General features: G+C 39.6%; 1 protein-coding gene and 2 pseudogenes across 1 annotated transcript; 2 read left to right on the top strand and 1 right to left on the bottom strand.

Annotated features, from left to right (window-relative positions):
* Nucleotides 1-25772: 25772 nt before the first annotated feature.
* Nucleotides 25773-30682, bottom strand: LOC140531842 (sialomucin core protein 24-like; annotated as a pseudogene).
* Nucleotides 30683-30810: 128 nt separating this feature from the next.
* LOC140531841 (stonustoxin subunit beta-like) lies at nucleotides 30811-31877 on the top strand (annotated as a pseudogene).
* A 23957-nt stretch (nucleotides 31878-55834) lies between these two features.
* LOC140533050 (ras-related protein ralB-B-like) lies at nucleotides 55835-56559 on the top strand. The gene has a single exon (XM_072652336.1). It carries the CDS (start codon nucleotides 55835-55837, stop codon nucleotides 56426-56428), a length of 594 nt encoding a protein of 197 aa, XP_072508437.1. The 3' UTR covers nucleotides 56429-56559.
* The last annotated feature ends 15530 nt before the right edge of the window (nucleotides 56560-72089 follow it).

Here is a 72089-nt window from a genome sequence, read left to right as displayed (position 1 = left end):
GTATACAGTAACAACACTATTGCTTTGAGAACAACTTTGAGTGAAGAAATCATTGTGACTATTGTAAATACTCAAATTAACTCCAAAATTCATATAAAGGAAGAAACTCTGCATTAAGAGAAAGAACTGATTAACCAAAGTATGTATAGAATGATTTTATATGCCTATCCATAGTTGTGTCTCACAGTACCCATCCCCAGAGTGGGAGGGGGTGGGGTGGGGTTAAGTACAAAAAGAAAAATAATGTACATGATAACTTTATTATAGATTTAAAAGGAATAGCAAGTTGTACATAAAAGATTTACAGTTTCATGTGCAATCTTTTAAAAAAATTATTCTATGGGCAGTGGAGCCATGATGATGGAATAGAAGAACAGACCTGCATGAACTCTCCCCAAATCACTCAAAAATCCTGCAAAAATATTCAAAATAAATTCTAGAGCAGCAGAAGCCACAAAATGACAGACTGAAGCAAACTTCTAGCCCAAGGCAATTTGGAAGGTCGACAGGAAAGATCTATGTCACTAGGCTGGGAGCAGAGCACAGATTGGCATGGGCCTTGCTGTGGTAGACAGACCTGCAGCAGGCTTTAGGGGACTAAATTACTGATGGTTACCATGTTTGCCAGACTTCTCAACCCACAAAGACAGCTTAGAAAGTCAGTGGGGAAGATCTCTCACCTCTCTGAGAGAAGAGTCTAAGCATTCAGGCCCTAGCCCCAGTCCCAGTTCCTGCCCCAGTCCCAGGGTGGCTGCTGCTGAAGCAGAGGCTTCTTCTGGACTTCTCCACTTAAGCTCAAAGGTCAAGTGACTGTCTGGGAAGATGAGGAAATGGGGGAGGAAAAAAAACAGATTATAGATTCTTACTTTGTTGATGAAAAGGTATTTTCTTACATCACTGGTGATGAGGGAGGCAGAGCCAAGATGGCAGAGTAGAAAGACCAACATACTCTAGTGCTTCCAATACAGCCCATAAAATACTTGTAAAAAAATGACTCTCAACAAATTCTAGAGCATCAGAAGCCTTAAAATGATAGAGTGAAAGAGATTTCCAGCCAAAGGCAACCTGGAAGGCTGACAGGAAGCCTATCCCATGGGACGCTGAGCTGAGCCAAGCCCAGATTTGGCCACATGGCATCAGGAGGAATGGGATTGGAACGGGCCTCCTGGACAGAATTCCCAGCAGGGAGGGTCTCAGATCCCTCAACCCACAAGTGCCAAAGAAAGCTTCAAAGGTCAGTAAGGGGGCTTTCTCAACTGGGTGAAAGGGGAGCAGGTTCCCCCCAGTACTGGCCCCAGGCAGTGGTGGTGGTAGCAGCAGTGCCAGTGGAGGCAGCAGGGGTGGCAGAAGGGGTGGCAAGGCAGCAACAGGGGTGGCACAGCAATATCAGCCCTAAGTGGCAGCCTCCCCCACCTAAAGCCCCTGGGGGAATTGAGCAGCTGATCTGAACCTCAGCCCTGAGCACAGTCCTGAGGTGAGGAGAAGCACTAGGAGCCTCCTCTTGACAAAGGATTTAGAAGTCAAGTAACTGGCTGGGAAAATGCCCAAAAAGAGGAAAAAAATAAGACCACAGAAGGTTACTTTCTTGGTGACCAGGAATTGCCTTCCATCCTTTGGGATGAGAAAGAACAATGCATACTGTCAGAGAAAGTCAAGCCTTCTGTATCCAGTAGCTCCAAAATGAATGTACAATGGGCTTAGGCCATGGAAAAGCTTGAGAAGCGACTCAGCAATGTGCTAAAGGAGACCCCCCCAAAAAATGCTGAGAGAAATATTACCTTTAAAAATAGGCTAACTTGATCAGAAAAAGAGGACCAAAAAGCCAATGAGGCTTTAAAAAACAGAATTAGCCAAATGGAAAAGGAGGTTCAAAGGCAGACTAGAGAAAACAGTTCTTTAAAAATGAGAGTTGAGTTCAGGGAAGGTAATGACTATATGATAAACCAAGAAGTTACAAAGCAAAACCAAAAGACTGAAAAAATAGAAGATAATGTGAAATATCTTATCAGAAAAACAACTGACCTGGAAAATAGCACCAGGAGAGACAATTTAAAAATTATGGGACTACTTGAAAGCCATGATCAGAAAAAGAGCCTAGACATTATCTTTCATGAACTTATCAAGGAAAACTGCCCTGATATTCTAGAACCGGAGGGCAAAATAAATACTGAAAGAATCCACCAATCACCTCTTGAAAGAGTTCCAAAAAGAGAAACTCCTAGGAATATTGTGGCCAAATTTCAGAATTCCCAGGTCAAGGAGAAAATATTTGAAGCAGCCAGAAAGAAACAATTTGAGTACTGCAGAAATACAATCAGGATAACACAGGATCTGGCAGCTTCTATATTAAGGGATTGAAGGACTTGGAATAGGATATTCCAGAAGTCAAAGGAAATGGGATTAAAACCAAGAATCACCTACTCAGCAAAATTGAGTATAATACTTCAGGGGAAGAAATGGTCATTCAATGATACAGAGGACTTTCAAGCATTCTTGATGAAAAAAATAGAACTGAAGAGAAAAGTTGTCTTTCAAACACAAGAATCAAGAGAAACATAAAAAGGTAAACAGGAAAGAGAAACCATAAAAGTTTCTAAAGCTGAACTGTTTTACATTCCTACATGGAAAGATAATATTTGTAACTCTTGAGACTTTTCTGAAAGGTGGAGGGATTATACACACACACACATACAGACACATACACACACACATAGACAGAGAGCACAGGTTGAGTTGAATTAGAGGGATGATATCTATAAAAAATAAAATTAAGGGGTGAGAAAGGAATATATTGGGAGGAGAAAGAAATAAAGGGAGTGAGACAGGCTATAATCCATAAAAGAGAAAAGAAAAATCTTTTTCAATGGAGGAGAAAAGGGAGGAAATAAAAGGGGAAAAGTGAAGCTTACTCTCTTCACATGAGTTAAGGAGGGAATAACATCCTCACTCAATTTGATATGAAAATCTATATTATACTACAGGAAACTAGGGGAGAAGGGGACAAGTGGTGTGAGTGGGATGATAGAATCGAGGGCAAATGAGAGAGGAGAGTAATTAGAAGTAAAAAATTTTGGGAAGGGACAAGGTCAAATGAGAGAATAGAATGAATGGGGGACAAGGTAGGATGGAGGGAAATATAGTTAGTCTTGCACAATAAGACTGTTATGGAAGTCCTTTGCAAAACTATGCATATATAGCCTGTATTGAATTGCTTGCCTTCTCAATGGGGATGGGTGGGGAGGAAGGAAGGGACAGAAGTTGGAATTCAAAGTATTAGAAATGAATGTAGAGAACTGTCATTGCATCTAACTGGAAAATAAGAAATACATATAATGGGGTATAGAAATCTATCTTTCCCTACAAAAATAGAGAGAAGATGGGGATAAGGGAAAGGTGGGGTGTGATAGAAGGGAGGGCACATTGAGGGAAGGGACAATCAGAATGCAAGATGTTATGAGGTGGGGGGAGTGGAAAGACGAGGAGAAAAATTCAAACTCAAAACCTTGTGGAAATGAATGTCAAAATCTAAATTTACATTAAAAAAATAGGAGAAACATCACTGGTGATGAGCAAGATCAAGGCATACAACCAGATGAAAAGAGCAAAGTCGAGGTTGCTGCATCCAAAGTCTCCAAGAAAAATACGAATTGATCTCAGGTCATGGAAGAACTCCAAAAGGATTTTGAAAATCAAGAAAGAGGAGCAGAAGAAAAATTGAGAAGAGAAATGATAGTGATGCAAGAAAATCATGAAAATGAGTCAAAACCTTGTTAAAGGAAACTCTAAAATGCTGAAGAAAATAACATCTTTAAAATTAGACAAACTTAAATGGCAAAAGACGTCCAAAAAGGCAATGAGGAGAATACCTTAAAAAGAAGAATGGGCCAAATGGAAAAAGAGGTCCAAAAGCTCACTGAAGAAAATAGTTCCTTAAAAATTAGAATGGGGGTACATAGGAGTTAATGACTTTATGAGAAATCAAGAAATTCTAAAACAAAACCAAAGAATGAAAAAATAGAAGACAATGTGAAGTATCTCATTGGAAAAACAATTGACCTGGGAAATGGATCCAGGAGAGAGAATTTAAAAATTACCAGATTACCTGAAAGCTATGACCAAAAAAAGAGACTAGGCATCATCTTTCAAGAAATTATGAAGGAAAACTGCCCTTATATTCTAGAACCAGAGGTCAAAAGAGAAATGAAAAGGATACATGATCCCCAAAGGGAAACTTCTAGGAATACTGTAGCCAAATTCCAGAGTTTCCAGGTCAGGAAGAAAATATTACAAGCATCCAGAAAGAAGCAATACAAGTGTTGTGGAAATACAATAAGGATAACACAAGATCTAGCAGCTTCTACCCTAAGGGATCAGAGGTCATGGAATATGCAGGAGTTAGAATTAAAGGAGCTAGAATTAAAATCAAGAATCACCTACCCAGCAAAACTGAGTGTAATAGTTTGGGAGAAAAATGGAATTTCAGTGAAATAGAGGACTTCCAAACATTCTTGTTAAAAACACCAGAGCTGAATACAAAATTTGACTTTCAAATACAAGAATCAAGAGAACCATGAAAAGGTAAACAGGAAAGAGAAACAATAAAGCACTTGCTAAAGTTGAACTATTTACATTTCTATACGGAAAGATAATATTTGTAACTCATGAAACATTTCTCAGTATTAGAGTAGTTGGAGGGTATATATATATATGTATATATGTATATGTATACATATATACATATATATATACTTATATAAATTATACACATATGTATATGTGTATGTGTATGTATATGTGTAAGTGTATGTATATGTGCATGTATATATGAGTGGACACACACACACACACACACACACACATATTGATTGGTTGGTTGTTGTCCTTCATCGTTGAAGAAGACCAAAATGATATCACCACAGTAAAGTGAAATTTCAGTGTGTCAAATTGTGACTGATAAGATCAAAATGAGCTTGGAATATTTGGGGTGGATACCTGAAATTTGTGCATCCTAGCTTTATTTGTCCTGTATCAATTCTGCTTTGCTCAAAGAGCACAGCACCCTTTCTGATGTGGGCACATCATGCTGAGAGGTCCTGTGCCAGTGTCTCCCATGTTGCACAGTCAAATCCAAAGTTCTTGAGAGAGACCTTGAAAGTGTCCTTGTGTCACCTCTTTGGACCACCATATGATTGCTGTCCCCATGCAAGATCTCCATAAAATAGTCTTATTGGCAAGCATACATTTTGCATTTGAACAACGTGGTCAGCCCACTGGAGTTGCACACTCTGAAGCATAGTTTTAATACTTGGCAGTTCAGCTCGAGTAAGAACTTCAATGTCTGCTGCCTCATCCTGCCAGGTGATTTTCAGACTCTTCCCAAAACTGTTCAAATGGAAGCAATTTAGTTTCCTGGCATGGTCAGCACAATGACTCTGTAGACCTTCAGTTTGGTAGTCAGTCTAATACCTCTTCACTCCAAAACCTTTCTTTGGAGCCTCCCAAACACTAAGCTAGCTCTGGCAATGTGTGCATCAACCTCATTGTCAATGTGAACATTCCTGGAAAGGACACTACCAAAGTAAGTGAACTTATCCACAGCATTCAAAACTTCTCCAATTGTTGTAACTGAAGGTTCCACATATGGATGATGTGGTGGCTGATGGAGCACCTATGTTTGCTTGGTGTTAATTATTAGGCCAAAATTAGCACAGGCAGCATAGAATTAATCGATACTTTGTTGCATCTCAGATTGAGAGGCTGCATTGAGTGCACAATCATTTGCAAACAGAAAATCATGCACCAACACTCCCTCCACTTTATCTTGGCTTGTAGCTCTTTCAAATTGAAGAATTTACCATCAGTATGGCAGTTGACTTTGATGCTGTGTTCATCCTCATTGAAAGCATTTGTCAACATGGCTGAAAATATCATGCTAAAAAGCATGGGAGCAAGCACACAGCCCTGTTTCACTGCACTGGTGACTGGGAAGGCATGAGAGCATTGTCTACTATCCAGAACCTGGGTAACCAAATTTGGACATAATTTTCCATAAGCCCTCATGACTAACAGTGTCAAAGACCTTGGTCAGATCTACAAACACTGTACAGACATCTTTTCTACTCCTGGCATTTCTCCTGGAGTTGTCAGTAAATACCATATCAACTGTTCCTCAGCCTTTTCTTCAGCCACACTAGCTTTCAGGTATATGACCATCTTCCAGGTGAAGGATCAGCCTATTAAGAAGGACTCTAGCAAGAATTTTACCAGAAATGATTAAGAGACAGAACCCCCTGTGATTGTTGCATGACAATCTATTCCCTTTACCTTTAGAGAGATGAACAATGGAGGCATCCTTGAACTCCTGGGGGATAACCTCCTCTAGCCATATAACCTGGAAAATTTCAGTCAGCTTTTGTATAAGCAATGGTCCCCCTGCCATACTTACTCTGCAAATATTAAAGTGCTATATTAATGCTAGGGAGCAATATTATTATTAGCTAGCTAAAGAGAATGTCTCACAAAAAAAGGGTCTGGGGAAGACAAATCAGAAGAAGCTATACATCTTCATATGTATTAATACTTTTTTTCTGTCCCAGAAAATGTTCCAAAGGTCATATCCTCAGCTAACACTGCCAAATGTGGTATGTACATGCAACATTCCTTCTTCACCCACCAGGCACTAATCTCACTCTGGGTTATCTGTTCTCTATCTAGGGCAGGCAGTGTCTAGGCTACTCTTGGCCTCAGAAGACCTGACCTCTGCTTTGACACTGGCTAGCCCCTACATTCTCCAAAATATTGACCAACATCTCTCTGAGTATCAGTTTACTTGTCTGGGAAATCGAACTAATGATGATAGCACTACTTACTTCATAGAACTGTTGGAAGAAAGTGCTTTGTAAACCCTGTGAAATCTTTATCACCAGAGTCATTTTTTAGGGTGCAGTCCCTAGCCTGGGAGGAGGAGAGGCTTCCATACCTGTGGAGGGAACAGAGGAGGGAGATGAATATTGAGACTGTGGGATGGAAAGAGTGAGGATCCAGATTCAGGGGTTCAGAGAACGGAGAAGATAAGTACAGGGTTCTCCTACCAGTCATAGAAGGCTAAGGGGATCCAGGGAGTTGCAGAAGCCTAGTTAAGTTCTTTCAGGGTCAGGAAGTGAGATTTTCTCCACCTCTGCCATCTGGGCTTCTTGCCCTGACTATCCTCCTTCCACAAACTGCTTCCCAGGCCCAGCTCTCCCTGCTGGAAAGGACACCCTAAAGTGACAGGATGTGGTCCCTCTGCAATCTGTCATTTACTCCCTGATGTCTCAGTACCATTCTAGGCATCAATTTATAGGACAGGAAGACCCTTGAGAGAAATTTAATCATAGGAAAACAATGCAAAACTGACTTTGACATCATCACCTCTGACTCTGTTGATGAGAAGACCACTGCCATTAATATCCCTGCAGAGCAAAAATCAAGTATCCTTGGGCAGCTGGTGGAAATAGTAGGCTCTGCCAAGTATATATATGACACCAAGTCATCCCTACAGCAAGCTCGGGTCACCCTCAAGCACAGTAGAACTACATGGTTTTCCCACCTCATGATGAACCACCTGGGATATCAGAATATTGCTTACACTCATGTGTTTGGTAATGGAACAGCAAGCCACATGGTCTGCAATGCTCTATGGGACCCAGGCTTTCTTTGTGTTTGATCAGAAAGTTTGCACCAATGAAAATGTGAAGGATATAGAAGAGTGTATATATATATATAATATTATTATTATGTATAATATATATTATTATATGTAATATATCTATATACACATTATATAGAAGATATTTGAAGAGTAAAATAAAGAAGATTCTCCTAATATCAGGAAAAGTAGAGGGAAAGATGAAAAGGGAAGATAGGCAGAAAAATTCAACTAAGGAATTCAGGTGTAAGATATTTTTTTTGTATTGAAATTTATTTATTTACATTTTCAACATTCATTTCCACAAAATTTTAGGTTCCAAATTTTCTCCCCATTTCTCCCCTACCCCCACCCCAAAACATCAAGCATTCTAATTACCCCTATCACCAATCTGCCCTCCCTTCTAACACCCCTCCCTTCCCTTATCACCATCTTCTCTTTTGTCCTGTAGGACAAGATAACTTTCTATACCCCATTACCTGTATTTCTTATTTCCTAGTTGTATGCAAGAGCAATACTCAACAAAACATTGAGTTCCAACTTCTCCTTCTTCCTCCCTCCCCACTGATCCCCTTTGGGAAGACAAGCAATTCAATACAAGCCATATCTGAGTAGTTTTGCAAATGACTTCTGTTGAGGGCCAGGGTAGAGTGGGGTTGAAAAGATCAGGATAGATCTTTGGGAAACTTTTCTTTGAGACTGTGATCATTATCATCCAGAATGGCTCTCCATACCCCCCAGATGTTGCTGTCTCTGTGAGAAAAACAAGAGAATTACAGAAAACAAAGGATATATAAAAGAGAGGCCCTCTAGGCTCACAGTCTTTAAAATAAGACTGATTAAATCAGTAGGGCAGGAGAAAAGCAGAATGTCATGTAGGCTTGCAGTTTCTGTCTATAAATACCTTGACCCTCAGATCAATAAACAGAGTAGGTCTTTCTTCTCCCGCCTCCTGTGTCTTTCTTCTTCTGCCTCCCGTGTCTTTCTTCTTCACCACATCACCGAGTTGTGTGGGGACGCAGGCCATCAGTCACAGACTTCCATAATAGCAGTGCTGCGCAAGACCAACTATATTTCCCTCCATCCTATCCTGCCCCCCATTTCTTCTATTCTCTCTTTTGATCCTGTCCCTCCCCAAGACTGTTTACTTCTAATTGCTCCCTCCTCCCACTGCCTTCCCTTCCATCATCCCCCCGAACCTGCTTATCCCCTTCTCCCCGACTTTCCTGTATTGTAAGATAGATTTTCATACCAAAATGAGTGTGCATTTTATTCCTTCCTTTAGTCAAATGTGATGAGAGTAAGCTTCATGTTTTTTTCTCTCACCTCCCCCCTTTTCCCTCCACTGAAAAGTCTTTTACTTGCCTCCTTTATGAGAGATAATTTGCCCCATTCCATTTCTCCCCTTCTCCTCCCAATATATTTCTCTCTCAAACCTTAATTTCTTTTTTTAAAGGATAGGATCCCATCCTATTCAATTGACCTTGTGTTCTGTGTGTGTGTGTGTGTGTGTGTGTGTGTGTGTGTCTAATCCCACCAACTACCCAGATACTGAAAAAAGTTTCAAGAGTTACAAATATTGTCTTTCCATGTAGGAATGTAAACAGTCCAACTTCAGTAAATCCCTTATGATTTCCCTTTGCTGTTTACCTTTTCATGCGTCTCTTCATTCTTGTGTTTGAAAGTCAAAGTTTCTTTTCAGCTCTGGTCTTTCACTAAAAATTCTTGAAAGTCCTCGATTTCATTGAAAAACCATTTTTTCCCCTGAAGTTTTGCTGAGTAGGTGATTCTTGGTTTTAGTCCTAGTTCCTTTGATTTCTGGAATATCATATTCCATACCCTTTGATCCCTTAATGTAAAAGCTGCTAGATCTTATGCTATCCTGATTGTATTTCCACAATACTTGAATTGTTTTTTTCTAGCTGCTTGCAATATTTTCTCCTTGTCCTGGGAACTATGGAATTTGGCCACAATGTTCCTAGGAGTTTCTCTGTTTGGATCTCTTTCAGGAGGTGATTGGTGGATTGTTTCAATATTTACTTTGTCCCCTTGTTCCAGAATATCAGGGCAGTTTTCCTTGATAATTTCATGAAAGATGATGTCTAGGCTCTTTTTTTGATCATGGCTTTCAGGTAGTCTCATAATTTTTAAATTGTCTCTCCTGGATCTATTTTCCAGGTCAGTTGTTTTTCCAATGAGTTATTTCACATCATCTTCCATTTTTTCATTCTTTTGGTTTTGTTTTGTGATTTCTTTGTTTCTCATAAAGTCATTAGCTACCATCTGTTCCATTCTAATTTTTAAAGAGCCATTTTCTTCAGTGAGTTTTGAACCTCCTTTTCCATTTGGCTAATTCTGCTTTTTAAAGCATTCTTCTCCTCATTGGCTTTTTGGACCTCTTTTTCCAATTGAGTTAGCCTATTTTTAAAGATATTATTTTCTTCAGCTTTTTTGGGGGTCTCCTTTAGCAAGGTGTTGACCTGCTTTTCATGCTTTTCTTGCATCTCTCTCATTTCTCTTCCCAATTTTTCCTCCACTTCTCTCGCTTGATTTTCAAAATCTCTTTTGAGCTCTTCCATGGCCTGAGCCTATTGAATATTTATTTTGGATGTTTGAGATACAGAAACCTTGACTTTTATGTCTTTCCCTGATGGTAAGCATTGTTCTTCCTCATCTGAAAGCATGGGAGAAGATACCTGTTCACCAGGAAAGTAACCTTATTTTTTCCCCTTTTTTGGGTATTTTTCCAACCAGTTACTTGACTTTTGGGTCCTTTGTCAAGAGTAGGGTATACTCTGGGGACCTGTAAGATCTCAGTTCCTCCAAGGTGGCATAATCAAGCATGTACACTGGTCTGGGAGCAGCAAGAGAATTTTATGCCCAGAATCTTGGCAGAGTTTCCTTTCCACAGTCACCAGGCCTCCAGTTCTGCCGCCATTGAGTGTGAGATAAAGATCAGTGAGATAAAGATAAGCTCCCGAGGGGGAGGAGGCAAGATGGTGGAGTAGAAAGATATACATATGCTAGCTCCTAACCCACAGCCCATAAAATATCTGTAAAGAACTCCCAACAAATTCTGGAGCAGCAGAAGCCACAGAACAACAGAGTGGAGGAGATTTCTCTTCCAGAGAGACCTGAAAAACTGACAAGAAAGGTCTATCACAGACCGGACCCAGAGCAGAGCCCAGCCCTGCCTTGGCCACGTGGCACCAAGAGGAGCAGATCCGAGCAGCCTTCAGGTGCAGAATCTCCAACAGCAGCGCAGGTCCCTCCACCCAAAGGTGCCAGGGGTCAGTGAGAGGGTCTTTTTGGCTCACCAAGAGGGTAGTGAGGTGTCTCTGTAACTCAGGCCCCCTTGGGAGGCAGCAGCGGAGGTGGCAGCAGACAAGGGCTCCCAAAACAGGCAGGAGCCAGGATCCATAGTTGAAGGTCTCCACATAAACCCCTTGAGGAAACTGAGCCCTATGTGGTGGCCCTGCCCCAACCTGAGCACCTGAACTTAATCTCACACTGAATAACAGCCCTGCCCCCGCCCAAAGCCCTGAGGCTGGGAAGCAGCATTTGAATCTCAGACCCCAAGCACTGGCTGGGAGGATCTGGAGGCAAGTTGACAGTGGAAGAGAAACTCAGAAGTCAAGCCACTGACTGGGAAAATACCCAGAAAAGGGGGGAAAAATAAGACCATAGAAGGTTACTTCCTTAGTGAACAGATATCTCCTCCAATCCCTTCGGATGAGGAAGAACAATGCTTACCATCAGGGAAAGACATAGAAATCAAGGCTTCTCTATCACAAATATCCAGAATAAATATTCAGTGGGCTCAGGCCATGGAAAAGCTCAAAAAGGATTTTGAAAATCAAGTTAGAGAGGTGGAAGAAAAACTGGAAAGAGAAATGAAAGAGATGCAAGAAAAGCATGAAAAGCAGGTCAACACCTTGCAAAAGGAGAACCCAAAAAAATGCTGAAGAAAATAACACCTTGAAAAATAGGCTAACTCAATCGGCAAAAGAGGTTTAAAAAGCCAATGAGGAGAAGAATGCTTTAAAAAGCAGAATTAGCCAAATGGAAAAGGAGGTTCAAAAGCTCACTGAAGAAAATGGCTCTTTAAAAATTAGAATGGAACAGATGGAGGCTAATGACTTTATGAGAAACCAAGAAATCACAAAACAAAACCAAAGGAAAGAAAAAATGGAAGATAATGTGAAATATCTCATTGGAAAAACAACTGACCTGGAAAATAGATCCAGGAGAGACAATTTAAAAATTATGGGACTACCTGAAAGCCATGATCAAAAAAAGAGCCTAGACATCATGAAATTATCAAGGAAAACTGCCCTGAGATTCTAGAACCCGAGGTCAAAATAAGTATTCAAGGAATCCACTGATCACCACCTGAAAGAGATCCAAAAAGAGAAACTCCTAGGAACATTGTGCCCAAATTCGAGAGTTCCCTGGTCAAGGAGAAAATATTGCAAGCAGCTAGAAAGAAACAATTCAAGTATTGTGGGAATACAATCAGGATAACACAAGATCTAGCAGCTTCTACATTAAGGGATTGAAGGGCGTGGAATATGATATTCCAGAAGTCAAAGGAACTAGGACTAAAACCAAGAATCACCTACCCAGAAAAACTGAGTATAATACTTCAGGGGAAAAAAATGGTCTTTCAATGAAATAGAGGACTTTCAAGCATTCTTGATGAAAAGACCAGAGCTGAAAAGAAAATTTGACTTTCAAACAGAAGAATGAAGAGAAGCATGAAAAGGTAAACAGCAAGGAGAAATCATAAGGGAATTACTAAAGTTGAACTGTTTACATTACTACATGGAAAAACAATATTTGTAAGATCAGCTCCCTCAGGGTCTCTACACAGGATTGAGGTAATCAGCTCCTCCATGCCACCAGGGTTTTTATGATCCAAGAATGGATGCAGGCTGCTGTAGTGGCTGCTGTGGGAACTGCTGCTGCCTGCCTGATGTGGCCTCTGTGGATGCTGCCTGAAGCTGGAGCTATGGGAAGGCCCTTCTCACTTCCTGGACAGCTAATAAAACCCTGTCTCTAACCTTTGGCGCCTGTGGGTTGAGGGATCTGTGAACTGCTGCTGCTGCAACTGGAGATTCTGCCCCCACCTAGCTAAGGCTGGGCTGGGCTCTGCTTCACATCTGGTGAAATGGAGGTTTCTGGTGTACCTTTCAGGTCACCCTGGGCTGGAAATCTCCTCCACTCTGTTGTTCTCCACTTTGGTCCAAAATTTGTTAAGAGTCCCTCCTACAGGTATTTTAGGGACTGTGTGGGGAGAGCCAGCATATGTGTGTCTTTCTAGTCTGCCATCTTGGCACCACCCCCAGGTGTAAGTTTTATGAGAATTTTGTTCTTGGTACCAATACCATGACTTATAAATATGCAGTAAATTCTATGCCTCCCTTCTAAGCTGCTCAGCTAGGTAGCTAGCTATCTCCTCCAACTACCCTAATACTAAGCTAGGTTTCATGAGTTACAAATATCATCTTTCCATGTAGGAATATAAGCAGTTCAACTTAAATCAATCCCTTATGATTTATTTTTCTTGTTTACCTTTTCATGCTTCTCTTGACTCTTGTGTTTGAAAGTCAAATTTTCTAATCAGCTCTGGTCTTTTCAGCAAGAATGCTTGAAAATCCTCTATTTTATTGAAATTCCATTTCCCCCCACCCCAAGGTATTATACTCAGTTTTTCTAGGTAGGTGGTTCTGGGTTTTAATCCTAGCTCCTCTGATGTCTGGAATATCATATTCTAAACCTTTCAATCCCTTAATATAGAAGTTACTAGATCTTGTGTTGTCCTGATTGTGTTCCCATAATACTCGAGTTGTTTCTTTCTGGCTGCTTGCAATATTTGTTTTTTGACCTGGAAACTCTCGAATTTGGCTACAACATTCCTAGGGGTTTTCCTTGGGGGATCTCTTTCAAGAGGCAATCAGTGTGTTCTTTCAACTTCTATTTTACCCTCTGGTTCTAGAATATCAGGGCAGTTTTCATATATAATGCCTTGAAAGATGATGTTTAGGCTTCTTGTTTTTGATCATGGCTTTCAAGTAGTTCAATAATTTTTAAATTTTAAGAAATACATTAAATTTTAAATTAAAATGAAATTTTAAATTAAATTAAAATAAATTTTAAAATAGATCTCCAGGATTTATTTTCAGGTCAGTGGTTTTTCCAATGAGACATTTTACATTTTATTTACATCTATTTTTTTCATTCTTTTGGTTCTGTTTTATACTTTCTTGATTTCTCATAAAGTCATTAGCTTCCATTTGCTATGTTTTAATTTTCAAGAATTACTTCCTTGAGTGAGCTTTTGGCCCTTCTTTGTCATTTGGGCAATTTTGCTCTTTTACAGCATTCTTCTCCTCATTAACTTTTTGGACCTCTTTTACCATTTGTGTTAGTCTATTTTTTAAGGCATTATTTTCTTCACTATTTTGGGGGATCACCTTTAGCAACCTGTTGACTTATTTTTCAAGATTTTCTTGCATCACTCATTTCTCTCCCCACTTTTGTCCTTTACTTCTCATACCTGGTTTTGAAAATCCTTTTTGAGTTCTTCCAGTGCCTTTGACCAATTCATATTTTTCTTGGAGGCTTTTAATGTAAGACTTTTGGCTTTGTTATCCTCTGGTTGTATGTTTTGATCTTCTTTGTCACCAAAGTAAGATACAATATTCTGAGTTTTTTTTATACTGTTTGCTCATGATTGCAGCCAAATACTTGACCTTCTAATTCTTTCTCAAGGTAGGACTTTGCTTCCAGTGGGGGTGGGGGAGGGGATGGATGTACTATTCCAGGCTTCAGGGGTTTTATATCAGTCACAATACTCGTCCACCATCTGTGAGTCCAGAGCTCTGGAAGCAGCCACTGCTGCTGCTGTCTCTATTGTCATTACTGTTGCTATCAGCACCAGTGCCCCTTCCTCCTCTGCCCCAAGAATGAGGCCAGACTCCTGCCAGATTAGTTTCCAGAGAGTTTTCCCGTTGACCTTCTACACTTTCTTTACCATTTGTGGCTTGAGAAGTCTGGAAATTGCCACAGCTTCCAGTGATTCAGGCCTCTGAGGCCTGATTCAACCCTGTCTGTGCTGCTGCAACCCATGTTGGACTGTGCTCCATTCCACTCCCAGCCTGGTGTGATAGACATTTCTTGTTGATCTTTCAGGCTATCTTGGGCTGGAGTTCTGTTTGAGTTCATCATTTCATGCGTTCTGCAGCTCTAGAATTTGTTTAAAGTCATTTTTTTACTGATATTTCATGGGGTTTGGGGAGAGAGCTCCAACAAGTCCCTGCTTTTACTCCTCCATCTTGCCTCTGCCCCTACAAAGCCCTTTTATGATATGGCTAACAACTATGGCCACTTCCAGCGATGGTGAGCTCACTCTCTCCCAGTTCGTTCCATGGTGGGGGCAGTTTCAATTGTTAGGATATTCTTCCTTTTTAATGGAGCTGAATCTTTCTCCTTGACCTACATCTTTGGTACCAGCTTTGCTCTCTGGGGCCAAGCAAGATGACTAATCCCTTTTTGACATCCCTCAAGACACATGAAGGCAGTGACTGTCCCCTATCCAAGGCTTCTCTTCCCTAGTCTAACCATCCCCTATTCCTTGAATTCTTCCTTTTGGACCATCATCTCCACACCTTCCACCATCCTCAGTGTCCTCCTCAGCATGAGCTCTACCTGGTTGTGTAGGAGAAGAGAATCATAACCAGAGTCAAATCCTGACTCTTTGTCTTCTGGCCTTTATGACTCTGGCCAACTCATGTAGCCACTGTGAAACTTAATTTGCTCATTTGACAAATGAAAGGGTTTGACTTATGTAGCCTTATAGACTATTCCTAGCTCCCTAACTTCTGCAAATGTGTTGCCCAAACTGGAATATGCTGTTGTACATGACACCTGAGTAGTTTGAGGTACAGTGAGACAGTCAATTCCCAGGATAAAATCCTTGTACTCCTGCTACTGTCTAAGATTTTGTTAGTTTTTTTGACAGCTAACCTTACATTACACTTTTTTTAAACATAGATCTATAATAGCTTCACAATTTCACACAAAATGTTCCATGATGGAAACTCCTCTACAGAACCAGAACTCATTAGTAATTTATGACTTAAGAGCTGGGGGTGGGGGTTGCTGGGGTTTTTTTCTGTTTTAGATCCCTTAGCAATGTGGTGAAGCCTATAGATGCCCTCTGAATAATGTTTTTAAAAAAATAAAATAGGGGACCACAAAAGAAACCATTATAATTCAAATGCAATTTTCAAAATATGTATATTTTAAAACAGCTCTACAAGTTCGTGGATCTCGGGGTAAAGACACCTACAATTCAGGGATTTGTTGGAAGTGCACTGAGGTTTAAGGGACTCTACCCATATTCACATGAAATATGAACCCAGATCTTCATGACTCCAAACCTGGCCTGCTACATTACACCTCAAGCTTCTGGACACCTTTTAGGCACCAGGTCTTTCTTAATACCTTGTATCACTAGAAACTCTATGGCACAGAATTGACATCTTGTGTAAGAAACCTAGGATACTATGAGATTATTTAAGTAACCTAATATTCCATGAAATTTTCAGCAGCCATGTCTCTGTGATGCCTCATTCAGACCCAAGGTGAGCAGCCCATCAAAACTCCTTGTCTGTGGACAGTTCTCCAATCTTAACTGTTTTTCTCTGTTTGCATGTGGAAGAATTCTTCCTGAAGATAGAGAGTTTAGTTTTTGTCTTTGTTTCTCCTTTAAGCCTAGTGCTTGACCAATTTTCATAAATGATATTCATTCAGATTTTGTTTGTTTTTTTTCTGTTGGTTAGAGACAAATTTCCCTCCCCCATACCCCCTGTCTACCCCCTTGCTCACCCACCACCTGGAGCACTCTGTGTCCAATCCTTAAAATTGCACTATGATTTTTGAGAGCCCTATATTTCTAACCTCACCACTCCCCACTTCATCACCACCAGCCTGGGCCCTCTGACTTGGCCCAAGTCTCTGTCTGGTTAGTGACACATCATTTAACAGAGAAAGGAGAGTTGTGTTCAGGAAAGAGTATACCATGAAACTAGGAGAATGACATCTCCTGCCACCTAATTTCTGTTATTTTCACAGAAATATACACCCTTCTGTTCCTTCCCATTCATGGCTCCACTCCCACCTCCAACAAATCCTGGGTGATGCACTTACCCTACTCAGCCCTTACCATGGACTTGAATTCGGATCACACACTGCAGAAGTCTGAGTGAAGGCTCTGAGTTCAGGGAGTTTTGATGTGAGGACACTTGGTCACTTGCTCAAACCCATTTCCATGATTCCACCAGGAGCAAAAGGCCTTTCTAAATCAGTGATTATGTGATAATGCAACATGTATACTAGGAAGTGAAAGGAAGAAAAAGCCATGAAAGAGTTAGGTGTGCAAAACAGTTGTATTAAAGGATATTCTTTACAGCTGGCTATAGATGGAAAGGAGAGTTGCAGTTAATTAACCCAATCAAATGAGAAGTATTTACTAAGTGCTTACTAAGTGTCTAACTCTGTGCTTGGTGTTGAGTGATACAAATACAAAGAAAAAATAATTCCTACTTGCAAGTAGCTCACATTCTATTGGGGAAAACGTACATTCTAATGAAGGGAGTGGCTTTCTGATTTAGGGGTGGGGGGAATGTGACAGTTAACTTCCCCTCCTGTGCAAGAAAATTCCTTTTCTGTTGGTTGTAAGGGATGTGATCTTCTTTTTAGATGGGTACAATAGAGCATTACAGGTTGGTGACTGACGGGATAAAAAGTGCTATCTGACACTTTTGCTTCCAGATCTATATGCTGAGATCTTTGATCAGTGCCATAAGTGGGAGAAACATGCATTATAGGACTGGAATTTAGCTCCCATCTACTTGAAGGCAGCTAAGAAACAGGATGTGGAATTTCACATTTATGATCCCAGGTGATAGATAACTGGTTTGGCTCAGGTGGACATCTATCTATAAAATCCTACCTGGGGAGACAGAGGGAGAACTCAACTAGGGCTCCTCACTGGCTACAATTAGAACAAAGAACTGAGTTTGAGGAAGTGATGTGCGTGAGCCCACATGAGCATGAGTGCACGTATGTGTGTGTGTGTGTGTGTGTGTGTGTGTGTGTGTGTTTAAAGGAAGAAGACTTATTCAAGTTACCCTACCTGTTTCCTTCATTTGGTGGTAAATTCTATCCAAATGAGTGATTATGTGGTAATTCAGTGTCTGCACTAGGAATGGGGAAAAGACAACCCAATCATAAGATTTATATGTCCAAAAATTATTTAATAAAAGTTACTCCTATATAGCTTCCCAAGGCCCAGGAGGGCTATAGATTACGGTGTGAAGCTGTAATCCTCCAAATCAGCATCTGAATTGGCGTAGTGAGGAGGTTCCAAAAGAAACTTTCAATTTCCCTTTATTGTACATAGAAATGGACAATGGGGGCATCTTTGAACTCCTGGGGGATAACCTCCTCTTGCCATATAACCTGGAAAATTTCAGGCAGCTTTTGCATGACCAATGGTTCCCCTACCTTGTAAATCTCAGCTGGAATAGAATCACCACCAGATGCTTTGCCACATGAAAGGATCCTAATGGCCCTTAAAATTTCTTCTTCAGTTGGAAGTTCAGTTAAGGAAGGATTGACTTCAACCTGAGGTAAACAATCAATAGCCTCAGCATTGATTGATGATGATCTGTTAAGAACACTATGGAAGCGTTCAGCCCATCTTTCTAGGATCATGTCCTTATCACTAATCAATGTGGCTCCATCAGCATTGAGTAGTTGTGATGTACCATAAGTTTTTAGTCCATAAATAGCTTTCAGGGAATCATAAAAACAGTTTGGATTGTTACCATCAGCATGAAACTTAATTTCATCTGCCTTCTTACTGAGCCAGGAATCCTGCATCTCTCCAAGCTTTGCTTGTACTTTGCTTTTGATGGAATTAAATCCTGCCTTCTTAGAGGTGGATGAACTATCCTGATGGTATATCCTGTGGAGTTCTTGTTTTTAATTTAGCAGCTTCTGAATTTCCCCATCTTTTTCATCAAACCAGTCTTGGTGTTTGCGAGTGTTCTGACCCAGATGATCAAATGCAGGACTGTACACCAAATCTCTGAGAGCTGCCCACTCCTTTTCTCCTCCACTGTTGCCAACTGTCTTGGTGGCTCAACTTTCCCTCCAAGTCAGCAGCAAATTGTTCACGTTCAGAGAAGAGCTCTAATTTGTTGACATTAATTCTTCTGGTAGTCATTTTGCCTTGGGGATGCAGCTTTTGATGAATATGAATATTTAGCTTGCAAATGATAGGTCTATGATGAGTCCAGCACTCTGCACCACACACTGCCTTTGTCACCTTCACATCTTGTCTGTCTCTTCTCGTTACAATCACATAATCTATTAGATGCCAGTGTTGGCTGCAAGTGTGCATCCATGAAGTTTTATTGCATTTAGGTAAACAGAAGACAGTGTTGGTGATGAGAAGGTCATGCATGCAATGCACAAGTCTTCAGCAGTAAATGAACATTACTATTGCTCTTTTCAACTCCATTCCTCCCTAGGACTCCCTGCCAAGTCTGGTAGTCTGAGCCTACTCTAGCATTAAAGTCACCCAGTATCATAAGCTTGTCCTCTTTTGGCACATTGATGACAAGGGTCTCTAAGTCTTCATAAAAAATTTTTCTTTGATTTCTTCAGGGTTTGTCATGGTGGGAGCATAGGCACTGATGATGGTGGCATGGTGTTTTCCTGTGTGTGGCAATCGCATTGTCATGAGCCTGTCATTCACTTCTTTTGGCAGGCATACCAGCTTGCTGGTTAGATTAGTTTTGATTGCAAAACCCACACCAGCTTCATGGTGCTCCCCTTCACTGTGCCCCCTCCAGAAAAATGGGTATTCATCTCCAACTTCAGTAAGCTGGCCTTCATTTGCTAACCTTGTTTCACTCAGTGCTGCTATCTGGATGTCATACCTGTTGAGTTCTCTTGTTATAAGAGCAGTTCTTCTTTCAGGTCTGCTGGATTTTGTGTTGTCTATTAGTGTGCACATGTTCCATGTGCCGATGGTGAGTGGAATCATCTTTGCAGATGTTTTCGTAAATTTTTTGTGTTTCCACCACATAATGGGATTCTCCACCTGCTACTATAATCAGGCCAGGGTTGGGTAAGCAGGCAATATTTAGGGCACCTTTTCTAGCCCCCTTCCTCACACCAGGAGGTGAACAATGAGATCCTTAAAAGGCTGCTCAGACACCCAGGGGGCTGCCAAGTCCCACTGCTGCTTCCAGTGAGAAGTGACCCTATGGCCTGGGACACCTGTGTGCAGGGTCATGACTACAGCTCCCAGTGTATCTGCACCTGCTGCATCATCACTTGCCTGTCACCACAGGACTTTGAGGAATAATAGTGAAATATTATGGGTGATGTTCTTTGATTCATGTGTAATTTGGATATAAGTGAAGCAGAGTTGCACAAAGTCATCAGCCTCACTCTCTCCTCCTGAGTAATCATAGTCCAGTGGCAGGACAGAGTCCAGACCGCCAGCGATGGCTCAGAATGCAGTGAATGACCTTGGTGTCTTTGATGTCTAACCAAGCTCTAAGTGTTCCACATCACCTGCTTCATCTGTCTTCATGGCCATTGGAACAAATTGTTCTCATCTGCCCATTCCACCAGATGAAGTCTTCACATACTTGGGGTAGACACCCCCCTAACTCATCAATGGGTTTGAGAACCCTTGGTTACCCTCAACCTGCTTTGGCCTGTCTGCTGAAATGGTTTACCAGGGTGTGGTTGCTGCACACGCTGCAGCTTCTTGGAGACACAGGTGAGAGTTAGGTGGAACAGGTAGACACTAAAAGTGGAAAGAGCCCTGAAAAGGGCTTGGCAGCCATCACACCAAAGGGACTGGTCTTCCCTGAACACACCCTACACCCCACTGACCTCCACTGAGTACTAAAGAGCCAAGGAGGGGGACAGGGCATCAAAATTCTTTCTGAACATAGGCTTCCAAGTCTCTCTGTCAGGAGCTGCTGGATAGGAGAAGAGCTTACAACTTCCCCAGGGATAGGAAACAGTCAGGTTCATGCACATGGAGTCAGAGGTGTAGCCACTGGAAAGCTGCTGACAATCCAGCAGCTAGTGCTGATGATGTTGCCACCCACTCATCCACCCAGGGCTGCAGTGTTAAGCCTCAGTTTCATCCCTGAGGATGTTTTCCTTTTCCTCAGCCCACACCAAAAAGCTGGAGAGGAAGGAGGGATAAGAAGAGCAAAATCACCCAGAGATTAGGAAACTGCCAGCAAATACCTTTATTTGTTCACCAAATCACTAAAAAAAAAGGGAGACCTGAATGTCATTAATTCACCCTCAGGACAAACACAGACCCAGAAACTAATGACAGGGAATCTGAGAGCAGAGAGATGCTCATACTAAAAATTCAATAGTCAGTTCTCCTGAGCAAGTTTGAGCTGCCTTGAGTACATCATGATTAGGAGGGTCAAGTTATCTAGTCCAATCTCCTCATTTTATAGGTGAGGAAACTAAGACCCACAGAAATCAAGTGAGGATTTTACATCAGAAGAAAGGAGTTATATGTGGTCAATGAAGGCCAGCGAGGAAGACATTTTGAAGTCCTATCATGCTTTCTCATAATAACAGCAGCTCATCTCTATATAAGCTTTACAAGTTGGCAAATCACTTTCACAGACATTATGTTATTTGATCTGAAACTCAAAAAGAGAAGAATTGTGAAGGAAACAGAAAAACCTGTGTTTTGTGAGTTTGAGGAAAGCATCTACTTCTCAGAACAAGTATCCTCATAAACCTAATAAACAGAGCCTGGCTCATTCTATCTTGAAGGAAGTTTCCATTATTTTAGAGATTTTTTTGCCAACACAGTATATTTTGATAAGGTTGCCAGCAGATAAATGTGTTGTCTATAGGAACAAACCTGATCTTTAGCATCTTCTGTGTCCATAAAACCTTCACACTTCTCTGGTTTCAATTATGTTGCTAAATACTTAGATTAGCTGACTACTACAAATCCATGAAGAAAGTCCAGAGGTACTTTGAAATATAGAAATAATCTCAGCCTCATGTCAGTGGTTAAATCCCACAAATCACTCCCCCTGGGGGGTTGAAGACAATTCCTCCAGGTGTGAAGTTGTGTAAGACTCTTTTATCCAGGGAACACACAGGGAAATAAAACTTTCCAAGTCTAGATTCACCAGGTTAATTAAAACCATATCATTTTTATATTTAATAAAGCTTAGGAGGCAATACTAAAAATATTTCTTTTTCACATAGATCAGAAAAAAACATAGTTTTAAAAAAAGTAAAGAAAGAAAGCAAATTGTGTCTGATGGTAAAAGTTGTTAAATATCCATACAAATAATTAAAGGAATTGAAATTTCCCTCTTTCTGCCTAAGCCCACCTCTGTTAATTAGGAATTTTTAATATTTTTTTGCCTTATAAAACTGTTTTCCATGTGCCTAAAATTCTTGAACCCTCCTTAGAAGTGTTTCTTTTTATTCACCATTGAAAGAAGTGCTTCAATTTAATTAAAGGAAGTTTTTTTCATTAATTTATTTGTTTTCAGTTTTCTACAATCACTTCTGTAAGTCTTAGATTTTCTACCCCTTTCTTCCCACTCCCTCCCCAAGATTGCATGCAATCTTACATGGTTTCTATACATACATTCTTATTGAGCACATTTTCACATTAGTCACATTGCATAGAGGAATTAAAATGGATGGGGGAAACCATGAGAAAAAACAAAACAAAACAAAGCAAAACTTAACACAAGAGAAAATGATCTGCTTCATTCTGTGATCAAACTCCATAGTTCTTTCTTTGGATGTGGATGGCATTTTGCCTCAAGAGTCCTTTGGGAGTGTTTAAGGGCCTTGCATTGCTGTGAGGTGCTAAGTCTACCAGAAAAATTCCTGGTACACTGTGGTTGTGATTGTGTACAATGTTCTCCTTCTGCTCATTTCACTCAACATCAGTTCATGTAAATCCTTCCAGGCTTCTCTGAAGTCTTTCTGTTCATCATTTCTTATAGCACAATGGTATTCCATTACATTCTTATACCACAACTTCTTCAGTCATTTCCCAGTTGATGAGCATCCCCTTGATTTCCAGTTCTTGGCCACCACAAAGAGAGGTGCTATTAATATTCTTGTACATGTGAGACTCTTTCCCATTTTTATGATCTCTTTGGTATACAGTCCTAGAAGCGATATTTCTGGGTCAAAGGGTATGTACAGTTTTGTAGCTCTTTGGGCATAATTTCAAAATACTCTCCAAAATAGCTGTTAACTCACAGCTCCACCAACAATGAATTAGTGTTCCAGCTCTCCCACATCTTCTCCAACATTTATCATCTTCCTGTTTTGTCATGTTAGCCAATCTGGTAGGTGTGATGTGGTACCTCAGAGTTGTTTTGATTTGCATTTCTCTAAAAATAGTGATTTAGAGCATTTTTTCGCATGGCTATAGAGAGCTTTAATTTCTTCCTCTGAAAACTGTCCATATCCTTTGACCATTTATCAATTGGGGACAAAGAAAGTTTTAAAAATATTCTGGAGTACAATTCCCTTGCTCCAGCACATTTTTTAAAAATTTCATTTCCATTACAAAAAAGAAAGATGACCACTAGTCATCTCTGTTTTACCTCTATTCACATTCACTATATCTTGGACAACTTGAATCCCTCTAGGGACTGCATTCTGAAGGGGTGAGTGGGCCAGTATTGGTTTTTAAAGGTAAGTGAAAATAATTGTTCCTTTTCAAGTGTAGAGACTCCTTGGAATCTATCCATGGATCTCTTGGGGCCTGTGGAGCCCAGATGAAGAACTTTTCCCCATCCGTGTCTTCTCTGGCAACATGTTAAGTATGGGGAATTTTGCCTGACTTCATGTGTATTACCGATAGCAAATTACCTGTCTTCTCAAAGAGATGAGAGAGATGGAAGGGATGAAGAGAATTTGGAAACTAGTTTGAAAGAGGAATGTTTCAAAAACCTTACATGTACTTAGGAAATATTTAACAAAAGAGATTTTTTTTAAAAATTTAATGGAATTCTATGGCCCTTATGGCTATGGACACAAGTGTTCCCATGGAGAAGGGATTCACAAGGGTAAAGGCAGAATAAAGAACTGCCCAGCCCATTGACATGCCCCTTGCCTTTTTCTCTGCCCACTCCCTGGTTCCTTTTATACTTTTACACAGGGAAAAGGGCTAGAGAGCTGCAATTTATGGTTAAGGGCAGGAGTTCATCTGGTTTTTCATGTGCTGAACCCCTTGGTAATATGGCCAATTATATGGATCTCTTTGTTTTGTAGTTTTATTTATTTTCAGATTTTGACAGTCACTTCCACAAAATTTTGAGTTCCAATTTTTCACCCCATCTTTCCCCTCCCCCCACCCCATAACACCTTGCATTCTGATTATCCCTTCCCTCATTGTGCCCTCCTTTCTATCACACACCATCCTTCCTTTATCCCCATCTTCTCTCTTTTCCCATAGGGCAAGACAGATTTCTACACTCCATTACCTGAATTTCTTATTTCACAGTTATATGCAATAACAATTCTCAACATTCATTTCTAATTCTTTGAATTCTACTAGAACTGTATCCCAAAGAGATCATAAAAATGGGAAAGGGTCCCACATGTACAAAAATATTAAAAGAGCAGCACTCTTTGTGGTAGCCAAAAACTGGAAATCAAGGGGATGCCCATCAATTGGGGAATAGCTGAATAAATTATGGTATATGAGTGTAATGGAATACTATTGTGCTATAACAAATGGTGAACAGGAAGATTTCAGAGAGGCCTGGAAAGACTTATATGATCTGATGCTGAGTGAAAGGAGCAAAACCAGGAGAACTTTGTTCACAGCAATCACCATAGTGTGTGAGAGTTTTTTCTGGTAGACTTGGAACTTTGTGGCAATGCAAGGACTTAGAAAAAATTCCCCATGGTCTTCTAAGGCAAAATGCCTTGCACATCCAGAAAAAGTTTTATGGAATTCAATCGCAGAATGTAGCAGATCACTTTTTTGTGTGTATGTATTGGGTTTGGGTTTGTTAGATGACTTCTCCCATTCATTTTAATTCTTCTACACAGCATGACTGTAGTGAAAATATATTGAAAAGGAATGTATGTGTAGAACCTATATAAAATTGTATGCCATCTTGGGGAGGGAGGGGAAAAATAATAATGTAAGTTGTATGGTAGTGATTGTAGAACACTGAAAATAAATAAAATTAATTAAAAACAATACTTTGAATTCCAAGTTCTCTCGTTTCCTACCTTCCCACCCATTCCCACTGAAAAGACAAGCAATTCAATACAGGCTATATATGTGTAGTTTTGCAAAAGACTTCCATAATAGTCATGTTGTATAAGACTAACTATATTTCCCTCCATCCTACCCTGTCCCTCATTTATTCTATTCTCTCATTTGACCTTGTCCCTTACTCCCTTTTCCCATTTGCCCTCCCTTCTATCATCCCCCTCACCCTACTTTTCCCCTTCTCCCTTACTTTCCTATAGTATAATATAAATTTTCATTCCAAATTAAGTGAGCACGCTATTCCCTCAAGCCATACATGGAGAGAGGAAGCTTTCACTTTTTCCCTCTCACCTCCTCCCTTTTCTCCTCCATTGAAAAAGAATTTTCTCATCTCTTTTGTGAGTGAGAATTTGCCCCATTCCATTTCTGTCTTTCTCCTCCCAATATATTCCTCCATTAATTTTATTTTTTATGGATATCATCCCTTCTGATTCAACTCAACCTGTGCTCTCTGTCTATATATGTGTGTGTGTCCACCAAATTTTGATATGTGTGTGTGTATGCATACATATACACAAACGTACTTATATAAGGCATGTCATGGTAAGAAGGGGAAAGTCCCACAGCAGCATCCATTTAAAATAAAAGACAGTTAGCCACAAGGATTCATGCTGAATATTTTCAGTATTTCTGTTGAATATAAGTGATTGATCTGCTTTTTCTTCAGGAAGATGCGCCAAAATACCCTCCATGCATCCTTTGGAGATGTAAAGATTTTGAAAGACTGTCTTCCATGTAGGACATCTCAAAAGGTAATATTTTGGTTTCAATAAACCACACAAACAAACTACTAGTCCATGTTATAATGTTTCATAAAGAGTTTGGTAGTTTTGTTCTTTGGACTTGCAAGATTTAAAGAGAAAGAAAACCACAGCCTGCCCACTCATCAGGAAGGCAACTCCTCCAATGAAGTTCCCCAGTTGCATCGAAAGTGGATTTTCCCGTAGAAGAGGCAGGAATCACAGCAGTTCTTGGTGCCTGTGATGTGACAGCTCTGTTGACAGCTGGGACGGCAGAGCCTGCAGGGGAAGGCTGGGCTGCAGAATGAGTTTGGGTTGGAGATGGACTGGCAGGAGGTGCCACTAAACAGCAGCTGGCACTGTTAACAACAGCCCGTTCTGGAGTTGCCCCATTTTCTGGACAGTAGCCACCACCTACATTACAAACAGCCCAAAAGCATGGGGTATTTTTGCTCTCAACACAGGAACCGCAGTCAGTGCGTACTTACTTTCCAGTTTTCTGGTGCCCGAGCCTGGGTCCTACCGGACTTCGTCGTGGGCTTCGTGGTGGGCGACACAGAGGAGGTCTCCCGGAAGCTGGCTCTGGGGTGTTGTAGCGCTCAGCACGCCCTGCGGGGCCGGGCAAGGTACCCTCCTCACGTTCAGGGTGCTGGTGCTCAGGGGCGGACTGCTGCGGAAGAAGTCTGTACCCCTGGGGGTCACACGGTGACTCCACTTCCCCAGTCACTCGATTTTATCAAAGCTTTATGCCCCAGCACAGTTTTACCCTCCGCTGAGATGTAGCTTGGAGCGCATGAATAAGGACTGAAATAGAATTTTCTGTAGGAACTCCGAGCTGCCCCAATATCTGCACTAACAGCCTCTCCTGGCAGATATACATGAAATCGTGCATGATTTCAAAACTGGGAATACAGATTTTTTTTATTCAGAATTCTTTAAAGAAAGTCAATGCAAATTTACACAAAGTGAAAACTGTACTTCCAAAAATAATCGTATAAAAGACAGTCACAATCTCAGATGTGAGGGTCTCTTTTGTTTTGCTGTGTACATGGAAATGCTCTTTTTTGGTGTTTGACTTAATATTTTTTTTTTTAAAAAAAGACATGTTTAAAAAAAAAGAATGGAGTAGGAAAACAGCAAGCAACTTTTTCAAGAATTTCAGCCACCAAGTAGAAGAAAGCTGTTTGGGATGACAGGATGGAGTGAGGCTTTGGAGGACTTTATATTGATGCCACAGTGAATTTCACCTGACACTGTTCAAATCCCATGTGAAAGCAGTTCCTTTACACATACATTCTACAAGGGATTTTATTAAATAAAACAAAGTTCTTTTCCTGTTCCTTTTGGGCATCCAAAGTTACATCTGTTAACACTGGAAATATCTTACATCCCTTAACAGTTAGGGGTTTTCTTTTACAAAAATATTCCTTTGCTTTCTTTTTCATCACAAAACTGTTTCATGTGAAAAGGCCCTTAAAGGGACAGTCTAGCTTACAGGGTGAGAGAAAGAAGAAGGCTCGCTTATCAGAAGGTTTTATTGAGATGAAAGGAGGACCTTGAATATAATGGTCAGGGGAGCAAGTAGGAAAATGGTCCAAAGGGGGTTAAGTACCAAGGGAGACAGAGTGAGCAAAGGTCTAGTTAATCTACAGATCTAGTAATTAAGAACCGGTTTCTTGTTAATCCAGAGGAGTTATTTGTGTCCAATTAAATTCACTGTTTCCTCAGCTTAGGGGCACACTCAGGTGACCAGTCAGGTGACATTGGACAACTCTTTTTTTTTTTTTTAATCTCCCCATTTTCAGGAAATCTGAAGCCTTTAGGTGAGATTTCATTTTCCAGCAATTTTTTTCCTTTTCAATCTGCCTTCTGCTGTTCACACACCCAGGCTCCAGGCATACCCCGCACCAACCCTGACCATAAACTCAGCTCTTCGAGGAGGAGGGAGAAGATTGTTCATTTGGGTGAAGCTACAGTGCCTAGATTGCCCAGGGGAGAAGTTGGTGGCAACTCTTCGGGAGGGTGGCCTCCCTGTTCTGCTCAGGTGGCCGACCTGCCCCTTTCAGACAGTCTACTTTGCTTCTTTGCGTGCTTAAAACCTTAGCTTTGGATCCTGTTGCTGATCCAGAGCGGATTTCATCTTCTCTCACCCACCTCCCCTCAAGAACAGCCCTCACTCACAAATTGGGCAAAGTGTGAAAGGACATTCACCTGAGAAGGGATTGTCTTCTAGGAGCCAACCTTGGGACTCTTGCAGGGTATTCAGCCATCACACGTATATTACACCTCACTTTGTTCTAATGGAGATGCTATGTGATGGCAAATCCCAGCCAGGAGTGATGAGAGATGTCTGAAGAAGTCAGGATAAGGAGGGGCTCATTCACCATGGATGGGTGGAGGTCAGATAAAGAAGCAGTCTTTGAAACATCAAAGCAAAAGAAGACTGAGCTTTTTAAAAACAGCTTTAGCCAGAGAAGGGGTTAGAGGCTTAATTAAATGAGACACAGTGTTGGGAGGAGGGGAGGGCAGATTGTCACACATACACACAGACAGACAGAGACACGCACGCGCGCGCGCGCGCGCGCGCACACACACACACACACACACACACACACACCCCTAAGGTGTTTGTGCATATTAACGAATCTGGTTAAATTTAAGATGAAAGGCAGCCTTGAAGGAGGAAGGAAGACCTAATGATGGATTGGTGGGAAGGTGGTAGAGCAGGGAATCTCACCACTTTCCCTTGGGAAGGGGGAGATCTGTAGCTTGCTTGAATATACACTGGCTTTTCATCTAGAAGAGAGGCAGCTGATGCTTCAGTGGTTGGAGCACTTGGCCTGGAGTCAGCAAGACCTGAGTTCAAATGAGGTATGTGACCCTGGGCAAGTCACTTAACCTCTCACTGCCTGGCAAAAGGATCCACTGGAAAAGGAAATCACTCCAGTATGTTTGCCAAGAAAACCCCATGCACAGCTATGGTCCTTGGGGTCAGGAAGAGTCAAAAACTACTGAACAACATGTATCTAGAAGACTCACTTAATTCTATTTCACTTACTGCCTTCCTGAGTCACCTCCCAAAAGCTAGCTAGTACTGTGCAGCAGAGGTGGTACAATGGATAGACTTGAATGGATGGGGACTGAAATCAGAAGACTTGAGTCCAACACCAGCCTTACACACCTCCTAGCTGTAAGACCCTGGGCTAGTCACTTAACCCTGTCTTTCTTACTTTCCTCTTTTACAACTTGGGAATGATAATAAAAGCACCTATCTCTCCTGATTGTTCTGAGGATCAAATCAGATAACATCACAAAGTGTTTTGAAAATCTTTATTTATTGCTTTTAATTTTGTTTTTTTCAATCACTTGTAAAAAATTCACAAATTTTCAGCATTCATTTTTCAAAAATATTTTGAATTCCAAATTCTCTTCCTCTCTCCCGTTTCTCCTTATGGAAAAAATAACAAATTTCACCTAGATTATATACATGCAGTCGTGGAAAACATGTGTCTGTATCAGTCATGCTATGAAAAACTCACACAAATAATACCCAAAAAACCCACAAAAAAACTTTAAAAATAAAAGAATTATTTTGCCATTCTTTCTCTAGAGGTGGATTGCTTTTTTCACCAAAAGTCCTTCAGAATTGTTTTGGATCACTGTATTGCTTGGAATAGCTAAGTCATTCACAAGTCATCATCTGTACAATTTTGCTGTTACTTTGTACAATGTTCTCCTAGTTCTGTTCACTTTGCATCAGTTCATGTAAGTCTTTCCAGGCTTTTCTGAAAGCCTCCTGCCCCTAATTTCTTATACCACAATAGTGTTCCATCACAATCACATACTACAACTTGCTCAGTCACTCCACAATACTCTACAGATATTAAAGTGCTATAATAATGCTTAGGAGTCATGTTATTAGCTAGCAGCATAAAATGTCTCAAAGCAAGGGGAGCCCAGTCAGGACAACCCAGAATGAGCAATACTTCTACAGAAGCATAACTACTCCTTTTCTGTTTCAGAGAATGCTCCAAACACTGTACCCTCAGCTCACATTGCCAAACCCACTACATACGTGCAACATTCCTTCTCCACTCACCAGGCATTGACCTCACTCTGGGTCACCTCGTGCACTCTATCTAGGGCAGACAGTGTGTAGGCTACTCTTGTAGTCAGGAGATCAGGGCTCTGCTTTGACATGTACTAGCTATATGTTCTCCAAAAAGGTGACCAACATTGCATTTTTCTGGAAAAGGGGCTAATGATGATAACACTACTTCATTCATAAAACTTTTGGGAGGAATGTGCTTTGTAAACCCTGTGAAACCTCTATCACCAAGAGCTTTTTTTATAGGATGCAATCCTCGGGCTGGGAGGAGGAGAGGCTTCCTTACCTGTGGAAAGAACAGAGGGGCTCACAGGAAGGAGGTGTGTACAGGGACTGTGAGGCAGAAAGAATGAGGATCCAGATTCAGAGGTTCAGAGCAGGGAGAGGCTTAGTAAGGGTTCCCCTTATCAGTTATAGAAGATTCAGTGGAATGAGGGAGCTGCAGGGGGCATAGGGAAGTTCTTTCCAGGTCAGGAGTGAGATTTGTTCCCACTTCTGGCATCTGACCTGCCTACCCTCCTTCCACAAGCTGCCTCCCAGGCCCAGCTGTCCCTGCTGGAAAAAACTCCCTGAAGTGACAGGATGCTGTCCCTCTATAATCTGACATTAACCCTATAATGTCTCCGTCACATTCTAGGCTTCACTTTGTGGGTCGCAAAGACCCTTGAGAGAAGTGTAAGCACAAATCAATATAAGACTGACTTTGACATCATCACTTCTGACTCTGTTGATGAAAAGTCCATGTCCCGAACATCCTTGTTGAGCTGAAAGTAGGTGTCCTGGGGGGTTGAAATAGGCGACTCTACCAAGTATTTATGTGACACCAAGACATGCCAAAAGCAGTATGACTACATAGTATTCCCTCCTCAAAATGAACCACTTGAAATATCAAAATATTTCTTATCATGAGGTGTTTAATGATGGAACAACCACCGATGTGATCACTGCAGTGCTCTGTGGGGCCCAGGCTTTCTTGGTTTTTGATCAGAAAGTTCCCACCAATGAAAATGTCAAGGATATAGAAGCAACATTGAAGGCTGAGGCAGAGAAGACTGCCCATGCAGCAAGAAGATTACTGGGAGAGGACAGTATCATAAAATCAACTAAGGAATTCAAGTGTAAGTTTTATGGGGATTTTGTTCTTGGTACCAATACCATGACACATGAAGAGGCAGTAAAAGTCTATGCCTCCCTTCTGAAGCTGCTTAGGGGCTGTGGGGTGCCCCTCCTAGTCTGGCTCTACCCTCTAGAGAAGCTGAGCTCCCCGAGGGATCAACATTAGCATGATGTGGGATGCCCAGAACACTGTGGAGAAGTTATCTGAGTGTGACAAGAGGTGTCATGACATGCTGGAGACACCAGAGTTCTCAGTCTTTTCTGCAACCAGGGAAAAGGTCAGGCTATTCCAAGAGCTAAATAAGCAGCACAGACAGTTGTTACAGAAGGAAATAGCCAAGGTCTTACCTCTGATGATGAGCTAACCAATACTTTAGGGAAAGCCAGTCCCCATTCAGCACTAGAAGGCCCTCAGAGATCCTAGATCAGAAGCTCCAGGAGATGAAGATGGTAAATTCCTACATTACCCTTCTGAAAGAGGTGCCAGTCATAGCTGACCAGAATGTGGTGGACAATACAGCACTAGACTCTCCCCACAGATTTGTCCTGCTGTTTGCACTCACCTGCTTGCAGGAGGAACCCTACTTAGCAGATTGGAAATGGTGGCTATGGAATCCAGCATCATTCAGTCCTGAATGTGAGCAAAGGACATATTCCTCATGGCTGAAGGACAGAGAGACAAGGAGAAAAGTGATACATTTGGCAGAATCCTTTACAATGTTTGCCAAGGTCAATCATTCCACTGAGAAGACTCAATTCATTGTATCATCTATCCCAGACCAAGACAACACTATGGCCAGAATGTCACAGGATGATCACTAATGGGAGAAAAAGTGCTATGTACTACTGTTACTTCCAGATCTATATATTTGGACTTTTGAGTACTGTCGTAGGTAGAAGAGGATGAGCATTATAGGACTGGAAGGTCACCTTCACTTACTTGAGGTGACTTAAGAAAGCGGATGTGGTATTTCACATTTATGATCACAGGTACTAGATAGTTGTTGGGCTTAGGTGGACATATGTATAAAATCCCAACTGGGGAGACAGAGGGAGACCTCAAGGAAGGCTTCTCACTGGCAACAATTTCGAACAAGGGATTCCTGAGTTTGAGGAAGTTGTTTTCTTTTCTTATTAATTTAAAGGAAAAAGACTTATTCAGGGTACCCTACAGGTACCCTGTTTCATTTCCCTCATTTGGTGGTAAATGTGCCTCCCAATCTGTGATTATGTGGTAACTCAAGTGTCTACCCTAGGACACTGTAAAGGAAATCCAGCCACAAGATTTATATGTTCAAAAAAATGATTTATTAAAAGTTACTTCTATATAGCTTCCCAAGGCCCAGGAGGGTTGTAGATAGGGGTGTGATGATGGGATGCTTCAAATCTCTATCTGATTTGGGGTAGTAGGGAGGTTCCAAAAATGACTTTTCAGTTTCTCTTTACTGTGTTTGAAAAGTCCCTTCTCTGACCTCTACTAGAGTAGCCTAATTTGGTGGGCAGGAGTGGGGAGATTCTAGGATGGTGATGATGAGGACCAAAGTGTTAATTGCTACCTCAGTTTCCAGGTGTGGGTCTTGATTGTTTAAGGGGAAGAGAATATGGAGCTGAAAAAAATCCCTCATTTATTCAAGATTGGCTGGCAAGGGAACTATAGAGAAACTTATCTGTGATGTCAGGTGATGTGGGTCATCTAAGCCAAGATGGACACTCATCAATGAAGTTAATTGGACAAGTTGGAGAGATCTTCTTGACTGGTTTCAGAGGCAATAGCACAAACTAATAGACAATCCCTAAAGCAAACTTGCCAATTATCTGTCAAGTGATTGGAGAATGGCTTTGGGTTGTTCTTACAAGTGAGGAATCAGAAATTTACAGAGGTGCTCATGTTTGTATTTTGTCTGGGATGCTCTCTACAAGTGAAGGGCTCAGACTCTAGAGGGGATGAGAAATAAACTTTCTTTTTATATTTTGTTTATTTCATTGGATATTTCCTAATTATATTTGTATCTTCTTACATTCTATTATTTTAAGTTCCAAAAGCTCTCCCTCCATGATCTATCTCTTGCACAACTTATTCAAAAGATGCATTAGAAGGCAAGCAAAGCATATATCTATATTAGTCATGCTGCAAAAAAAAAAAAAAAAAAAGGAGAGAAAAGGAAAATAAAGTGGAAAAATACGTACTTCTATCTGCACGAAGCATCCAGAAGTGATGATAGCTTTTCCCTTTTGGGATTCTCTCTATGAAATAGGAATTCAGATTCTTTAGGGAAGGGGAGAATAAACCTCCACATCACACCAAGATCTTAAAATGGAGAAAAGGGCCTCAATTATTAATAGAACTGGGCATAAATGCTATGTATGCGTGTAATGCAGGCATGTGTTTTCCAACAAGCAATAACAGTTATTCCATTTCATGCCCCAGAGGATGGGTGGCATTTGCAGTTATGTAATTCTAAGAAACACCATCTCCTAACACCCCTCAAAAACAGTCACATGGCAGTGGTGGCCTTGCGGTGAGAACAGGGAATGGGAAAAGTGCAACAGGAAACACCCGCCTGGGCAGGAGAGAGTTTGAGTCCAAGTGTTTTGGACGGTCAGTTACCAAGACCTGCTAGAAAGCCAGGACCACATGGAAAGGGCAAAATCCAGAGACAGAAACAATCCCAGCTTAATGAGTTGACCGATTGTCACGTACAGAAGCCAGAATGCATCTGTGTATAGGTTGAATACATATCTGCAGCTAGCCCAAGAGAGAGACTAAAAGTTCCCCTAAATCACACCAGCTTTCATACTCTTGAGAAAACACCTCTGGTATCCCCTCTTTATCAAACATAGTTCCCCATTTAACACGATATTGATGAAATTCATGTAATTTCTGGACACAAATGAAGGACGTTTATATCAGTGAACTTTATCTTTGTGCTCTCTTGCACTTGGATGCCAAAAATACCATGAGCAAGATAGATAACTCTGTTCCTGGTAGAATTGTTTGTTTCAAAATGGAAAAAAAAATCAATATTTAAAATTTGTTTTTTTTTTTTTTGGGGGGGGGGGGGGACTAGAATAACAGTGTGCTACAGGTCCAGGCTAAGATGAATTGACAGATCTGTCTGTTTTGACCATTTTTTTTTACATAAGACTTGTTTTGAAGACATATACATAAAAGCTAATGTGATGAGCATTTTAATCTTTCTTTCACAAGGGTTGATATGTTAAAAGATGAAGAGAAAAGAGATGAATTACAAATATACAAAGCAGCAAAAACAATAAAAGGTTTGACTTATATGTTTATGACTGACCTGTAAAGTCAGAAAAAATACACTCTGAAGAGTTGGAAAGTTTATAGCAATACCAGTACTACTCCTGAAAGGTACAGGAAAAAGAAACACAACTTTCTTAGAACATGAAAAATTGCCTTGCAGCAATTAGGAGTGTCCGAGAATGGAATAATCACATACAAGGTTTTGTCACCATCGGTGTTCAATCAGAGAACAATTGATCATGTCAAAGATAAGGCAGAGAGGATCCTGAAAGAGAGGAAGGGCAGAAGATGAGGAGACAGGTGTGATCTGAGAGAGAGCTCCAGGTTGGGACTCTACAGCCTCAAGACTGCTCTTAACCAGCTTTGTGATCTAGGGCAAGACCTTCTGATATCCTGGCCTCTGTTTTGCATATCTTTCAAATGGCAAGTTTTAGACTAGATGGGATGAGATCTCTTCCATCTCTACCACTCTGATTTTGTGAGACCTCTGAGATCCCTTCTAACCCAGATTCTGCGATTTCCCTAACTAAATACATTGAATCTGTTCAGAGTGGAGCTCTGCACATGTACAGTTGAGACGTCTGCTGGTTTTATTCTCTGTAAAATTATACCTATGTATTCTGTCTTCTTTCTTTTAAGGCTGCTTTAGCTATTTGCTTTTGATTTGACTTATAGCTTACTATTCAAATAGATTAATGGCATTGTGAAAAACTGTTTCCAAAAGTGCACTGCTTAGACTTCTTTGAATAGCTCTTTAAAAAACAACTTAATTTGCTTTTGAAAATAACAACTCCTCTTATTGAAACTTCAAAGTCATACTCTCTTACCACATCACAACTGTTACTATGGTGGCATTTTGTGACATGGGATAAAGAAAATGAGAAAAATGGCAAAATCTCATGGATCCACGGGTGCATGAACAGCTCCTCAGATATTATTCTGAAAAAGAAATAGAAATCAGAGTTGGCTTTAAAGCTACATTTCTAATTTACTGATTGGCATTTCTTGTGGCTCTCTATCAGATTTTGCTCCCTTTTAAGCATATAAAACATTTCAGTGAAAACAAAACTGGCAGAGATTGCTGCATATGCTACTCTTGCCAAATCCTCTGTGTGTGTGTGTGTGTGTCTTGTGATCTGTTACCTCAATCTAATCTCATTCCTGTACCCTTTCTTTCAGAAGCTCAAGATTTTGACTTGTTCCTTCTTCAAACTTTGATTATTATTTTGAAATATATGTGAAATGCAATCAAGCATTATTTCTGGGAAATACAGGATGAGTGTTACGAACTTCTTGATCCTTAGAACTGTGTGGTAAGAAAACCCCTGGAAATGTGCAATTTCATTATGCATACACTGAAATCCTGCCATAGGTAACATCACACTTCCCAGGGAAATGAAATGCAGAAGTACCAAGTTCTATTGCCATATGCTCTTCAGTATTTGGCATTGTCTGTAGCTACATTCCTTCAGAAATAAAAAGGGGAGTGTTTTATGCTGAGCCATCATTGGGGAAAGTGCTGCCCTGCAAGAAACCTTGGACTCAGGCTTTTGTTAACAGAAATATGCTCCTCTGTACAGTAAAGTACACTACTATTTAACAACATGAAACTGTGTGACAAAAAAAAAAGAACTTTGTTTCCTTACTAGAAGACAACCTGAGGTCTCCTATACAAACAATTCTGAATTTTTATCAACAACTCCATTGCCTCCTTTTTCTATTTTAGAAACTTGTGGTTTAACACTAACTATTTTCCCTTATAACAGCATTCTGTAAGAGTCACACACAAAATTTTGGGTTTCACTATAGATCTGAAACTTTTGTTTTAGTTCATACCACAACCTTTAGGAAAATATATAAGAAGACATGTTAGAAACCATTCTAGGGATTTGGAAGAACTCTGAATGTAATATCTGAGTCACCCCTAGAGACATCACTCAGGTCAACTTTAAAAATTATTTTTTTTGTCTTTCACACCTGGAAAAATGTTTATTCCTGGTGCGTTTCTTGAAGTCATAGGCTAAACCTGACTAATAAGTCTGTAAAATGTGGTAATTGTTGCATTTCTATTGGTTGTACCTCCACCCCTTGAGGTACACCACCACTGTTACTCCTCTGTATACAAACATGCAAGACATAGATTGTCGGATTTTTTATAGATGTAAAATGAAATATTATTAAGTTGGGGGGAGGAATAAAAAGAAAAACATCAAAAGAGAGAGAGAGAGATACACCACTGTCTCCTCCATATCCAAACATGCAAGACATAGATCACTGGAGTTTTATCAGGTGTGAAATGAACATAAACATAAACCAGATACACTCACCTCCTCTTCATTGAGAAGCTACTACTTTCTTTTCTTTTCTATTCTCAACTACTTTTCCATTATGAGAAATTATGCTTCTCCTGCTACCCGCCAAACATGCAAACAACATACATGAACAGGATTCTCAGAGCATTTCTTGTAGACAAGAAGGGAGGAGAAAGCAAAGACATTGAAAGGCTCACTGATTTTCATTCCTAAGCAGGGTCTGTAGCAGCTGATGATCCACAGCAGGCTCTGTGAGACATGGGAAACTTCTCATCATGTGGACACTGGGTTTACCCCCCACATTCCCACACCAACTCTCTCTCTTGTAGTGAGGATGAAAATTTTACACCTTCCAGAAGTTTTGAAAGGGCCCTAAATTATATCCATGTTTTCTGTCACAAGCTGGTTAGACATTTACAAAAAGTCCTGTCTAGACTTGGCTCTGTCTTGCACCCCTTCTGAATGAGAAAGCCTGTGAGAGATTAAAAAGGGAGACAGAAACAATAAAGTAAAATTTTGGGGGAATTTCATAAATACATTTTACTTATCTGTGTTCCTGTTATTCCTCCCACTCCAAAATATAACTTTCTTTAAGTCAGACTGTTCTTTTGTGTTGTTTTGACCTCTGAGGCCTAGAAATTAACAAAGGTTTCTTAAGCACCTACTATAGGTTAAGCATTGTGCTGAGGGTTGGGGATAGAAAAAGAGGAGAAGACAGTCCCTGCTTTCCAGGAATTTATAATCTAATGGGGGCGGGAGGGAGGAGCAACATGCAAACAAATATATGCAAACAAGCTATATACAGAATAAATAGGAAATAATTAGCAGAGGGAAGTTACTAGAATTAAGAGGGGATGAAGAAGGCTTCCAGTAAAAGATGTGATTTTAATTGGGACTTAAAGGAAGCCAAGGAATTCAGTAGGCAACTCATAAAAGGAACTTAATAAATGTTTGTTGAATTAAATACTTCTCTTCTATCCCAGCTTCATCTCACAGGGGTTGTTAACCATAGATCAATGAACTCTTTTAAAAAATATTTTATTAATTTTATTTTAATGTAGTTAACTTCTATCATAATCTTAAGTATTTTATTTTATGTATTTAAAAATGTTATTCTGATAAGGGATCCGTAGGTTTCACCAGAATGCCAAAACAGAACATGGGCAAAAACGATTAAGAAATTCTGATCCTGTACAACAAAGGACATATTGAAGGAGCATGATAATTTCTTAAAGAAGTAGAAATTTAGGTAAAAGATACTTTCCAAAATAATACCTTTCCTTCTCCCAGCCCTGTAAGGACAAGAGAGTGGTTACCTCTCCCTCTCTCTACCAGAACCATTCCTGGGAAGTTTCATTAATTATAATTTAAATGGTTTCCCCAAGATAACCAGAGATGACTAGGGAGAAATTGAGGCAGGGCCAATATGGTGGAGAAAAAGGATGAAACTTGCCTGAGCGCTCTTAAAACAACTTTAAATCAAACCTCAAAATGAATTCTGGAGGAAAAGAACCCACAAAAAGATGGAGTGAAACAAATTTCCAGCCTAAGATCACGTAGAAGAACTGCAGGAAAGGTTTGTCTCACTTGACTAAAAGGGGTGTACAGCCCACCACAGGTGCTGTTCAGGCAAGCTAGTGGGAGGCTCTGAGCACCAGTCCAAATCAGCTCCCAAGGCCACAGGATGGGTACACCACAGGTCAGCAGCAAGTCAGCCAGCTGTGAAGTATGCAGCCCCAGCTCAGCACACAAACTGACAGAACCAGATAACCCCACCCTCACTGCCTCCCCACCCTGCTTTGCAACAGTCTCAACTAGGCTAGGAGACCACAGTGCAGTGAGGGAATTGCCAGCCCCAGAGGCCCTCACCCCCTGCCAACACCCACCAACGCCCCACTTCCAACCCAACAGACAAGCCTCAGCTCCTAAGGCCCCCATGTAACAAGCCAGTGACCAAATCTCTGGCACTCTGTGAAAAAAACCTGGGATGATGCCCCCTCAACCCCAGGAGCAGAGCTCATCTTTAAAATTCATGAAATAGGCTGTAAAGTGAAGGAGAGGGAGGCCCTGATCATCTAATGCTTCTATGGTGATGGAGAAATCAAGATACAAACTCAGAAGATAACAATAATGTCAAAATGAATAGAAAATGCCTCAGAGAAATATGAAATGATCTCAAGCCCAGAAAGTTTTCTGGAAGAGTTCAAGAAGGATTTTAAAAATCAAATGCAAAAGATAGAAGAAAATTTAGGAAAAGGAACGAGAATTATGCAAGAGAATTGAGAAAAAGAGTCAACAGCCTGGTAAAGAAAGCACAAAAATTCACAGAAAAGAACAATTCCTAAGAAAGTAGAACTGACCAAATGGAAAAAGAGGTACAAAAGCTAACTTAAGAAAGTAACTCTATTCAGGTCTTCCTTTTGTTAATGGCTTTCAGGTATTCCAATAATTCTGATATTGTCTCTCCTGGGGGGGAAAGTTGATCAACCGTCAGACTTTCAGGAATCTGTTAAAAAAAAAAAAAAACCTGAACTCAACAGAAGACTTGACATACAAGATCCAAGAGAAATATAAAGTACATAACAGTGACCAACTACAAGGAACTAAATAAGGATAGAGTGTTTGTCCTTGATGTATGGAAAATGTAAAACCTATATTTAAGATAGTTACTAGCAATTCGATAGTTTATAAGAAAGATTGGTGTAGTAGACCTCAATATGAAATGACTTCAAAAAATAAAACTGCTCAAGAACAGTTAAAAGGTTAATTATCTTATCCAAATGAAGTGCAAGAAGAAGAATCAACACAGAAGAATTAGATAAGGGAGAGGGGCTGTTAGATCTGGAAACCTACTTTCTTCGGGGATGAGTTGAGGAGAAAACACATATACATATTAAAGAATATAAAAGTCTTCTAAACTTAGAAATTAAACTCCAAGGGGATAAGGAAGGAGAACAAATAAAGTAGGGATCGTTAAAGGGAAGGCTGAGGGGAATATGGAAGGGCCTTTACATTTAGGGGAATGAGAGGACAAGGGAAGGATCACTGGAACTGGGGTAGGTTAAGTAATAGGAGGGCAAGGTAGCAGGTAGGAGAGATAGGGAAAAAGAGATATGCACAAACATACATACAAAATTAGGAGCAAAATCTCTTAGGGAAAGGATATATTTATATATGTATGTATGTATGTATGTATGTATGTATATGTCAATATCTATATATAAACATATCCATGCTCAATTGGAACTCTGGGGCTGGAGGGAAGGAAGGGAAAAAAGAACAAAATAAGAAGTGCACAGCACAGAACAAGAGAAAACCCACAAGGAAGCAAGGAAAAAATGAACAGCTTTCAACATAGCACATAGTATTTAGTGTATAGGCTTTCTTGAAATGTTATTTATACATATTCTGAATCTTCTCCTAGGTTCTCCTGTGCATGTGACATGGTGTTTTATCTTGTCTTGGGGAAGGTATGTGGCACAGGGAATAGAGCACTGATCCTGGAGTCAGGAGGCCCTGAGTTCAAATCTGGCTACAGACACATGAAACTTGCTAGCTGTGTGACCTGGGGCAAATCACATAACCCTGAAAAACTTGCCTCCCACCTCCTAAAAAAAAAAGAAAAAAATTTCTTGAAAATTAAAGTTGGACAAGGGAAAGTTAATAACTCTATTAGACATCAAAAATTAATTGAACAAAATCAGAAGAATGAAAAAGTAAAAGAAAATGTAAAATACCTCGTTGGAAAAACAGCTGATCCAGAAAATACATCCAGGAGACATAATTTGAGAATGATTAGGCTACCTGAAAGGCATGATAAAAAAAAAAAAACAGAGCATAGATAGCATCTTTCAAAAAATTATCAAGAAAATCTGCACTGATATCCTAGAACCAGAGGATAAAATAGTAACTGAAAGAATCCACCAATCATCTCCTGAAAGAGATCCCTAAGTGAAAAGTCTCAGGAATGTTATAACCAAATTCCAAAACTCTCAAGTCAAATAGAAAATACTGCAAGTAGCCAAAAAGAAACAATTCAAATATCAAATAGTCACAGTCAGGATGACATAGGATTTCACAGCACCCATACATATTAAAGGATTAGAGGGCTGGGAATATGATATTCTGGAAGGCAAAGGAAATTGGATTACAAACAATGATCAACTCCTTAGCCAAACTGAGCATAATCTTTCATGAAAGGAAATAGATATTCAATGAAATAAGAGTCTTTCAAACTTTTCTGATGAGTAGACCAGAGCTGAAAATTCAATTTTAAATACAAGAGTCAAAAGAATAAAAAGGTAAACATGAAAGAAAAAAAGTTATTTAATAAGGTTAAACTGTTTACATCTCTACACAGGAAGGTGATACTTGTAACTCTTAAGAATGTGTCTCTATTGGGACAGTTAGAAGAAGTATACATAGACAAAGGATGCAGGTATAAGTTGATTTTGATGTGAAGATATAAAAAATAATGGGGTGAAAAAGAGAATTGCACTGGGATAAAGTGGATGGGAGAGGCAGAATGGGATAAATTGTATCACATGAAGAGGCATGAAAGACCTATTGCAAAGGAGGGAAGGAAGTGAACATTGTTTACGCCTTACTCTCATAAGATTTGACTCAGAGGGAATAACATATACACTCAGTTGGGTATATAAATCAATATTTCCATGCAGAGAAGTAGGAGTGGAGGGGGACAAGAAAAAAAGGGAGGGATGATAGATGGGAGGGCAGATTGAGGGAGGAAGTGATCAGAAGCAAATCGCTGTTGATGAAGGGCAGAGTCAAAGAGAGAGACAGAGATCGAAAGACAGAGACAGAGATGAAATAGAAGTATAAACAGAGGAAAAACAGAATAGAGGGGAATACACAACAATCATAACTGTGAATGTGAAAGAGGTGAACTCACCCACAAAACAAAAGTGGATAGCAAAGTGATTGAAAAATCAAAATTCCAAAATATGTTGTGTATAAGAAACACATTTGAAACACATAGAGCAAAGTGACACACATAGAGCAAAGGTAAAAGGCTGGAGCAGAATATATTATGCTTCAACTGAAGTTAAAAAAAAAAGCAGGGCTAGCAATCAATCTCTGACAAAGTAAAAGCAAAAATAGGTCTAATTAAAAGAGATAAGGGAGCAAACTATGTCTTGTTAAAAAGGTACATAGGCAATGAAGTAATATGATTACTGAACATATGTGTACCAAATGGCATAGCATCCATATTTCTAAAAAAGTCAAAAGAATTACAGGAGGAATTAGATAGCAAAACTATACTAGCGGGATCCTCAACGTTCCCCTTTTAGAATTAGATAAATCTAAGCACAAAATAAACAAGAAAGAAGTTAAGAAACTGAATGGAATTATGGAAAAGTTAGATATTCTAGGCCTCTGGAAAAAATGGAATGCAGATAGAAAGGGATATGCATTTTTCTGCATGGTATGTGGCACTTACACAAAAATTGACCATGCATTAGGACATAAAAACTTCATAATCAAAAGCAGAAAGGCAGAAATGGTAAAAGCATCTTTTTCACATCACGATACAATAAAAATTATATGTAATAAAGGACCCTAGAAGATAGATTAAAAATTAAGTGGAAAGTTAATAATCTAACCCTAAAGAAGGAGAAGGTCAAACAACAAGTCATAGAAACAATCAATAACTTAATCAAAGAGAATGGCAATAATGAGACAATATACCAAAATCAAATATATCAAAAATTTTATATATCTAAATGCTTACATAATAAGATAAAGAAGAGATCAATGAATTAGGCATGTAACTAAAAAAGCTAGAAAAAGAACAAATTTAAAATCCGCAATTAAAAACCAAATTAGTAATTTTGAAATCCAAAGGAGAGGTTAATAAAATTGAAATTAAGAAAACTATTGAACTAATAAATAAAACTAAGAGCTGGTTTTATGAACAACAACAACAAAAATACCAATAAAATAGATAAGCCTTTTGTTGATTTAATTTTATAAAAGAAAGAAGAAAAGCAAATTACTAATATCGAAAATGAAAAGGGTATATTCACTATGAATGAAGAGGAGATTAATACAATAATTAGGAGTTATTTTGCCCAAAAGTGTGCCAATAAATCTGACGATCTATGTGAAATGCATAAATATTTACAGAAATGAAATTGCCCAGATTAATAGAAGAAGAAATAAAATACTTAACCCCATTTCACAAAAAGAAATTGAATAAGATGTCAATTAGCTCCCTAAGAAAGAATTTTCAAGGACAGACAGATTTCCAAATGAATTATTCCAAACAGTTAAAGAACAATTAATTCCAACAATATATAAACTATTTGGAAAAATAGGCAAAAATGAATTCCTACGAAATTCTTTGTATGATACAAATATGTGGCTGATATCTAAACCAGGAAGAGCCAAAACAGAGAAATAATATTATAGAGAAATTTCCTTAACGAATATTAATGCAAAAATTTTAAATAAAATATTAGCATAGTGATTAGAGCAAATTATCATGAGGAAAATTCATTATGACCAGGAATTTATACCAGTCATGCAGGGTTCAATATTAAGAAAACTATCACCATAATTGACCATATCAATAATAAAACTAACAGAAATCATGTAATTATCTCAATAGGTGCAGGAAAACATTTTTACAGAAGACAGCACCCAATCCCATTAAAAACACTAGAGAGCACAGGAATAAATGGAGTTTTCCTTACAATTATAAGTATTATCTATCGAAAACCATTAGTGAGCATTATATATAAAGGGGATAAGCTAGACATTTTCTCAATAAGATGATGAGTGCAACAATGATGTCCATTCTCACCACTCTTATTCATTATTGTATTAGAAATGTTAGGTTTAGGATTAAAAGAAGAAGAAGAAATTGAAAGAATTAAAATAGGCAATGAGAAAATAAAGTAATCATTCTTTGTAGGTGATATGATGAAATACTTACAGAATCATAGAGAATCAAGTAAAAACCCATTTGAAATAATAAAAAAACTTTAGCAAAGTTGCAGGCTATAAAATAAACCCAAATAAATCATCAGCATTTCTATGTATTAATAACAAAGCCCAGCAGCAAGAGATAGAAAGAGAAATTTCATGTAAAATATCTGTAGAGAATATAAAAACATATCAAAGTCTACCTTCCAAGGCAAACACAGGAACTATATGAACACGAGTAAAATAAACACAAAGTCAGATCTAAATAAGGAGGAAAATATCAGTTGTTCAAGGATAGGCTGAGCTAAAATAATAAAAATGACAATTCTACCTAAATTAATTTACTTATTCAGTGCCATACCAATCAAACTACCAAAAATCATAACAAAATTTATCTGGAATTACAACAGGTCAAGAATATCAAGGGAATTAATGAAAAAAATGTAAAGGAAGATGGTCTATCCATACCACATATAAAGCTATGTTATAAAGCAACAGCCATCAAGCTATTTCATACTGCTAAGAAACAGAGAGGTAGATCAATGGAATACATTAGGTCAGCGGTGGGGAAACTTTCCATCTTGGAAGGCAACATTAATATTTAGTCTCAATCAAATAAGGTCTCGTTCAAGAAAGCATAATTTGATATACAAAAGAAGGCACATTATTTTGTAAAAATCTAACAACTACCTACTTAATAATTTCAAAAAATGAAAACTATTTGTTAATTTTTTAAGTTAATTTATTTTTCAGTTTTCTACAATCACTTCCATGCACCTTAGATTTTTGGCCCTCCCTCTCTCTCCTTCCTTCAACCCTTTCCTCTTCCTCCCTGAGACAGCGTGCAATCTTACACAGGTTCTACACATACATTCTTATTAAATATATTTTCACCTTAGCCATGTTGCATAGAAGAATTATAGTGAATGAGAGAAACCATAAAACAAAACAAACCATAATACAAGAAAAAATGGTCTGCTTCATTTTGCATTCAGATTCCATAGTTCTTTCTCTGGGTATGGAAGACATTTTGCCTCAAGAGTCCACTGAAAATTTTTTAGGCCCTTGCATTGCTGTGAAGGACAAAGTCTACAAGAAAAAGTTCTTGCCCATTGCGATTGTTGCTGTGAACAAAGTTCTCCTGGTTCTGCTCCTTTCACTCAGGATCAGTTCATATAAGTCCTTCCAGGCCTCTCTGAAGTCTTCCTGTTCATCATTTCTTATAGCACAATAGTATTCCATTACATTCATATACCACAACTTGTTCAGCCATTGCCGTATTGATGGGCATCCCCTAGATGTCACATAGAGTAGTAAATTGTTTTCTTCAGTTAACTTTTGCATCTCCTTTTCCATTTGCCCAATTGTTCCTTTCAAGGAGTTATTTTCTCCAGTTAGGTTTTGTACTTCCTTTTCCATTCATCCAATTTTCTATTTTAAAGAACTCTTCAGTGAATTCTTTTCACTGGGGTTCAGTGGGGAAACACTCCTCCAAAATTTCCTTCTGACGAAGTGCTTTGAAAAAAATATAGCTTTTTTTCAAAGTGCTTGGATTTCCTATCTCATATTATATATAGACTTAGTTTTACCTTGCAAAGAAATATTCAAGTTGTTTTGATTTGAAATTATATCACATAGAAATTCAGCATTCCCATATAACTCTTCCTTCAATAATTCTCATTGCTAATTCTGTTCTTCACAAAATTTAACCATCTCTTTTCTCAGAGATCAAATTTGGGCTAACACTTATCCCTATAACAGACAAACACACTTGAGAATGGTACGGCCAATCCACAGAGAAAACCTCAATATTCAACTTTAGCATGTTACAAAACTGAGGATGCCATGTTGCATTTGCACAAATATAGTTAACAACACTTTTAACTTGTTGCAAAGTGTCACGTAAAATAGTAGCTTTAGCCCAGAGATTTTGCTAATGTAAGATACAATGAAAAGAAAGAACATCTGGATCTACTGACACTTGTTTTATCTGTGCAATAAACCTTCCATGTTTTCCTGCCATGGAAAGTGCAGTCTGTACATACACTCCCTAAATTTACCAAATTTATTGCAAATTCACAACATTTATCTGGAAAATTGCTGAAGATTATCTATTACCTGTGTTCAAGCAGAACACAGACTGCCCAAAGCAAGTAACTCTGTAGCAAAGAAAATCATCTGCTATGAACCAAATGAAGTAGAAAACCTGCACCAAGTCAGTAGTATCAACTGATTCATCTAAAGTGAATGAATAGTACATATTTTCCTGGTGAAGTATTTCCTGAACTCATTCTGGTAAGTGGAAGGCTAATTTATGCTGCCAATCAGTTTTGGTTCTCCTTAAAAGAGGTAATTGTTTGCACTTTTGAAATATTATGGTGGTCTAAACATCCTACAGCTTCAGCAATACATTACTTCACAATTCCTACATCACTGAATGGCTTCCCTTTTCTCTCAAGTATATAAACTCAAGTATATAAAAGCCGTGTCAGTCCCATTATTTCCAGGTATTATTGATGCTTGAAAGGATTGTCTTTGCTTTTGCTTTTCATCTTTTAATTTCTCTAATACAACCTTTCATGCCTCTCCCTCAAATTTAAAATATTTGAGGTCCTTCTGAATCATAGGACGCTGAGGAGCATTAAATTTCTTTAATGCTAATACTGTGGTATCACAAAGCAAGCAAATCATCTTATCTTTGGCAGAAACAAGATACTATTGCAATTACCGATCCTTTTTTTAAAATATCTATTTTCTTCCATCAGCATTCTCTTGGTCTGCTTTGAAGTGATGGACTATTGAGCAGACAGAAATAAAAATACTGTTGATTATTCATAAATTCCCCTGTAAACAGAAACACGGTGCACCATTGCCAAAAGCTATAACAGAATTGAGTACTTGAGCACCACAAACTTTCACCAACCCGTCTCATGTGGTAGTGGCACCATTCAGGTGGGGGAAATTAGAACTAAATCATGAGCACGGCAGCCATCAATTAAGTCCTTGTGACTTATGAATGTTCTAATTGTGCTGACCAATCTGGGAGGATATTCTTGCTGAAACTTAATTTGTTCTTGGATATTTTAAATATGTTCATTTTTAAAAATACAATAAAACTGTAGAAGATGAACAAAAATCTATGAATAAAAATAAAAGGATTTGTTCTGTGAAATGTAGATTCACTCAAAAGGCTGTACTTAAGGATCTAATAGGACAAATGTGGTCTTATGGTGACAGGTTCCCCACCCCTGATTTAGAGTCAAATTCTGATGCTCTTTCTTTTGGCCTTCCTGATTTTGGGCAAGTCATTTAATCACTGTAGGGCTATGTTTCCTCATTCGTCTAATGGTGGAAGAGGCAAGGAATTATATAATCTTAGATATTTCTCCTCGCTCCTCACAACATGGGGCCTGAGTTGGAATATGAGATTGAACATGAGATCTAATTAGTTTGATGCAAAGTAGTACTGTCACCTTCCATAATAAAACAATCGTATTCTGACTGATACAGCCTAAGATTTTGTTACCTTTTTTAGACAATTGAACTCATATTAAGCTTTATTTTTCTTCTGGGCCAGTAATATCACAATTTCATGGGAAATTCTCCTGATGGAAACTTCTGTGGAGAGTAGAGACTCCTTTGTAATTTATGGTGAATAGTAGAAGTTTTTAACAGTTTTTTGTGTCCTGGATCCCTTTGCAATATAGTGAAGCTTATGGATCCCTTTGCAGAATACTGTTGTGAAATGCATAAAATAAAACACAGAATTACCAAAGAAACCAATTATGTCAAAATGCAATTATCACATTTTTGTTTTTCAAAGCAACCACACAAAGTCATGGATACTCGGATAAAGACACCTATAATTTAGGGATCTGTTATGAGTACACTGCAAATCATGTCATCATCTTGATGTCATGGTCTTCAAGAATGAAGAACAAACACAACAGCAACTAAGAGGTTAAGGGACTTTGCCCATTATCCCATAGGATTGGAACCCAGATGTTTCTGATACCAAAACCAGCATGTTTTCTCTTATCCCACAGTTCTGCTCTTAAGCTTATAGCCAGGTACTAATTAATACCTCACAGAGTTGTTGTATGGCACAAAACTGACATCTTGGCTAAGAAACATAGGCCATAATGATTCCATTTAAGTAACCTAATATTCCAAGCCTATTTTCAGCTGCCATATGACTTTGATGCCTCATTCAGGCCCACGGTGGGCAGCCCATTAAAACTCCTAGGCTTGGAACAGTTTTCCAGTCTTAAATGGTTTATGCTGAATTTGCATTTGGTAGAATTCTCCCCGAGGACAGAGACTTTCCTTGGAGAAGGAAAATGAACTGTATCAGGAGCAAAAGGGAAAATACGAAAAGCAAAAGGAAACACATGGAAGCTAAAGCAGAACCAAATTTTTAAAAAGAAGGAAGAGTTAGAAGAAGATGTGTCTCTGTCTTCCCTATAAGCATGGTTGCTAATCAATTCTAGTTGAATTGAATTTGTTCAGATATTTTTTACAGGGCTCTTTGCAAGGCTTTAATTAGATAACCTAGTCATTCATTCTTCTTTCTTGATGGGATTTTTTTCCTATACACCCAGAAAACAGTGGAGGAAAATCAAAGGAGTCATATCTCAGGACTGTCCTCATAAGGAAGACAGGGCTGGGAAAAGTGCAATAGGAAACACCATCCTGACTAGTAGAGAGTTTGAGCCCATGTTCAGGATGTCAGTCACCAATCTCTGCAGGAAATTCAGGACCAGGTGGAATGGGAGAGTACTTTCTTTTGTTGACACTCCAGGCATTTTTGGCACTAACACTATAGAGTCAGAAAATTTTAAAGAAATACTTTGTTTCCTGACACTGTCCCCTCTCAGACCACATTCTCTGCTCTTGCTATTGCAAGTATGCTCGATTTCCACATCCATTTCCACAACATTTTGTGTTCCAAATTTTTTCCCTATCTCTCCCCTCACCCCACCCCAAAATGTTGAGCATTCTGATTACCGCTTCCACCAATCTGCCCTCCCTTCTAACACACCTCCCTTCCCTTATCCCCATCTTCTCTTTTGTCCTGTAGGGCAAGATAAATTTCTATACTCCATTACCTGTATTTCTTGTTTCTCAGTTGTATGCAGGAATAATACTCAGTATTTGTTCCTAAAGTTTTGAATTCCAACTTCTCTTCCTTCCTCCCTCCCCACACATCCTCACTAGGAAGGCAAGCAATTCAATACAGGCTATATATGTGTGCTTTTGCAAATGACTTCCATAATAGTCATGTTGTGTAAGACTAACTATATTTCCCTCCATCCTCTCCTGACCCCCATTTCTTCTATTCTCTCTTTTGACCTTGTCCTTCCCCAAGAGTGTTTACTTCTAATTGATCCCTCCTTCCATTTGCCCTCCCTTACCTCATCCCCCCACCCTTCTTATTCACTTCTCCCCTACTTTCCTGTACTGTAAGACAGGTTTTCATACCAAATTGAGTGTGCATGTTATTCCTTCCTTGAGCCAAATGGGATGAGAGTAAGCTTCACTTTTTCCCTCTCACCTCCCCCCTTTTTCCCTCCATTGAAAAGGCTTTTTCGGGGGTGGAGCCAAGATGGTGGAGTAGAAAGACGCACATACACATACCTCCGAACCCACAACCCATAGAACATCTGTAAATAGCAACTCACTGAGAATTCTGCAGCACCGGAGGCCACAGAACATTGGAGCGAAGGAGATTTCTGTTCCAGAGGGACCTTCAAACCTCTCGCAAAAGGTCCTTTGCACCGCTGATGGAGAGCCAAGCACAGCCCTGCTGCAGCGGCACCGAGAGGAGCAGATCCGAGAGGGCTTCAAGGACGGGATCTCCAGCGGCCGTGTGGGTCCCTCCACCCACAGGTGATTGGGGTTGGTGAGATGGTCTCTTTGGCGGGTCGAGAGGGGAGTGGGGTGCCCCCATAACTCAGGCCCCCTCTGGAGGCACCAGCAGAGGTGGGAGCAGACCAGGGCTCCCCAAGCAGGCAGGAGCCTGGATCCATTGTTGAAGGTCTCTGCATAAACCCCCTGAGGGAACAGAGCCTGTGAGGCAGCCCTGCCCCCACCTGAGCACGTGAACTTAATCTCACACTGAATAGCAGCCCTGCCCCCACCCAAAGCCCTGAGGCTGGGAAGCAGCATTTGAATCTCAGACCCCAAGCACTGGCTGGGAGGATCTGGAGGCAAAGTGGGTGTGGAGAGAATATTCAGAAGTCAAGTCACTGGCTGGGAAAATGCCCAGAAAAGGGAAAAAAAATAAGACTATAGAAGGTTACTTTCTTGGTGAACAGGTATTTCCTCCCTTCCTTTCTGATGAGGAAGAACAATGTTTACCATCAGGGAAAGACACAGCAGTCAAGGCTTCTGTATCGCAGCCCACTCAATTAGCTCAGGCCATGGAAGAGCTCAAAAAGGATTTTGAACATCAAGTTAGAGAGGTGGAGGAAAAGCTGGGAAGAGAAATGAGAGACATGCAGTCAAAGCATGAACAGCAGGTCAGCACCCTGCTAAAGGAGACCCAAAAAAATGCTGAAGAAAATAACACCTTGAAAAATAGGCTAACTCAATTGGGAAAAAGAGGTTCAAAAGGCCAATGAGGAGAAGACTGCTTTCAAAAGCAGAATTAACCAAATGGAAAAGGAGGTTCAAAAGCTCACTGAAGAAAATAGTTCTTTCAAAATTAGAATGGAACAGATGGAGGCTAATGACTTTATGAGAAACCAAGAAATCACAAAACAAAACCAAAAGAATGAAAAAATGGAAGATAATGTGAAATATCTCATGGGAAAAACAACTGACCTGGAAAATACAACCAGGAGAGACAATTTAAAAATTAAAGGCCTGCCTGAAAGCCATGATTAAAAAAAGAGCCTAGACATCATCTTTCATGAAATTATCAAGGAAAACTGCCCTGAGATTCTAGAACCAGAGGGCAAAATAAATATTCAAGGAATCCACAGAACACTGCCTAAAAGAGATCCAAACAGAGAAACTCCTAGGAACATTGTGGCCAAATTCCAGAGTTCCCAGGTCAAGGAGAAAATATTGCAAGCAGCTAGAAAGAAACAATTCAAGTATTGTGGAAATACAATCAGGATAACACAAGATCTAGCAGCTTCTACATTAAGGGATCAAAGGGCATGGAATAGGATATTCCAGAAGTCAAAGGAACTAGGACTAAAACCAAGAATCACCTACCCAGCAAAACTGAGCATAATACTTCAGGGGAAAAATTGGTCTTTCAATGAAATAGAGGACTTTCAAGCATTTTTGATGAAAAGACCAGAGCTGAAAAGAAAATTTGACTTTCAAACACAAGAATGTAGAGAAGCATGAAAAGGTGAACAGCAAAGAGAAGTCATAAGGGACTTACTAAAGTTGAACTGTTTACATTCCTACATGGAAAGACAATATTTGTAATTCTTGAAACTTTTCAGTATCTGGGTACTGGGTGGGATTACCCACACACACACACACACACACACACACACACACACACACACGCACACGCACACGCACACACACATAGAGACAGAGTGCACAGAGTGAATTGAAAAGGATGGGCTCATATCTTAAAAAAATGAAATCAAGCAGTGAGAGAGAAATATATTGGGAGGAGAAAGGGAGAAATGGAATGGGGCAAATTATCTCTCATAAAAGAGGCAAGCAAAAGACTTATTAGTGGAGGGATAAAGAGAGGAGGTGAGAGAAAAACATGAAGCTTACTCTCATCACATTCCACTAAAGGAAGGAATAAAATGCACACTCATCTTGGTATGAAAACCTGTCTTACAATACAGTAAAGTGGGGGATAAGGGGATAAGCAGGGTGGGGGGGGGGATGATGGAAGGGAGGACATGGGGAGGAGGGAGCAATTTGAGGTGGACACTCATGGGGAGGGACAGGATCAAAAGAGAATAGAAGTAATGGGGGACAAGATAGGATGGAGGGAAATATAGTTAGTCTTATACAACACAACTGTTATGGAAGTCATTTGCAAAACTACACAGATTTGGCCTATATTGAATTGCTTGCCCTCCAAAGGGAAGGGGTGGGGAGGGAGGGAGGTAAAGAAGTTGGAACTCAAAGTGTTAGGAACAACTGTCGAGTAATGTTCTTGCCACTAGGAAAGAAGAAATACAGATAAAGGGGTATAGAAAGTTATCTGGCCCTACAGGACAAAAGAGAGGATGGAGACAAGGGCAGAGAGGGATGATAGAAGAGAGAGCAGATTGGTCATAGGGGCAATTAGAATGCTTGGTGTTTGGGGCGGGGGAAAGGGGAGAAAATTTGGAACCCAAAATTTTGTTAAAATGAATGTTAAAAGTTAAATAAATTAATTAATTTAAAAAGAGAGAGAAAAAAATAAAATCATTTAATACCTTTAAAAAATAAATAAATATAATTTTTTTAAAAAAAGAAAAGGCTTTTTCTTGCTTCTTTTATGAGAGATAATGTGATATCTGGGTAGTTGGTGGGATTACACACACACACACACACAGCATAGCATGAGTTGGATAGGAAGGGATCATATCTAAAAAAATAAAATTAAGGGGTGAGAGAGGAATATATTGGGAGGAGAAAGGGAGAAATGGAATGGAGGAAACTAGCAGCTCTCTTTGTGATGGCTAAGAATTAGAAATTGTATGAATGCCCATCAACTGGGTAATTGCTGAACAGGTTGTGGTATTTCATTGTGATGGAATACTACTGTGCTATAAAAATTGATAACCTCAATGATCTTAGAAAAACATGGGTATACTTGACTAAATAATCAACAGTATACAGTTGTATACAGTAACAACACTATTGTTCTCAGAACAACTTTGAGTGAAGAAGTCATTGTGACTACTATAAATACCCAAATTAACTACAAAAGTCATACGAAGAGAAAGAACTAATTAATAGAAGTATGTATAGAATGATTTTACAAATGTACACATAGTTGGGTCTCATGGTAGCCATTCCTAGGTGGGGCTGGGGTGAGGTTAACAGCAAATAGAAAAAATAATTTACATGATAGCCTTATTATATATTTAAAAGGAAAAGCAAGTTGTACAAAATAGATTTACAGTTTCATGTGCAATATATTTTTTAAATTATACTATGGGGTGGGTGGAGATAAGATGGCAGAGTAGAAACAGGGACTTACTTGAGCTTTCCCCCAAAATTTCTCAAAAACCTATAAAAATTACTCTAAATAAATTCTAGAGCAGCAGAAGTCACAAAATACAGACTGAAACAAATTTCCAGCCCAAGACAATCTGGAAGATGGACAGAAAGGGTCAATCATACTAGACTGGAAAAGGAGCACAGTTTGATGTGGACTGCACTGAAGTGGATGGAGCTGGAGAGGGCTTTAGGGAAATAAATTACTGGTGGTTGCAGTGGTTTTCAGACTTCTCAACCCACAAATGTCAAAGACAGCTTAGAAGGTCAGTGGAAAGGGTCTCTCACCTGTCTGGGAGGAGAGCATGGTTGGGACCAGCCACAGTCCCACCCCAGCTCTGCAGCCATCCCAGGGTGGCTGCTGCTGAAGCAAAGGCTCCTGTTGGAGCCCTCCACTTAAACTCAAAGGTCAAGTGACTGACTGGGAAGATGAGCAAATAGGGGCGGAAAATAATAAACTATAGATTCTTACTTTCTAAAGGAAAGGTATTTTCTTATGTCGTAGATGATGAGGAAGATGAGGGCATACTACCAGAAGAACACAATAAAGTTGAGGATCCTGCATCCAAAGCCATCAAGAAAGATATGGATTGGCCTCAGCCCATGGAAGATCTCAAAAAGGATTTTGAAAATCCAGTAAGAGAAGTAGAGGATAAATTGGGAAAAGAAGTGAGAGTGATGCAAGAAAATTATGAAAAGTGAGTCAACAGCTTGCTAAAGGAAAAGAAAATGACACCTTTAAAATTAGACTAACCCAGAGGGTAAAAGAGGTCCAAAAAGCCAGTGAGGAGAAGAATGACTTAAAAAGCACAGTGGGCCGAATAGAAAAGAAGGTCCAAAAGCTCACTGAAGAAAATGATTTCTTAAAAATTAGAATGGAGCAAATAGAAGCTAATGGTGTATGAGAAATAAAAAAAATGTAAAAACAAGACTAAAAGAATGAAAAAATAGAAGACAATGTGAAATATCTCATTAGAAAAACAACTGACATGGAAAATGAATCCAGGAGAGATCATTTTAAAATTGTTGAACTACCTGAAAGCCATGATCAAAAAAAGAGCCTAGATATCATCATTCAAGAAATTATCAATAAAAACTGCCCTGATGTTCTAGAACCAGAGGGTAAAATAGAAATGGAAAGGATCCACTGATCACCCCGCAAAAGAGATCAGAAAAGGAAAACTCCTAGGAATATTGTAGTCAAATTCCAGAGTTCCCAGATTAAGGAGAAAACATTACAAGGAGCCAGGAAGGAACAGTTCAAGTATTGTAGAAACACAATCAGGACAACAGAAGATTTAGCAGCTTCAACACTAAGGGATCAGAGAGCATGAAATATGTTATTCCAGAGGTCAAAGGAGCTAGAATTAAAACCAAGAATCACCTACCCAGCAAAGCTGAGTATAATGATTCAGGGGAAAATGGAATTTCAATGAAATAGAGGACTTCCAAGCATTTTTGTTGAAAAGACCAGAGCTGAATAGAAAATTTGACTTTCCCATACAAGAATCAAAGGAAGCATGAAAAGGTAAACAGGAAAGAAAAACCATAAAGGACTTATTGAAGTTGAACTGTTTACAATCCCACATGGAAAGGTGATATTTTAAACTCATGAGACCTTTCTCAGTATTAGGGTAGTTGGAGAGATAATTTTAAAATATTATTATATAAAATATCGTGTGTGTGTGTGTGTGTGTGTGTGTGTGTGTATACAGAGAAGAGAGAGAGAGGGAAGGAGGGAGGGAGGGAGGAAGGGAAGGAGAGTGAACAGTGTCAGCTGAATATGAAGGGATGATATCTAAAAAATAAAACTGTGTTGAGAGAAATGTACTGGGAGAAAGAAAAAGGGAAAACTAGAATGTAGGAAATCATCTCATACAAAAGAGGCAAGAAAGAGTTTTTATAATGGAAGCAAAGAGGAAAATGGTGAGACAGAATAAGTGAGCCTTAGTTTCATTGGATTTGGCTTCAAGAGGGAATAACATACACACTCAATTGGGTATAGAAGTTTATCTTACTCTATAGGAAAGCAGATAGGAAGGGGAAAAGAGAGGGGGAATAATAGAAGGGACAGCAGAAAGGGTAATTGGAAACAAATCTTTTTGCAGAGGGACCGATCAAAGGAGATAATAGAATAAATGGAGGGTGAGACAGGATAGAAGGAAATATAGTCTTTCACAACATGACTGTCATAGAAGTATTTTGCATGACTATGCATGTGTAACCTATATAAAACTGCTGCCCTTCTAAATGAGAGTGGGTAGGGAGAGGGGAAGGGAAAGAAAGTGGAACTCAAAGCTTTAAAAATCAATGTTAAAAATTATTTTTACAGGCAATTAGGAAATATAATATATAGGCAATGGGATATAGAAATCTATTGTACTCTACAGAAAAATAGAAGGGAAGGAGATGGGGAGAGGTTAAAGAAGGGAGGGTAGATTGGAGGAAAGGGTAACCACAACATATGCTGTCCTGGGGTGGGAGAAGGGGGCATATTGGGAGAAAATTTTAAATTTTAAATTTTGTTGAAGTGAATGTTTAAAATTGAGAATAAATAAATTTAGTTAGAAAAATTATACTATGTTATAGAAATGCTTGTTTTATTGCATAAATTAATAGTAAAATAATTTAAAATGTTTTAAATCATTTTTCAAAAAAAAAAGAAAATAGTGCCTGTGCAGCTCAATGACAATACTGAAGAGGCAGCTGCGGTGGAAGAGGGTGGCCCGCTTCCTGGCAGGGGAGGAGGAAGGGGAAATTTAAAAGCACCCAGGTGTAAGGGATGGATGGGTTGGGGCTCAGAAGGAGAAGGAAAAGAAGTGGAGCAGGAGTGGGCTGGACATTCTCAGGTCCAGGTCTCATTAAGAGAGGAAGGTACAAATTTGTGTTATTTATTGTGTTATTAATTATTGTTATTTATTGTGTTTTTAATTATTGTTATTTATTGTGTTATGAGTTGTGTTATTCATCTTTCCTGAAGAAATTGAAGTAACATTTCAACTACCTTCTTCAGCCCCTCCTTGGACAGTACTCAGCAACCCTAGACAACAAGTGCAATGGCTGCAAACAAGAATAAGAACCAGAGATCATTACTTCTTCACAGAGTGATCATGGTTGGTAGTGGAGGGGTGGGCACATCTGCACTTACCCTTCAGTTCATGTATGATGAGTTTGTAGAAGACTATGAACCTACTAAAGCTGACAGCTATAGAAAGCATGTGCTTCTTGATGGAGAAGAAGTGCAGACAGACATTCTGGACACAGCTGGACAAGAAGATTATGCAGCTATTCGAGACAACTATGTCCATAATGCGGAGGGGTTTCTCTTAGTCTTCTCCATAACAGAACATGAATCCTTTACAGCCACAGCAGAATTCAGAGGACAGATTCTGCATGTTAAGGCTGAAGAAGATAAAATTCCTTTGCTTGCAATGGGAAACAAATCTGACTTGGAAGAGGGAAGACCCATACCCATGGAAAAGTTCAGAAGTAAAGCAGAAGAGTTGGGTGTCCAGTATGTAGAGACATCTGCCAAAACTCGAGCCAGTGTAGACAAGGTATTCTTTGATCTAATGAGAGAAATAAGAGCAAAGAAGATGTCAGAAAACAAAGATAAGAATAGCAAAAAAAAAAAAAAGCAGCAAGAATAAGAAGAGTTTTAAAGAAAGATGCTGTTTACTGTCATTGCTGAGAAGGTGGATGAAATCTGTCAGTTGCCACTGAGGACATCGGGCTGGATTCATGAAAGGTAGACTATATTTCTTCACTTGTACTATCTTTTCTTTTCACTTGATTCATGCATTACTTCTTTCAATGAAAAAAAGAGAGATTTGTGAATCAATCAATAGCTGGCAGAAATAAATGACCCATTTTCCCTGGAATGGAACTACTCCTCTGACATTTTTTTAAAACTGAAAGTTTAAAAACAACAAACAGTACCACAAGCAGAAAGTTAGTTTTAAAAACACTGTATATGTAGCTTATGATATTTTTTTCAAGTTTTATGACATCACCATTTCATTCAGAAATTAAAATTTTCTTGTTCTTTAAGTTTGAGGAAGAAAAACCAGACATTCTTCTACATGCAGCAATCTAACACTTTACCATTTTATTAATGGCAGTCAGAAAAATCATTAAATTACAAAGCATGTAGTTTGGTTCTGTTCAAAGAGAAGCAAAATTCAATGACTTTTATAGTCAGATTTTCTTAGTATTTCCCAGAAGAAGCTGAAAAGTAGCTAAAATGTAAATTTAAGTTCACAGTTTATGAACTATGAAGTTCATAAACCTCATTCATACATACTTAAAGTATGAAATATAATCTGTTCTACCTTTATTTTTTTTAAACATTGTTGTCTGCTTCTTCCCTAAGGGTCCTAAGATTGTATGAGAACTTTAAAAAAAAAGGTACACTTTCTTATACTTCACCTTTTGCAGCTTTTTAATTGAAGAAACAATCCCAATAACAATTCTACAACACACTTAAAAATGTCATGCTTGCACTAATTTCACACACTAATTGGCATTAAAAATATACAAACACCATTTTAACCCCAAAGTAATTCTCATCATTTAAAAATTATTTTTTCTCTTAAAGCACTGATAAATTCCTGTGTATGTAGCAAATGTTGTTGATGCTCTGCTTTTTGTTTCTTTACTATTAGTTTAATACAAATGCTTTGGAAGAATGATGAGCTGAAGTTGTGTAACGGGATGAGTTAGAGCCAACCCCTGTCCATTGCAGGACGCCACACTGAGAGCCTGCCTAGATAACCTGGGGGCTTGTCAGTAGGGCTAGATGGATTTCAGGAGGAAGGGTCTTGTCTTAGTTTGCAACGTGGCAGTTCTTTGTTCAGCTCCGAATGTCCAGTAGAGAAGACACCCATATAAGGAATAGTGTTAGGTAATAGGTTCAAGGTATAGGCTTAGGAATGTTCATGTAATTAAGACTATATATGCATGTGAGCTAGCTGGAATAAACGGAGTCCTCACCACTTTGTCTCCTGCCTCATTTCATTACTCACTAGATCAAGGCCTCTTGCTGGACAAGAGCCTTGGGTCAGGTTTAGGGTTCATCATAATGGTCTTGGGGACCCCAACATCTGGCACCCATTCATGGGGAGGAAAAAAAAATCCACGGAACACAGCGCGGGGCCAAAAGCGTAGTCCTTTAGCGGTGGAGAAGACGTACCTGCATGCCCTGGGGAGCCTCAGACGGACCAATCTGAGAAGAATTTTGTTGCACTCAACCTCAGGAAGACAAGGAAAAGAAGACACCAGTCTTGTGAGTAACCTGCTTCTAGAGCAGTGAAGTAAGAGGGAAAAATAATCTTACTATGGGGCTAGTTGAATCAATAGAGACGGCTGATAGAGAAACTCTTGTTAAGGTAATTTACAGATCAGCTAAGACGCAGGGGGTCGTTATTCAGTTGAAAGTGATCAGGGAGTTCTTAAAGGAAGTAGAAAGAATTTGTCCCTGGACAAAGCAGAGACCTGCGGTCCCTATAAGCTCGTGGAAAGTTGTAGGAGAACAGTTAACTAGCTATGACTCCGAAAATCCTGGGGATCTGGAGCTAACAAGTTTCTTTCTGTATAATATAGTAAAAGCGGCCCTTCAGGCTGTGGATGGCTGTTGTGATCGGCAACCCAGGCAAATTCCCAGCCTCCACACAAACAATGCCGTCCAGTTCATCAGTTTCCTCCCCTGAACCATGCCATGTGAATTCTCCCAGTCCACCTTCAATTTATCCTAATTTAGGACAGCTTCAGGAGCAGAATCAGAGGGAGGAGGAGAGAGAAAGAATGCAACAGGAGATAGATGAGTTAAAGAGTAGATCACGGGACTTAGAAGTGGAAAAGAAAAAATCAGTTAAGTTCAAAGAGGAAGTGAAAGTTCCCGCCAGAAGGGAGGACACTGAAACAAAGAGAAGAGCAGAGGTTAGTGGCAAACAAAGGGAACTTGAACGGTCTCCAGGGAGTGAGAGCGCAAGGGAGACACCTAGTGGAAAAGCAGTGACATTGCAAAAGGAAAAAATTCTGGTTAAAGGAATAGAGATATCTGATGGACAAGTAGAGGTATTACAGAAAAAGAATTTTTTGAAGGAATATGAGGAGACCCCTAGTGAGTACTTGTCGCCATTAAGAAATCAAGCCATAGGTCTAATTTGTGCAGAGGATTTCTGACAATCTTTTCTCAGTTTTTGAATTTTTTTATTGTCTGTGTATGTGTTCAGTCTTTACATGTTCTGTGTGCGTGTGTTTGTGAGTTATTACGGCCAGCTCCTTTGTAGCTGGAATTTGGAATGTGATCTCTTTTCCCTCCCCCTCATCCCTTCTCTCTGATGGCTGCAGCATCAGGGAGGAGAATGGGAGAGAGAAAGTGAGAAACTAATCTTATGTTATTTAGTTTATATGATTGCTAAATGCAGTTTTAGATAAGAAATGCAAGGAAATAATGTACGTGTAGTTTTAAAGGGGCTTTAATCAAAGCCCACTAGGAGTACAACATGGGTATGAAGTTTCAGGAAAGCATAAAAGTTTTAGAATTTATTGGAAAGTTGTTGGTAAAATTCTCTCTCTCTTTCTACCTTCTTACCCTGGCCAGGTTATGAAGGTGGAGAGAAAGACAAGAAGAAATTGGGGAAAATTTTTTCCCTCATATCAGAAGGGCAGATTGAATAGCATTTTAACTATCTCATGCCACACCTAAAAGAGAAAAATTTTTGTGTATGGGATACAACTAAAAGGTAGTTGTTCTGGTTATATTTTAAGTGAAACATGTCACTCCTAATTGGATGTTTAAGACAGGTCAGAATTTATTGTATTATTTAACACTAAGGCAAATTGAGAAAATGCATAAATCTGAAAATGAAAAAAGACACCTCAGAGATAAAGCCTTTGAACTCCCAAGTGGAAAGGAGGAGACGAGACGCCACTGGACTTTGTTCCAGTCTCCCTCACTTCCAGTTGCAGTTTTACAACTTTCTCTTTCAAAAACATTTTTAAGTAGTAGACATAGAAGTGAAATTTTCTTGAGTAAAAATTAGAACCATTGTGATTTTTATTTTACTCTGTAATCCAGAAATGGTGTTAGACAAAGCAATTTGTAATCTGAATCTTGTTGAAACTAAAAGATGTTGGAAAAATTGTGTGTAGCCATTTATGTTATTTAAAAATTTTATCAGTCCTACTAACCTTATCTTATAATGTTTTGTAATTGCCATTTAGAAAACCAGGTATTTTCACCTTTGCCTGTTTAAGAAGTTACAGCTAAAATAATTGATCATTTATAAAATTTGTAAGATTGTTAACTAAGTTTTTGAAGTTGCTGTTTAATGCTAAACCTAAAATTGTTAATTGGTTACTGTGTATAGAAAAAAATGGAGTAAAAATTTTATCTAGACTGGTTCTGCCCATTCAGAACAGTCCTCCTGTATGTTTGGGGGTTGGCAGGCATGGGATCCATGCCAATTCCTTTTATTTTGTAAAACTGCCAAGGTTTCCTTCATGTGTACAAGGTCATCAGACCTAAGAAAGAAAATTGTTTGGCTTATATAATTCATAAACAATGAATGTGACTTGCTCAAAAGTTGTAATAGATAGAAAAGATTTTTAACAATTGACTTTTATATCAGGACAAGTTTTAAATTTGAGAAGGAAGGATCTTAAATGGAATCTCTTATGTATGTGAGTCCTGTTGATCTTCACTGCTTATTGCAACTCCATGGGAATACAAATAACTGTATTTGGCTTTAAGTTGTGATTAGTGAAATTTGCTGTTTAAGGTAAAAGCATTTGGGACCATAAATATTTTTGTTTAAGTTTGAATTTGAGTATAGTTGTCTGCATTAAATCAGTATCTGAAAGAATATGCCACAAGTTACTCAGAGGGACTGTGATCCTGCATCCTGTACTGTTATCAGGTGAAATTTGTATCTGGAGAGGAAACACTGAGGGGACAATTCTACACTCAGTGTAGGATGGGATCCTCCTGGTCAGTTTCCCCATTATGTCCTTTTATAAAGGAATGTTTCCCACCTGACTATTCCTGAGTCTGGCTATAATACAGATACTGCATGATTGGAAAATTTCACTCCTATCTGAATTCAAACAGAGTCATAGATGTTTTATCCTATCATATTTGCTATATCACATGTCCATATTTTTTCCTTCTATAGCAAACTTCTATGATCAATTACAAGTAGTCAGTATAACATGTGAGCCCTTTTGCATAATCTTACTGGAAAACTTAATATCATTTTTATCTGAAATTGGAACATGTTCAGAAATTTATGAAAATGACTTAAGACTCACCTTAAGATGTCCCTATTGTTTAAAGGATTTTAAAAGCAGTAATTTCTTTTTCTGTAATCAGTCTCTTAATGTTACCAATGTGAGATTCTATTATGCACTTTTATTAAAGCATTTTGTGATATCTAGGAATTCTGGAATACCTAAGACTTTGGTTTGTTATAATACTTTGGGAATTCATATTCCTTAGGACATTTTTATACCAACTAAGTTTTAATAAATTTTAATTTTAAAAGGTTTATTTTTCCTTCAAAGTGAAAAGATAACTATCATTTTAAAAGGTTTCACCTGATATTTTTAAAAGTTTAGTAATTCTCTTAACATTATGATAAAATTTCAATTGTTTTATAAAAGAACAAGGAATATTTTTAGAAGAAATATTTTTTCAAAATAAGGCTAAAGCCTATTAAAATTTTCATTTTCAAGATAATGTATTGTTACTTAATATGTAATGATCTATAAAGCAGAAAAAATCTTGCTGTTTTAATAAGCAAAAGTTAAAATTAATGTGTGAACTTATTAACAACTTAATTTCTAAAGTTTTTTCTTCCAGAGTGAATATAATCAGAAAAAGATAAACAAGTGGACAAAACAACGATGGATCATCCATTCAGTTATGAGATTCAACTTAGAAATCTCTTTTGTTTAAGATAATACAGCTTTGCTAGTTAACAGTAATAACTTATGCACTATCTTGTCTATGGTAGAAATATAAAGGAATATGAAGCAGTCTGAATGATCAGTTCTAGAGATTTGGAAAGCTAAATAAAAGCTAGATAAAAATATATAGAAAACAGATAAGGAGGTTGGGGACAAATGGGAATCATCCAAGCCCCTCCTATCCCTAGATAATTACTAAGTATGTCAAGACAGTGTGAGGAAGTCTGACGGTATTCTCACACCCACCTCACTTCTAGTTATTTTATTCTTACTCCTTTTTGGTTCTTGTTTGTTTAATCTTTGTGCCAGATTTGTGTCTTCTAGGTTTCTTTGTCCAAGACCATCACCTATCACCCTCTGAATCATCAAGTTCCTCATATTGGTTAAAGACCTAACCCCTCCAATGTTGGGACCTTGTGAGGCAGGGTCAGCTCTACGTCCAATCTCAGCAGGAAGCAGTTTCAGAAGCTGAGACCTTCATCCCTTATCCCAAAATGTGTTGGGTCCCATCAGTTTAAAGGGGGACAGGGTGAGGTGCTTGAGTGCATGTACTTGGGCCCCAGTTCTAATATTGCATTTCTCTTTATAAATCTTTCATATTTCAGGAATACCATATAACCCTACAGGCCAAGCCATTGTTGAAAGGGCAAATCATTCCCTCCAGGTTTACTTGCAAAAACAAAAAGGGGGAAGTACACAAGACCCTCAGGCATCTCTCAATTTAGCCTTATACACATTAAATTATTTAAAATTTGATGATAAGAATCTTTCAGCAGCCATAAAATATGCTATTGCTATAAAAACATTAAGAGGAACTTCACTTCTAGAAAAAACACAAATAGAGAATGAAGGAAAACAGGCAATGTGGTGTGATGCAGAAGGACTATGGCATGGTCCGGGAAAAATAATCATATGGGGAAAGGGTTATGCTTGTCTTTCCACAGGAAAAGAGAAAGAACAGTGGGTCCCAGTATGCAGGCTTCAGCTGATAGAGGAAAGAGACAATGGGAAGAAAATCACAGGGCAAGAGACTGAGAGCAGCAAAGAGGAGAAAGAAGCTGGAAGAACAAATAAGGAGTCTTTGTCTTCAAAATGAGGAGGTTGATTCTGTTTCTCTTATTGACTCTTGGGGTTGGAGGACATCCAACTCTGACCCAGGAGACAAGTGGGAATGCACATCACTGGGCGTTCATCCCCAATCCTCTGTGGGTGAGGGTCATAAGATGGGGTGAAAAGATACCAACACCAGTATTACATGGCAGTTTGTCACACATGTTTGGGGGTGCAGGCTTTGAATTTATAGGTAAATCAAATGGTTCACAGCCAAGAATGAACTTTACTGGATTGATCACAGGATTACCGCTCTGTCTTCAAAAGAAGGTTGTTGGACTGGCACTACATGGGTTTTTTATAATGTAGCAGCCGATATGACATGGTGTGCAAACATAACTCTGGGACATGAGACTTTAGCTCATCGAGGGGACTCTACACTTTTTCGCCTATGGACTTGGGTCATTGAGGGACAAGATATGGATCTAAAATGAAAAATAGGTTTGAGACATAAACCATATTGTACAAAAATGAATGGGGCACGAGACATGGGACAAAAATGAGAAGTGATTTCTAGATCTGGAACACAACATAGAAAGAGAAACGATCCTAATGTCTCCATTTATCGTAATTATTCAGGTTTCATATCATTTGAAGATTGTCAGTCACATCAATGTCAACAGACTGTGTTATTCTTAGAGCATTATAATGAGAGCTTTATTTCCTGTCACAACCTATCACATTTTAGGCCTGATCACTATGTCTCAGGATATCCTAGTCCTAGATATGTTACTAACAAGCGTTCTTATACAGCAGGGATTGAACGAGTGATTGCCTCTAGTGGGGGACAGACAGTACAAAGTTTTGTAGGACCATTTATTATTGTAAGACCAAACAGTAATATAATTACAAACCATATTACTCTTACGGCGCGAGTGTGTTTAGGATCATCTCATGCCTTTATGTGGGATCATGCAAGTCAGTCTACACTCGTGCCACACTTGAATATGACAGGGATATTCAATTTAACTTGTCCAAATTGTTCGGTACATGAATGCATAGGGCCACAATTTGATAAAGGAAGGCTTTACATCATTGCTAGGCCAAAGTATGCACTCACAGTAGTGAAAACACAAGGATGGTATCGCACTCCAGCTGACAATATTATGTCAGTATTAGATCAAAAGATAACAAGTTTGATGCGATTCAAAAGATGTCTCATGTGTAGTTTGAGGTACAACCTCAACTAATGAGCTAATTGTTAGTTCTACTGCTCTCGCAATGTCTGTCTCTAACACACAGAACAGTGTCCAAGAAGCAAATGCTCTTCATGATCTCATGCACAATGTCTCAGAAGGTTTTCAACATCAGGCTCAAATGGATAAGGAATTTTACAATGCTATTCGTGCTTTACAGAAAGCAGTACTGTTCTTGGGAAATGAAGTTGCATATCTAGAATTACAAGCAAAGTTACAATGTGATTATAGGTATAATACCTTTTGTCTTACTCCAAAACAATATAATGCAACTGAAATAGCATGGGAAAAGATTCGGGTTCAATTACAAGGTGTAATCAGTGATAATATGGCCTCAGAGCTCCAACGATTGATTCAATTGGCAGACTATATCAATCAGGCTTCCCACGAAGACCTACTTCCACATAAAACTGCTCAAAATATCTTAAATTTTTTTCCAACATGCTGATCCCTGGCACTCACTAAAAACCTGGCTAATTTCATTAGGATCAGGAGTACTAACATTGCTTATATTAGTTGCTATTATACCAATATTATGAAAATGGATATTGTTAACAATTCGTAAATCCCTCTTCTCCGCTAAGCATACCATGTTGGCTACGAAACAACAACTGTACCAAAACATAAAGGGGGAGTTGTAACAGGACGAGTTAGAGCTGACCCCTGTCCATTGCAGGACGCCACACTGAGAGCCTGCCTAGATAACCTGGGGGCTTGTCAGTAGCGCTAGATGGATTTCAGGAGGAAGGGTCTTGTCTTAGTTTGCAACGTGGCAGTTCTTTGTTCAGCTCCGAATGTCCAGTGGAGAAGACACCCATATAAGGAATAGTGTTAGGTGATAGGTTCAAGGTATAGGCTTAGGAATGTTCACGTAATTAAGACTATATATGCATGTGAGCTAGCTGGAATAAACGGAGCTCTCACCAACTTGACTCCCGCCTCATTTCATTACTCACTAGATCAAGGCCTCTTGCTGGACAAGAGCCTTGGGTCAGGTTTAGAGATCCTTATAATGGTCTAGGGGACCCCAACAAAGTTGTAATCTAAAATCATGAAGTCAGAACCAGTGCCAGACATTTTGCTACCTCTCACAGAATTACTCAGTAATTCTAAATTTAAATCAGAAAAATAGTGGGAAGAGTGAAAGTAGGCCACTGTCATGTTCTCTCTGGTTGCAGTTTTTCATATTGTTTTCCTCTGATAGACATAAGAACATTCAGAAAGAAATTTTTAATGATGGGAATAAAATGGTTAAGTGTCGGTGTCCTAGTTGCTGCTGCCATGAGTTAAGCAATAATGCAAATTTACCAGAAGGGAGAATAATATGTTGGGGTTTTTTTTTTTTAAGACAAAAGTTAGCAGTCTTTTCTTTTTGGTAAAAATGAATCTTCAAGTGTAGGTGCCAAACAGAAAAAAAGAAAAACACTTTCTATTTTATTGTTACAGAAATTGTAAAGATTATGATTTTGATTTGGAAAACCATCTTGTATGACTTCTCAATGAATCATGAACTTTTTTTGAAATAAAAAAAAACAGACAAAAAAAAGAAAATAATGGACTAGTGAGGAAGCAGGAAAATGGCAGGTGGGGAGGTGGGTACCAAGGGGGGCAGAGAGATAGATAGAAAGTGAGCAAAGGGCAAACTGATCCACAAACCTAATAATTAACAGTTGGTTACCTTAGTCCAGAGGAGTGGTTTGTGCCCAGTTTAAAAAAACAAATAACAAAAAGACCTATTTTTCATGGTTCTTCAGCTTAGAGACCTACTGGCTCAAAAGAATCCAGCAGGTAAGAGCACACCCAGTTAGGAAACCTTGAATTTCTCTTTCTCTAAATCTCCCCATTTTCAGGAAATGAGCAGCCCCTGGGTGTGCCAACTTTCATTTTCCATCTCCTTCCTGTTATGTATACACACACATCCTCCAGGCACACTCTGTACTAAAACTTAATCCAAATTTCGGTTCTGTAAGGAGGAGGGAGGAAGCTGTTCATTTTGGTAAACCCAGAGGGCCCAGATTGTCCAAGTGAGAGTTTGGTGGCACCTCTTCGGAAGGGTGGGCTTCCTGTTCCCTCCAGGTGGAAGACTTGGCCCTTTATTTTTTCTCTGCATGCTTAAAATCTTAGCTTTGGTTCCTGTTGAGTTGGGGTGAAGTATATGTGTGTCTGAGTACCCACTCCCTGTAAGAGCCCCAGGGTTGGCTCCTACAGCACAATCTCTTCTCAGGTGGATGACTGTCCTTTCACACTTGGCCAAATTTGTTAGTGAGGGATGTACTTGAGGGGTGGTGGGTGAGAGAAGATGAAATCAGCACTGGATCAGCAAATCTGAAGGAAGGAACAAATCAGTCTCCTGCCCATACAGTCAGGTCAGTGTCATTATGGATTGAGGTTTGAGTTACTTGTGAGCATACAGGCTTCCTTCCTCTGACCTTCCTGGTGGATGATCTGGCCATTTCTCTCCATCCTCCCCTCCCCACATACAAACATGAAATTGATATGTAGTCTCATGTGCAATCATCTTTATTATACTTCGTTATGGAAATGCATGCTTGATTCCAAAATTGAAAATTGAAAAAAGAAAGGATAATTCTTAATTCTGAACATAATGGAATACCATTACATTATGGAAATCTCTCTGCAGCCAAGGAGAATATTAGGTCCCTGGATGATCCAAACAGTGCACTGGAGAAAAGGAAGGGGAAGGAACAGGGGGCAATGGCATCTCAAAGACAAACTGAGCTCACTTCACAGTTTGCTACCTTTTGCAGGGAGCTAGCTAAGAGTACCCAAGTTTGGTCACTGTGATACCCACACAGAACCCCTGAAATGACAGGGGAGCTCTGTCATGGAGCTGGAAGGTCCCTGCAGAAGCAACTGTGTGGGACTAGATGGCCCTATTTGTCCTATCTAAGAACTGTGGGGGGCAGGAGGGAGAAGAGCAGAGAAGAATGGTCAGGAGCCCCCAGGCAGGTTAGGGGTAGGATGGGAGCCAGAGCTGGCTCTGCTCCTGACACTGACCTTGGAGGCCTCCTTTCTTACCCACCCCAGGCCAATTTTGCATGAAGATGACTTTTACATCTTCTCTCTGTGAATTCTGTGACTACACAGTGTCCTCTCCCCAGCAGGGTCACTGTCCCAGTGAAAATGATATCTGAGTAATTAGTTAATCTTCAGTGACTCTGAGCTCCCCCTCCTGTACTTTTCTCCATGACCTTTGGCCAAGAAAGTATCCCTTCTGCACCAGGAACCCAGAGTCCCAATGCTGCCCCATTTCTTCTGTCAGAGAGTACAGTCATCTAAAACACTGACAGGTAACTCCTACAAAAGTATTAGTGCTGCAGGGTATTATCCATCCTGCTGATAAATCATTTGTCCTCTAAAAGAGGTTCTCAGGGAGGAGGCAGTGTTTAAACCAAAAGAATGACCTAACAAGGACAGAATTTCCGGAAGAGTAAGGGTGACACATGAGGAAAAGAAGTTTGCTTGGTTGCCTTTCCTCCATCCTGAAAAGGTCGCACTTTATTACTGATGACCTGGCTGGTGCAATTGTTTGTACGAGTTAGCAGTTCATATGGGCAAGGTTTATTTCCAGATGGCCATTCGCTATAGGCTGGTTTTACATGTATCCAAAAGTAAAGCAAAATGCAAATGTGGCATTGCAAACCAACTCTAATTTCAGAAGTCTTCATAGGATTGTGATGAGTTGTGGGACAAATATCTCCTTTCTAAGTTTCTGTTGTGGGTGGTTGCAGTCAAATACATATTTATCACAAGGCAGATATTGTACAGGTAAAAACCAAGCTTTTATTACTATGCTCAAGCATAGGTTCAGGCCTCAAAGAACTCCTGAACCCCAAGTGGGACTCTAACAAGGCTTCTTATATAAAAATTACATCAGACTGACAGAGAAATGATTCTGCCACATAGTCTAGGACATTCCTCTTAAACCCTGAAATTGAAAAGGAAGATAGATTCTTAGTCCTATGCTTCCTTCAATGTTATAAAAGTTTAACAAACTTAGTTACTTGTCACAAATCTGTGTGTTTTGGTCTTAGAACCTTATACTGTGTATAAGTAATGAGTGTCATTTCACATGGAGCCTTACCCAAAAGAAGAAAATGAAAGGCAATGTGGAATGGTGGGTGGAGAGCTGGCCTCAGAGATAGGACAGAAGGGACACCAGACCCTCTCTGCCACGTACTGACTATGTGACCCCAAGAAATGTGCTCAAGCTATAAATTGCAGAGCAGGGACTGACGCACTGGGAAAAGAAGTTTCCTCACTAGGAATTCTCTAACCCCAGTGAGAATCATTGATACAGTAAAAAAAAATACAAGGAGAAGGTGGTCAGTGCTAAACAATGCCAAGACACTCCCTCATGATGCCATCGGTCCTCTTTGAGAAAGGAGGATGAACAACAAACCCAGAACTCTTTCCTAGGACAGATTAAACAATGAGTTAAAGCACTGAGGGATTTAAAATCTCAGTCTACCACTTCTTCTAGGTGGGGGGAGGGGGAACCAGAGGCTCAGCAGCAGCTCTTGGCAGGCCAGTCCTGACACATAAGCATGTACAGATGAGAAGGGAATGAGGCCAGGACATGGCCTGGAGGAGGTGGCTAAATGTCAGGAAGGCAACCCTTGGACCCAGCCCCAGCTGACTGCTCAGCCAGCTCTCTATCTCCCCAGTCTGCCTCTGCCTTTGTAAATGGGGCTTTGTAGATGAAAGAGAGGAAGGCTTCAGCTCCTCCACCCTCAGACCAGAGCAGGTAATCACTGGAGAGAATCACAGATGATTAGGTATCAATGTGTTAACAAGAGTTAAGACATTATGCCCTCTGGGATTATTTCTTTCAGAAATATAAACACTTCTTTTTTTTGCTGGAATTACACAGAGGGGAGGAAGGACTCAAATTCCTCAATTGAGGAAGTGCATTTATTTTTAATGCTAAGGCAAATAAAATAGAGATAGAAGGGTAGACACTTTTCTGGGTTGTCAGATCCTTCTTAGAGAGCAGAAAACTCAAGGCCCACAGCTACAGGCTGTGGAATAAGGGAAGGCTGCAGGAGGTCACCTAGGCCTAACTGTATAAAGGTTGCATCTGTCTAGAAGAAGTGGAGTTCCCTGAGGCCAATTCTAAAGAGCTGCTAGGGAGCAGAGGCTGCCCCCTACTTAGTACAGTGCTGATTCATCAAAGATGCAGCTTCTCAAAGCTGGGACACATAATGCTGTCATGGGGATGATGATGGAAGTGATGTTTTAAAGGCCATTCCAGCATTCAACAGTGCCAGCTGCCCAAGGATAGGACAGGAGAGGAAGAGCCTAGGGAACGTAATGAGAGTGGTCCCACTCTCCAACCTGCTCTGCAGTCAAATGAGTGGCCTGCTGAGAAACAATGGCCCAGCAGGAATTGTAAAGAAGAAGACCCTGCTGTCAGGGCTTGGATTGTAGCTTCCCCAGGAGGCTCATCATTGACATCACAAAGCCACATCCTGAAGCAGAATCCCTTAGTGCTAAGGCAAATCTCTTGCTTGGAGGTAGGGGAAGAAGGTCATGTTCATCAGTTTGCTTGTCAGAAGCAGGTTGATAGTCCCTTGGAATCATATGGTACTGATCTTTCAAAGGCAGCAGCTGCAGTTCAGATGCCAAACAGGCCTTCAATTACCGATTCCTCCATTCCACTCCATTCCCCTCCAAGATCAGGAATCAAGACTGATTCCACCAAAGACAGTCTCCTTGCCCTCTTAAAGTGAACCCAACTCAGTCATTGTATCTTCCCTCACACCAGAAGCAATTGGGTGGTACAGTGACTATAGGGCAGGGACTACCTGGGGTCAAGAAGATCTGAGTTCAAATTCAATCTCAGACACTACCTAGCAGTGTGACCCCAGGCAAATCATTTGCCCTCAGTTCACCTCAGTTTTCTCAACTGTCAAATGGGCATGATAACAGCACTTACCTCCCAGGGTTGTTCTGAGGACCAAAGGAGGTAATATTTGTAGAGTGCTCTGCAACCACATAAGTTCTTGTCCCCTTCACATGAACTAGTCCTGGTTACTCTCTGGCTCTACCTCTGCCATCTGACCTAGCTCTTTAATAAGATTCTGTTTAAACTAAGCAACTCAGTCTATGGTGTCTGGCTCCTTTATGGCCACCATACAAGAATGATATCTTTTCAGACACTACCTTCTGCAGAATTCCAGTCTAAAAGAGATTGGGAGAGCTTGGACACTGAGCAATGGGGCATTTATGGTTGGAGCCTGCTTGAAAGTGAGTTTGCTGATAACTGCCCTAGATTTCAATTCAAGCAGCAAAACCTGGAAGACCTCAATGGAAATCCCAGATCTTGACTCAGGTACCTTCATCCCTGAATGCATCCTCTTGGATGCGAGGCCTTGTTCCAGGTGTCAGAAGAGGGCAGTGTTAGAAAGAGTTCTTCATAGGTAAAAAACGATCAGTGTAAGAAAGTCAGCATCAGACAAAGCCTCAACGATTAGAGTCTCACCTTTTTTCTCCAAGTTAGAACCTGCCTGTATCCCTTTGTTCTGATGGGAGATGCTAAGTGATGGCAAATCCTAGCCAGGAGTGATGAGAGATGTCTGAAGAGGTCTGGGTAAGGAGGGGCTCATTCACCCTGGAAGGGTGGAGGTCAGAAAGAGAAGTAATCTTTGAAAGATTGAACCAAACCAGAGAGGGGGTTAGAGCCTTAGTTAAATCAGACACAGTGTTGGGAGGAGGGGAGGGAATATTGTCACACACACACACGCTCACACACACGTTAAACAATCTGGTGAAAATAAAGTTGAAAAGCAGCCTTGAAGGAGAAAAGAAGACCTGGTGAATCAGAATGAGAGATTGGGGGATAGGTGTAAGGTTATGCAGTCCCATCACTTTCCTCTGGGAAGGGGGAGAGCTACAGGTTGTTTGAATATACATTGATTTTTTATCTTTACCAGCATCTAGAAGAGAATCAGGTGGTGCCTCAGTAGACAGAGCACTGGGTCTAAAGTCAGGAAGACCTGAGTTCAAATTCAGCCTCAGATACTTCCTAGATGTAGGATCCTGGGCTGACAGTCACTTAACTTCTGATTGCCTGACAACAGGATCCACTGGAAAAGGAAAATGCAATCATATCAGTATGTTTGCCAAGAAAACCCCATACACACCTATGGTCCATGAGTTCAGGAAGACACAGAAACCACTAAACAACAAGTATCTTCATAAAGTCATTTAATTCTATCCCATTTACTGCCTTCCTGAGCCACCTCCCAGGAGCCAGCTAGAACTGTGCAACTAGGCAGTGCAATGAAGAGATCTAAATGGACTGGACCTGAAATCAGGAAGTCTTAGGTTCAAATCCAGGCTTAGGCATGTCCTTGCTGTGAGGCCCTGGACAAGTCCCTTAACCCTGTTTACCTTAGTTTCCTCATCTACAGAATGGGAATGATAACAATAGCACCTACATCCTTCTGAGAGACTTGTTATTTCTAAGGATCCATTTATTGTGGGACGGCACCTCTGATCAATCAAATTCCACTTCTCCCCCTCCCAGGAGAATGTCAGATAGATAATGTATCTACCAATTCAAATTCTTAAGTGTCTAAATTTGTTAGCATTGAAAATCGGACCCAGGTGACAGGAATTCCCCACATTGTCTTGAGCTATGATTGTTATTCCAGGTGTCAAAATGCGATCTGTGACATAGATTTATTTTTAAAATGAAAGTCATCTTCAATTGCTTTATTTGAGAATTTCAAGCCACTCCTCAGTATAATACAAATACTCTAGAGTTGAGAGGAGTCATGGATCCTCACCTTTACTGATCTCTGACTGTATCAAACCTCATCTCTACAACATTTCCTTGTGGAGTCTGAGACATCTGTCTCTTCTCCACATGTAGAGTTAGCTCTTTGGAGCAATGGGATTACTCCCATTACAACATTCCCCTGTCCAGTGCACAGGGCTCTGGGCACCTACACAGGTTTTCCCAGAGGCAGTTGTGTGCTGCAGTGAATAGAGAGCTGGCCCTGGAGAA

The sequence above is a fragment of the Notamacropus eugenii genome, chromosome 3 (assembly GCF_028372415.1).
Source record: "Notamacropus eugenii isolate mMacEug1 chromosome 3, mMacEug1.pri_v2, whole genome shotgun sequence".
Lineage (NCBI taxonomy): Eukaryota > Metazoa > Chordata > Mammalia > Diprotodontia > Macropodidae > Notamacropus > Notamacropus eugenii.
This window is presented reverse-complemented; position numbering and strand designations above follow the sequence as displayed.

Coding starts and splice junctions, on each gene's coding strand:
- LOC140533050 (XM_072652336.1), top strand. CDS start 55,835: ATGGCTGCAAACAAGAATAAGAACCAGAGATCATTACTTCTTCACAGA.